This window comes from Nannobrachium achirus (genome assembly GCF_963921795.1).
Source record: "Nannobrachium achirus genome assembly, chromosome: 13".
Taxonomy (NCBI): Eukaryota; Metazoa; Chordata; class Actinopteri; order Myctophiformes; family Myctophidae; genus Nannobrachium; species Nannobrachium achirus.
This window is the reverse complement of record NC_137833.1, coordinates 61,761,084-61,833,172: the sequence shown is the minus strand read 5'-3', so window position 1 is coordinate 61,833,172 and position 72,089 is coordinate 61,761,084. Positions and strand designations below refer to the sequence as shown.

Here is a 72,089-nt window from a genome sequence, read left to right as displayed (position 1 = left end):
TCAAAGAGTTAAGTTAAAGGAACACAAAACGTGACCTAACTCACAGCTGCCATTGGACAGACGGTTACAACTTACAACATACTCTTATCTTTCACAGAACAGACAATTATCATTTATTTTATCTATTTGAGACTATGTAGCTGCTCTAGGGGAAATAGAGCATTAATTTGGGGTGATATATTTATCAGCCTATTCAATTGATAATGACCAATGGGTGGCAGTTTCTAAGTAGTTAACCATATAAACATAACAATAGATATGGCTTAGACATGGATATTGCCCACTCAACTCATATTCTACATAAATGTCCACCACACCACACAGTATAAAACCTAGTAGGCTTAGTGGATTCACCTATGTTAAATCATGTCAAGTATTGTTTAAACACTTTGATGTGTGTGAGTTTATCTGGAGACTTACTCAGTCTGTGACTTACAGAGATCTTGATGGTCTTTGGGTTCCACCTGTTCATCAGAATTGCCGCTGGTGCCGTCTAGAGATTTCATCTTCACTTGAAGTCTGGAGTCCTGAAATTAGGTACAGTGTATTCTGGACAGTTGTGGACACTTTGCAACTAACCTAACCTAACACACTCTATGTGTTAATGTTGATCAATATAATAATATAAAAATACAAAGTTAAGTAGACCTAAGTAAGAAATAGTAAATACATTGTAATAATACATTGAAGGGGAATATTTAGGAAAACAAATGCAACTCAGCATTGAATTTAAGGCAAACATTTTGCTACTCAACCCTTTCCAATTAATATACAATTAAGAAGTGGGATTTTCCACTTAGGAAGAGAAAGAATTGAATGAAATATTTCATTTTTAAAAAGCTAGAAGACTCAGCTTTTATAGTAACCATGTGAATTGTTAATAATGTTATGGGTCAGATGTGTAAAGATCTATCACATTTTCAACACATTTTCTGGTGTTAACATGAAGGCCATAATACAAAAATAACAAAAAAGAAGACTAATCAATAATAGCAATTAAGTAATTAAGTTAGATATCCTTTCTTTCTGGAGAGAAGGACATTGTAAATACAAACCCTTACCCTAATGTTACCGTTTACATTATACAGGTAATTAATGTGTTAGATGAACTAGAGAACTCCGTGGAGCTGCTCAGCATTAGACACTAGAACTGAAAATCATTGGGAGAAACTGAATATAAAACAAATCACATGGACAATTGCTATATGTCCGTAATTTCGCCAGTGTGATTTCACAAGTGTGCCTGATTGATCTAAAGATTGTTCTAAAGATTTTACATGCAAATGCGATTTAAGTGCATAATTATGGAGTTTAATTGTCGTTAACGGTCAGACATTATTATTGTTGGTATTTTAAACACCAGTGCATCCATACTTCTTCATCATTTGATTTACTGGTAGCTATAGACCAATCCTTGACCAATGAGCCATCATCATTACACACTACTGTTCTTTTCAGACTCAACAATAATAATGTCTGACCGTTAACGACAATTAAGCTCCATAATTATGCACTTAAATCGCTAACATTGACATTACTAGCAGTGAAAAGTGAAGGTGATGATGATAGAGCAGAGAGACAGAGGCTGTAGCCAGCACCTCAACTGAACACATGGCTGATGTAGAGGACTGTGAAACATCACAACCAATTAGTGGTGACCAGCTTCTCTCTCCACACTGTTCTCAATCTGACGTCACTGAAGACTGTGATGAGCGGGAGGACACCAGGGAAGGTCAGACAGTTGTAAACACACTGGATTCATGCATGGCACAAATTGTGGAAGAACAAACATTGTCTATAAGCAACAAGCTGTCTCTGGACCTGCCATTGACTAAACAAACTCACTGCACGCAGAGCCACACAGGGAAGAAAGGTTTTAGTTGTAAAGAGTGTGGCAAAATGTTTAAGCACAGGGTAAATCCGAAGAGGCACACAGTTGTTCATACGGGGGAAAAGGTCTTTACTTGTACAGTTTGTGGTAAGGCCTGTAGTCAAAGAGACGAGCTAAAAATACACATGATGACTCATACAGGGGGAAAACCCTTTACTTGTTCAGTTTGTGGTAAAGGCTGTGGTAAAAGTTGTGATTTAAAAGTACACATGAGGACTCATACAGGGGGAAAACCCTTAACTTGTACAGTAGTGGTAAAGGCTTTGGTCAAAGTGATGAGCTAAAAATACCCATGAGGACTCATACAGGGGAAAAACCCTTTACTTGTAAAGTTTGTGGTAAAGGCTGTGGTAAAAGTGGTGATTTAAAAGTACACATGAGGACTCATACAGGGGGAAAACCCTTAACTTGTACAGTTTGTGGTAAAGGCTGTGGTACAACTAGTCATTTGAAATCACACATGAGGACTCATACAGGGGAAACACCCTTTACTTGTACTGTGGTAAAGCCTGTAGCCGTAGTGATCATTTAAAAGTACACACAAGGATTCATACCGGGGAAACACTCTTTACTTGTACAGTTTGTGGTAAAGCCTGTAGTCGTAGTGATCATTTAAAAGTACACATGAGGACTCATACAGGGGACAGACCATTTACTTTTACAGTTTGTGGTAAAGGCTGTACTACCAGTGGAAGTTTAAAAGCACACATGAGAACTCATGCAGGAGAAAAACCCTTTAGTTGTACAGTCTGTGGTCAAGCCTGTAGTCGAAGTGATGAGTTAAAAAGACACACAAGGACTCATACAGGGGAAAACCCTTTACTTGTACAGTTTGTGGTAAAGCCTGTAGTCAAAGTGATACGCTAAAAGCACACATGAGAACTCATACAGAGGAAAGCCTTTTACATGTTATAGTAGCATAGTTTTTGCTAAAGGCTGTAATCAAATGCAAGCTATAAACGTACATATGAGGTCTCATACAGGGGGAGAAAAGCACTCTGCTTGTACAGTTTGTGATAAAGGCTTTGTTTAAAAGGGTAAACTAAAACACAATCTCTCGTGCAGGTGAAAAGCCCTTTGGTTGTACAGTTCACAAATCATAATAAAACGATGAAATCTAATAAACATTTTGAAAGAAAACATAAGAACTCATACAGGCAGACAACCCCTTCAGGTAGAGTTTGTGACAAATGCTTGGTCAAGATACTGAGGATTCATACAGTGCTATTATGGACGTCATATTTAATGCCAGGTCTTGTGGTGTGACCAATGCCATTTTGCTACTCTTTTTGCTGTAATCTGCACATCAAGGTGTGTCACGGTAAAACCTGAATTAGTCATGGGTGTGTTTGGTGTTACTTTAATCAAACCAATCAGTATCTGCTGCCATTCCCTTTAAGATCAGTGTAAGACATGCGTTAAGCGGTGAGACCAAAAGAGTAAGAGACATGCTATTGAAAGGAGAAATGTCTAAGTGCATGCATGGCCATAATCATAAATGATTGCAATCCCAATGCTTGCATTATAAGCTGTAGCCTTTGACTGCATTTGAATGAAACCATATTTGTTTTGAAGTAGGTTATCACCCACATGTTACTGATTCTAGACATTTCCAACACACTCACTCTCTCAATTAATTTGTTTCTCTTGTATATGATTTCTGTCTGTTTTGTACCTTTTCTACCCCCTATTGTTGGTATTTTAAACACCAGTGCATCCATACTTCTTCATCATTTGATTCACTGGTAGCTATAGACCAATCCTTGACCAATGAGCCATCATCATTACACACTACTGTTCTTTTCAGACTCAACAATAATAATGTCTGACCGTTAACGACAATTAAACTCCACAATTATGCACTTAAATCGCATTTGCATGTAAAAGCTTTAGAACAATCAATGACAAAGTTACCCACCAACAATGAATCAGGCACACTTGTGAAATCACACTGGTGAAATTACGGACATAGCAATTGTCCATGTGATTTGTTTTATATTCGGTTTCTCCCAATGATTTTCAGTTCTAGTGTCTAATGCTGATAGCAGCTCTACTGAGTTCTCTAGTTCATCTAACACATTAATTACCTGTATAATGTAAACAGTAACATTAGGGTAAGGGTTTGTATTTACAATGTCCTTCTCCCCAGAAAGAAAGGATATCTAACTTAATTACTTAATTGCTATTATTGATTAGTCTTCTTTTTTGTTATTTTTGTATTATGGCCTTCATGTTAACACCAGAAAATATGTTGAAAATGTGATAGATCTTTACACATCTGACCCATAACAGTATTAGCAATTCACATGGTTACTATAATAGGTGAGTCTTCTAGCTTTTTAAAAATGTAATATTGAATTAAATTCTTTCTCTTCTTAAGTGGAAAATCCCACTTCTTAATTGTATATTATTTGGAAAGGATTGAGTGGCAACATGTTTGCCTTAAATTCAATGCTGAGTTGCATTTGTTTTTCTAAATGTTCCCCTTCAATGTATTATTACAATCTATTTACTATTTCTTACTTAGGTCTACTTAACTTTGTATTTTTACATTATTATATTGATCAACATTAACACATAGAGTGTGTTAGGTTAGGTTAGTTGCAAAGTGTCCACAACTGTCCAGAATACACTGTACATAATTTCAAGACTCCAGACTTCAAGTGAAGATGAAATCTCTAGACGGCACCAGCGGCAATTCTGATGAACAGGTGGAACCCAAAGAACATCAAGATCTCTGTAAGTCACAGACTGAGTAAGTCTCCAGATAAACTCACACACATCAAAGTGTTTAAACATTACTTTTATCATTCATGACGTATTATCATGTTACTGTTACCTACATGCCTTTATATAGGGAGAACCCAGCAACAACTTTGACCCTGTGATGATTTTGCAGTGTCAGTGTTACATGACTTTCTGATCTGTTTGTGTTCATTATAACAGCCACAGGAAAGATACATTGCTTCAGATTTTTCCAGAGTAACCATTTGCAGTGGAATGCACCCATTGCTGTGCAGTGTGGGTGTCTGATTGCATGTGATCAGATAAAGACACAACAGAGGCCTTTTTTGCTCTGTCCTGTTATTTTACTATTTATAATAAACGTCACTAATACAATACAGGAGAAGGCAGATTTCTGTATGTATGTAATGTATTTATTTTTAATTGGACATGATAGAACCAATATATCCAAACTAATCATTGTAGTATTTAGGACCACGATAACAAGGACTAGTCGGGACTATGTTATCATTCTAGCCTAGCTGTGATTGTACATTTGTGCTGTTTACATTTTTGTCTCTTAAATTATTATACTTGAACCTTGAACTAAACTAACCTGACATAATTTAACATAGGTGAATCCACTAAGCCTACTAGGTTTTATACTGTGATGTGGTGGACATTTCTGTAGAATATGAGTTGAGTTGGCAATATCCATGTCTAAGCCACATCTATTGTTATGTTTATATGGTTAACTACTTAGAAACTGCCACCCATTGGTCATTATCAATTGAATAGGCTGATAAATATATCACCCCAAATTAATGCTCTATTTCCCCTAGAGCAGCTTCATAGTCTCAAATAGATAAAATAAATGATAATTGTCTGTTCTGTGAAAGATAAGAGTATGTTGTTAACCGTCTGTCCAATGGCAGCTGTAAGTTAGGTCATGTTTTGTGTTCCTTTAACTTAACTCTTTGAATTAGCTTGGCTCTCTTTTTAACTCGTGAATGCAAAAGCAGTCTTCTAAAGTAACCATAACAATGAATTTACCTTTTAAATAATGTTAAACCACAAAGTAATAAAACACTTAGCTTCAACTCGAAAGAGTAACCTTGACTTAATGTCTAGTGAACAAATGGACTCTTTAGCTACAAGAAAAGGCACACAATAACTCCACACAACTGAGTTTTATAAAGAAATAAATATTTATTGAAAATGTAAACAGCATTTAGGTTCAAAGCCTGGACTGTGAAAATACCCCTCTTCCTTCAGGAATAATATCACAACACTGTAAGTGCAAAATAAAAAATATATAATCTTCCCACAGTTAATATTAAAATAATAAACACCCATTATGTGTCTCCCTTTGAGTCACTTAATGACAATTATAATAATTTGTGGGCCTACACACTCACACACAGTTCCTAAAAGCCAGCAAAATGAACTGCTACCTAAATTAACCTTAACTTGTGTCAGACTTGAATTTAAATGCAAGAGCAGCTTTATATAAATTGTAGTAGTAGTAGTAGTACTAATAGTAGTAGTAGTAGTGTTATGAGAGGGAAGGTGATGTTTGTTCAGACTAGCAGGGATTGGGTGGGACAGTTAATCAAGCATTATCCAGTTTCTGTCTATTGTTGTTCCCTCCCCCCACCACCACTCTGATTGGTCCATCAGACTCATTGTGTGAGTATTTAACATAGCTCTGCTTAGTTCCATGACACAGTCATGACACAGTTCCATATGTGTAAGTTCCTGAGGCTGAACTCTCTTCTGGACTAAAGGTGAAGTATAAATAAATAGATGGATAGATGGATAGATGGATAGCTAGCTAGATAGCTAGATAGATAGATAGATAGATAGATAGATAGATAGAGTCACTTAATGACAATTATAATAATTTGTGGGCCTACACACTCACACACAGACCCTAAAAGCCAGCAAAATGAACTACTACCTAAGTTAACCTTAACTTGTGTCAGACTTGAATTCAAATGTAAGAGCCGCTTTATATAAATGTAGTAGTAGTACTAATAGTAGTAGTAGTCAGTGACGGCTCCAGGGGGGGGGCGAGGGGGGCGCTCTAGCCCCCTCTGGTGGAGGCTTAGCCCCTGCTCAGCCCCCCCTCCCCACAGACCCAATTGTAATGAAAAATATTTACAGAATAAATAAATAAAAGATAATAAATTTGTGAAAGAAAATGGACTTGCTTCTATGTAAAATCATACAATAAAATGTATTTTCTATAAAGATAATTCTTTGCTATGAGTCTGCATGTCACATGATCTTGCGTGCTGCTAGTGCGTAGTCTTGGATTGGTTCCTGAAAATGTAACACTATTTACTTCCTGGTGGCTGTACCTGTTGAAAATGTGATGGGAATTTGGCAACGTGAAGTCAAGTGGGGAAATATCACAGTGTTTGAGCTCTTAAGTGATACGTCAGTCAGTGTGTGATTGTGTGAATCATTTTATGATTAAGTCATGGATCGGTAATCGCGAAAAAACTACCGAGAGTGAACTCAGTGGCCGGCGGCGGCAATGGGGAAACAACAGCGGCGACCGCGGCTGCTGTTCCCCTACAAAGCGTTCAGCGTGTTGTGTTCCCAAACATGGATGAATAGGAGGATAATATGGACACAGACTCGGATGATTATGAAGAAGAGGGTGGCGAGGGGTTAACGTTAGGGACGTCTTCTGCAGAAGAGTCAGAGAGCGAAGAGGAACTACAAGAGCTGAGAGCTGCAGTGAGTACAACACAACAGTCTGTTGATCTGTTGGTGTGTGTGTGTCGTGTGTGTGTCGTGTGTGTGTGTGTGTGTGTGTGTGTGTGTGTGTGTGTGTGTGTGTGTGTGTGTGTGTGTGTGTGTGTGTGTGTGTGTGTGTGTGTGTGTGTGTTTTCAGTGTTTTGAGAGATGTGTCTGCTATCTGATATTATTCTTGCTGGTCTTCCGGGCTGGGTCTGCCTTACATCCCACGTGTCTGCGAGTTGTGTATTCCTGTGTCCATGGCAACATAAGTTGACATAGTAGTATTGGATTCTAGCCTGTGCTGTTTTTGTAAATCCTCGGTTACCTTGTTTACATTGCAGTTTTTTCGTGTGTGTGTTTGGGTGTGTGGGTGGGTGTGTGTCCATTTGCATTCTGCAGATCTACCAACTATTATTAATGTCATCATAACATGACATACGCTTTTGCTCTGATTTCTCTGATTGCTCTGATTGCTCTGATTTCTCTGATTGCTCTGATTTCTCTGATTTCTCTGATTGCTCTGATTTCTCTGATTGCTCTGATTTCTCTGAATTGCTCTGATGATTGCTCTGATTGCTCTGATTATTTGCTCTGATTGCTATGCTTTGATTGCTTTTTGGTGTAATATGTGTTATAGCTTATCTTAGTGCACTATTGCACTATATGCATATTATGTGGACAAATAACAGCAGTCATAAGAAGCATAATGGAAGTGAGCCTATGAGTACTTGATTTTCTGTGGACTTCTTAAAGCAGTGCTGTCTGCTTTTACTACAGAGCCTTATTTACAAAAATGGGACCTTTATCTTTTTTTTAATCTCATGTGTCAATTTACTGCACAGTTGAGCCTTATTATAAGGCAAATTGTTAAAGTCCTAATAAGAGTTTACAACCTTATTTGTGTTTTTTAAGTAGAGCATTTATTTTCTTTACCTTTTAATATATAAGGCCCTATTGCACTATTGTTGTAGGGATATGCACTATGCAGTGAGTGACACTGACCTCCCCTGTTCTGTTCTCAGTGCTGTTCTCAGGTGTTTTGTTTTGTTTCACATCTTTACTAAATTTCCCCCTTGGGATAATAAAGGTATCTATCTATCTTTATGATGACATTAAATAGTTGAATAATGATCAAGTTTAAGCTCATAGTCCTATCATTAATCATTTTGGATTGCTATCTTAACCTGAAGTCTGGGTTAGCATGCCAATCAGTTGGTTTGTTTCATTTAAGATGGCATTATGTCATTAGCCTGGCTTGCCAGCCTCTTTCACACACTTCACCAACAGGGGGTGTAGTTGAGTAGGGCTTGTACCCAGGCTATTATAGTATGTCAACACTGAACCACACATCAATATCATTAGCAGTATTATTGGAAGTAATGTGAATTGCTATATGCTGACATTCATAACATTATTAACACTAAACAATTTGTAACGTGTATTTTCTTTATGTGGCCCATTAAATTAGGATCATTGAATCTCGTTTGTTGTATTAGTGTTATTCATTATTATTTGTTGCCAAAATTCATTCGCCCCTGCTCTAAAAAAGTCGGCTCCCCCATAGCCCCCCCAGTCATAATTTTCTGGAGCCGTCACTGGTAGTAGTAGTGTTATGAGAGGGAAGGTGATGTTTGTTCAGACTAGCAGGGACTTAGGTGGGACAGTTAAAAAAGCATTATCCAGTTTCTGTCTATTGTTGTTCCCTCCCCCCACCACCACCCTGATTGGTCCATCAGACTCATTGTGAGTATTTAACATAGCTCTTTTCAGCTCCATTCCAAGTGTGCAAGTTCCTGAGGCTGAACTCTCTTCTGGACTAAAGGTGAAGTATAGATAGATAGATAGATAGATAGATAGATAGATAGATAGATAGATAGATAGATAGATAGATAGATAGCAGGTTCATGCACCAATTGATGCAGGTTAGAGTTGTCCTATCCCAAAAAGAAGGTCATATTTGAATTCTCCATCGAAAAATACACACAATAGACATCCAATTTGTTTTTTAGATGGATAGGGTACAATTGGCAATTTAAAAATACAAATTGATGCAGGTTAGAGTTGTCCTATCCAAAAAATAATGTCATATTTGAATTCTCCATGATAAAATACATACAATAGACATCCAATTTGTTTTTAGATGGATAGGGTACAATTGGCAATTATAAAATACCAATTGATGCAGGTTAGAGTTGTCCTATCCCAAAAAGAAGGTCATATTTGAATTCTCCTTGAAAAAACACATACAATAGACATCTTAATGTTGTTTGTCTGTCATTGTTTGACTCTGTATAGCAGCGGCCGGCCGAATTTACTAGCGGCCGGCCGTATTTACTAGCGGCCGGCCGTATTTACTAGCGGCTGGCCGTATTTACTAGCGGCCGGCCGAATATACTAGCGGCCGGCCGAATTTACTAGCGGCCGGCCGAATATACTAGCGGCCGGCCGAATTTACTAGCGGCCGGCCGTATTTACTAGCGGCCGGCCGAATATACTAGCGGCCGGCCGAATATACTAGCACATTGGCACTCGCCATTACTGGACTGGGGGACCCCCCACCCTGTCAAACTGCAAATTGTAGAGTTGAGACATTACATTTGGTTTGATTCAGTTCAAGGCGTTGTGAGCTTGTAGATCAGCTATTTACACAATATAAGCTTTATGTTATGGCGGTCTCCAGAAGGGGGTCCCTCTGGGGGTCCCTTTGGGGGTCCCTCTGGGGGTCCAGACCCACAAGTTGAGAACAAACCTTTTCAATCTGAACAGTTTGTTCCAGATTCCCTGGTTTGAAAATAGCAGATCTACAAGCTCACAACGCACCGTGACGCTGTGTTAGCAATGATTACTGTCACAATATAGAGCTATTTAACACTGTTACTGAACAAACACTCTATAGCAATGATTACTGTCACAATATAGAGCTGTTTAACACTGTTACTGAACACTCTATAGCAATGATTACTGTCACAATATAGAGCTGTTTAACACTGTTACTGAACACTATAGCAATGATTACTGTCACAATATAGAGCTGTTTAACACTGTTACTGAACAATGTTTTTACATGTTATAGTAGCATAGTTTTTGCTAAAGGCTGTAATCAAATGCAAGCTATAAACGTACATATGAGGTCTCATACAGGGGGAGAAAAGCACTCTGCTTGTACAGTTTGTGATAAAGGCTTTGTTTAAAAGGGTAAACTAAAACACAATCTCTCGTGCAGGTGAAAAGCCCTTTGGTTGTACAGTTCACAAATCATAATAAAACGATGAAATCTAATAAACATTTTGAAAGAAAACATAAGAACTCATACAGGCAGACAACCCCTTCAGGTAGAGTTTGTGACAAATGCTTGGTCAAGATACTGAGGATTCATACAGTGCTATTATGGACGTCATATTTAATGCCAGGTCTTGTGGTGTGACCAATGCCATTTTGCTACTCTTTTTGCTGTAATCTGCACATCAAGGTGTGTCACGGTAAAACCTGAATTAGTCATGGGTGTGTTTGGTGTTACTTTAATCAAACCAATCAGTATCTGCTGCCATTCCCTTTAAGATCAGTGTAAGACATGCGTTAAGCGGTGAGACCAAAAGAGTAAGAGACATGCTATTGAAAGGAGAAATGTCTAAGTGCATGCATGGCCATAATCATAAATGATTGCAATCCCAATGCTTGCATTATAAGCTGTAGCCTTTGACTGCATTTGAATGAAACCATATTTGTTTTGAAGTAGGTTATCACCCACATGTTACTGATTCTAGACATTTCCAACACACTCACTCTCTCAATTAATTTGTTTCTCTTGTATATGATTTCTGTCTGTTTTGTACCTTTTCTACCCCCTATTGTTGGTATTTTAAACACCAGTGCATCCATACTTCTTCATCATTTGATTCACTGGTAGCTATAGACCAATCCTTGACCAATGAGCCATCATCATTACACACTACTGTTCTTTTCAGACTCAACAATAATAATGTCTGACCGTTAACGACAATTAAACTCCACAATTATGCACTTACATCGCATTTGCATGTAAAAGCTTTAGAACAATCAATGACAAAGTTACCCACCAACAATGAATCAGGCACACTTGTGAAATCACACTGGTGAAATTACGGACATAGCAATTGTCCATGTGATTTGTTTTATATTCGGTTTCTCCCAATGATTTTCAGTTCTAGTGTCTAATGCTGATAGCAGCTCTACTGAGTTCTCTAGTTCATCTAACACATTAATTACCTGTATAATGTAAACAGTAACATTAGGGTAAGGGTTTGTATTTACAATGTCCTTCTCCCCAGAAAGAAAGGATATCTAACTTAATTACTTAATTGCTATTATTGATTCGTCTTCTTTTTTGTTATTTTTGTATTATGGCCTTCATGTTAACACCAGAAAATATGTTGAAAATGTGATAGATCTTTACACATCTGACCCATAACAGTATTAGCAATTCACATGGTTACTATAATAGGTGAGTCTTCTAGCTTTTTAAAAATGTAATATTTAATTAAATTCTTTCTCTTCTTAAGTGGAAAATCCCACTTCTTAATTGTATATTATTTGGAAAGGATTGAGTGGCAACATGTTTGCCTTAAATTCAATGCTGAGTTGCATTTGTTTTTCTAAATGTTCCCCTTCAATGTATTATTACAATCTATTTACTATTTCTTACTTAGGTCTACTTAACTTTGTATTTTTACATTATTATATTGATCAACATTAACACATAGAGTGTGTTAGGTTAGGTTAGTTGCAAAGTGTCCACAACTGTCCAGAATACACTGTACATAATTTCAAGACTCCAGACTTCAAGTGAAGATGAAATCTCTAGACGGCACCAGCGGCAATTCTGATGAACAGGTGGAACCCAAAGAACATCAAGATCTCTGTAAGTCACAGACTGAGTAAGTCTCCAGATAAACTCACACACATCAAAGTGTTTAAACATTACTTTTATCATTCATGACGTATTATCATGTTACTGTTACCTACATGCCTTTATATAGGGAGAACCCAGCAACAACTTTGACCCTGTGATGATTTTGCAGTGTCAGTGTTACATGACTTTCTGATCTGTTTGTGTTCATTATAACAGCCACAGGAAAGATACATTGCTTCAGATTTTTCCAGAGTAACCATTTGCAGTGGAACGCACCCATTGCTGTGCAGTGTGGGTGTCTGATTGCATGTGATCAGATAAATACACAACAGAGGGCTTTTTTGCTCTGTCCTGTTATTTTACTATTTATAATAAACGTCACTAATACAATACAGGAGAAGGCAGATTTCTGTATGTATGTAATGTATTTATTTTTAATTGGACATGATAGAACCAATATATCCAAACTAATCATTGTAGTATTTAGGACCACGATAACAAGGACTAGTCGGGACTATGTTATCATTCTAGCCTAGATGTGATTGTACATTTGTGCTGTTTACATTTGTGTCTCTTAAATTATTATACTTGAACCTTGAACTAAACTAACCTGACATAATTTAACATAGGTGAATCCACTAAGCCTACTAGGTTTTATACTGTGATGTGGTGGACATTTCTGTAGAATATGAGTTGAGTGGGCAATATCCATGTCTAAGCCACATCTATTGTTATGTTTATATGGTTAACTACTTAGAAACTGCCACCCATTGGTCATTATCAATTGAATAGGCTGATAAATATATCACCCCAAATTAATGCTCTATTTCCCCTAGAGCAGCTTCATAGTCTCAAATAGATAAAATAAATGATAATTGTCTGTTCTGTGAAAGATAAGAGTATGTTGTTAACCGTCTGTCCAATGGCAGCTGTAAGTTAGGTCATGTTTTGTGTTCCTTTAACTTAACTCTTTGAATTAGCTTGGCTCTCTTTTTAACTCATGAATGCAAAAGCAGTCTTCTAAAGTAACCATAACAATGAATTTACCTTTTAAATAATGTTAAACCACAAAGTAATAAAACACTTAGCTTCAACTCGAAAGAGTAACCTTGACTTAATGTCTAGTGAACAAATGGACTCTTTAGCTACAAGAAAAGGCACACAATAACTCCACACAACTGAGTTTTATATAGAAATAAATATTTATTGAAAATGTAAACAGCATTTAGGTTCAAAGCCTGGACTGTGAAAATACCCCTCTTCCTTCAGGAATAATATCACAACACTGTAAGTGCAAAATAAAAAATATATAATCTTCCCACAGTTAATATTAAAATAATAAACACCCATTATATGTCTCCCTTTGAGTCACTTAATGACAATTATAATAATTTGTGGGCCTACACACTCACACACAGTTCCTAAAAGCCAGCAAAATGAACTGCTACCTAAATTAACCTTAACTTGTGTCAGACTTGAATTTAAATGCAAGAGCAGCTTTATATAAATTGTAGTAGTAGTAGTAGTACTAATAGTAGTAGTAGTAGTAGCAGGGATTAGGTGGGACAGTTAATCAAGCATTATCCAGTTTCTGTCTATTGTTGTTCCCTCCCCCCACCACCACTCTGATTGGTCCATCAGACTCATTGTGTGAGTATTTAACATAGCTCTGCTTAGTTCCATGACACAGTCATGACACAGTTCCATATGTGTAAGTTCCTGAGGCTGAACTCTCTTCTGGACTAAAGGTGAAGTATAAATAAATAGATGGATAGATGGATAGATGGATAGCTAGCTAGATAGCTAGATAGATAGATAGATAGATAGATAGATAGATAGATAGATAGAGTCACTTAATGACAATTATAATAATTTGTGGGCCTACACACTCACACACAGACCCTAAAAGCCAGCAAAATGAACTACTACCTAAGTTAACCTTAACTTGTGTCAGACTTGAATTCAAATGTAAGAGCCGCTTTATATAAATGTAGTAGTAGTACTAATAGTAGTAGTAGTCAGTGACGGCTCCAGGGGGGGGGCGAGGGGGCGCTCTAGCCCCCTCTGGTGGAGGCTTAGCCCCTGCTCAGCCCCCCCTCCCCACAGACCCAATTGTAATGAAAAATATTTACAGAATAAATAAATAAAAGATAATAAATTTGTGAAAGAAAATGGACTTGCTTCTATGTAAAATCATACAATAAAATGTATTTTCTATAAAGATAATTCTTTGCTATGAGTCTGCATGTCACATGATCTTGCGTGCTGCTAGTGCTTAGTCTTGGATTGGTTCCTGAAAATGTAACACTATTTACTTCCTGGTGGCTGTACCTGTTGAAAATGTGATGGGAATTTGGCAACGTGAAGTCAAGTGGGGAAATATCACAGTGTTTGAGCTCTTAAGTGATACGTCAGTCAGTGTGTGATTGTGTGAATCATTTTATGATTAAGTCATGGATCGGTAATCGCGAAAAAACTACCGAGAGTGAACTCAGTGGCCGGCGGCGGCAATGGGGAAACAACAGCGGCGACAGCGGCTGCTGTTCCCCTACAAAGCGTTCAGCGTGTTGTGTTCCCAAACATGGATGAATAGGAGGATAATATGGACACAGACTCGGATGATTATGAAGAAGAGGGTGGCGAGGGGTTAACGTTAGGGACGTCTTCTGCAGAAGAGTCAGAGAGCGAAGAGGAACTACAAGAGCTGAGAGCTGCAGTGAGTACAACACAACAGTCTGTTGATGTGTGTCGTGTGTCGTGTGTCGTGTGTCGTGTGTGTGTCGTGTGTGTGTGTGTGTGTGTGTGTGTGTGTGTGTGTGTGTGTGTGTGTGTGTGTGTGTGTGTGTGTGTGTGTGTGTGTGTGTGTGTGTGTGTTTTCAGTGTTTTGAGAGATGTGTCTGCTATCTGATATTATTCTTGCTGGGTCTGCCTTACATCCCACGTGTCTGCGAGTTGTGTATTCCTGTGTCCATGGCAACATAAGTTGACATAGTAGTATTGGATTCTAGCCTGTGCTGTTTTTGTAAATCCTCGGTTACCTTGTTTACATTGCAGTTTTTTCGTGTGTGTGTTTGGGTGTGTGGGTGGGTGTGTGTCCATTTGCATTCTGCAGATCTACCAACTATTATTAATGTCATCATAACATGACATACGCTTTTGCTCTGATTTCTCTGATTGCTCTGATTGCTCTGATTTCTCTGATTGCTCTGATTTCTCTAATTTCTCTGATTGCTCTGATTTCTCTGATTGCTCTGATTTCTCTGAATTGCTCTGATGATTGCTCTGATTGCTCTGATTATTTGCTCTGATTGCTATGCTTTGATTGCTTTTTGGTGTAATATGTGTTATAGCTTATCTTAGTGCACTATTGCACTATATGCATATTATGTGGACAAATAACAGCAGTCATAAGAAGCATAATGGAAGTGAGCCTATGAGTACTTGATTTTCTGTGGACTTCTTAAAGCAGTGCTGTCTGCTTTTACTACAGAGCCTTATTTACAAAAATGGGACCTTTATCTTTTTTTTAATCTCATGTGTCAATTTACTGCACAGTTGAGCCTTATTATAAGGCAAATTGTTAAAGTCCTAATAAGAGTTTACAACCTTATTTGTGTTTTTTAAGTAGAGCATTTATTTTCTTTACCTTTTAATATATAAGGCCCTATTGCACTATTGTTGTAGGGATATGCACTATGCAGTGAGTGACACTGACCTCCCCTGTTCTGTTCTCAGTGCTGTTCTCAGGTGTTTTGTTTTGTTTCACATCTTTACTAAATTTCCCCCTTGGGATAATAAAGGTATCTATCTATCTTTATGATGACATTAAATAGTTGAATAATGATCAAGTTTAAGCTCATAGTCCTATCATTAATCATTTTGGATTGCTATCTTAACCTGAAGTCTGGGTTAGCATGCCAATCAGTTGGTTTGTTTCATTTAAGATGGCATTATGTCATTAGCCTGGCTTGCCAGCCTCTTTCACACACTTCACCAACAGGGGGTGTAGTTGAGTAGGGCTTGTACCCAGGCTATTATAGTATGTCAACACTGAACCACACGTCAATATCATTAGCAGTATTATTGGAAGTAATGTGAATTGCTATATGCTGACATTCATAACATTATTAACACTAAACAATTTGTAACGTGTATTTTCTTTATGTGGCCCATTAAATTAGGATCATTGAATCTCGTTTGTTGTATTAGTGTTATTCATTATTATTTGTTGCCAAAATTCATTCGCCCCTGCTCTAAAAAAGTCGGCTCCCCCATAGCCCCCCCAGTCATAATTTTCTGGAGCCGTCACTGGTAGTAGTAGTGTTATGAGAGGGAAGGTGATGTTTGTTCAGACTAGCAGGGACTTAGGTGGGACAGTTAAAAAAGCATTATCCAGTTTCTGTCTATTGTTGTTCCCTCCCCCCACCACCACCCTGATTGGTCCATCAGACTCATTGTGAGTATTTAACATAGCTCTTTTCAGCTCCATTCCAAGTGTGCAAGTTCCTGAGGCTGAACTCTCTTCTGGACTAAAGGTGAAGTATAGATAGATAGATAGATAGATAGATAGATAGATAGATAGATAGATAGATAGATAGATAGCAGGTTCATGCACCAATTGATGCAGGTTAGAGTTGTCCTATCCCAAAAAGAAGGTCATATTTGAATTCTCCATCGAAAAATACACACAATAGACATCCAATTTGTTTTTTAGATGGATAGGGTACAATTGGCAATTTAAAAATACAAATTGATGCAGGTTAGAGTTGTCCTATCCAAAAAATAATGTCATATTTGAATTCTCCATGATAAAATACATACAATAGACATCCAATTTGTTTTTAGATGGATAGGGTACAATTGGCAATTATAAAATACCAATTGATGCAGGTTAGAGTTGTCCTATCCCAAAAAGAAGGTCATATTTGAATTCTCCTTGAAAAAACACATACAATAGACATCTTAATGTTGTTTGTCTGTCATTGTTTGACTCTGTATAGCAGCGGCCGGCCGAATTTACTAGCGGCCGGCCGTATTTACTAGCGGCCGGCCGTATTTACTAGCGGCTGGCCGTATTTACTAGCGGCCGGCCGAATATACTAGCGGCCGGCCGAATTTACTAGCGGCCGGCCGAATATACTAGCGGCCGGCCGAATTTACTAGCGGCCGGCCGAATTTACTAGCGGCCGGCCGTATTTACTAGCGGCCGGCCGAATATACTAGCGGCCGGCCGAATATACTAGCGGCCGGCCGGCCGCCGCGGCCGAGGGCCGGCCGCACATTGGCACTCGCCATTACTGGACTGGGGGACCCCCCACCCTGTCAAACTGCAAATTGTAGAGTTGAGACATTACATTTGGTTTGACTCAGTTCAAGGCGTTGTGAGCTTGTAGATCAGCTATTTACACAATATAAGCTTTATGTTATGGCGGTCTCCAGAAGGGGGTCCCTCTGGGGGTCCCTTTGGGGGTCCCTCTGGGGGTCCAGACCCACAAGTTGAGAACAAACCTTTTCAATCTGAACAGTTTGTTCCAGATTCCCTGGTTTGAAAATAGCAGATCTACAAGCTCACAACGCACCGTGACGCTGTGTTAGCAATGATTACTGTCACAATATAGAGCTATTTAACACTGTTACTGAACAAACACTCTATAGCAATGATTACTGTCACAATATAGAGCTGTTTAACACTGTTACTGAACACTCTATAGCAATGATTACTGTCACAATATAGAGCTGTTTAACACTGTTACTGAACACTCTATAGCAATGATTACTGTCACAATATAGAGCTGTTTAACACTGTTACTGAACAAACACTCTATAGCAATGATTACTGTCACAATATAGAGCTATTTAACACTGTTACTGAACAAACACTCTATAGCAATGATTACTGTCACAATATAGAGCTATTTAACACTGTTACTGAACACTCTATAGCAATGATTAATTACTGTCACAATATAGAGCTGTTTAACACTGTTACTGAACACTCTATAGCAATGATTACTGTCACAATATAGAGCTGTTTAACACTGTTACTGAACAAACACTCTATAGCAATGATTACTGTCACAATATAGAGCTGTTTAACACTGTTACTGAACAAACACACTATAGCAATGATTACTGTCACAATATAGAGCTGTTTAACACTGTTACTGAACAAACACTCTATAGCAATGATTACTGTCACAATATAGAGCTATTTAACACTGTTACTGAACACTCTATAGCAATGATTACTGTCACAATATAGAGCTATTTAACACTGTTCCTGAACACTCTATAGCAATGATTACTGTCACAATATAGAGCTATTTAACACTGTTACTGAACACTCTATAGCAATGATTACTGTCACAATATAGAGCTGTTTAACACTGTTACTGAACAAACACTCTATAGCAATGATTACTGTCACAATATAGAGCTGTTTAACACTGTTACTGAACAAACACTCTATAGCAATGATTACTGTCACAATATAGAGCTATTTAACACTGTTACTGAACAAACACTCTATAGCAATGATTACTGTCACAATATAGAGCTGTTTAACACTGTTACTGAACAAACACTCTATAGCAATGATTACTGTCACAATATAGAGCTGTTTAACACTGTTACTGAACAAACACTCTATAGCAATGATTACTGTCACAATATAGAGCTATTTAACACTGTTACTGAACAAACACTCTATAGCAATGATTACTGTCACAATATAGAGCTGTTTAACACTGTTACTGAACAAACACTCTATAGCAATGATTACTGTCACAATATAGAGCAATTTAACACTGTTACTGAACACTCTATAGCAATGATTACTGTCACAATATAGAGCTATTTAACACTGTTCCTGAACACTCTATAGCAATGATTACTGTCACAATATAGAGCTATTTAACACTGTTACTGAACACTCTATAGCAATGATTACTGTCACAATATAGAGCTGTTTAACACTGTTACTGAACAAACACTCTATAGCAATGATTACTGTCACAATATAGAGCTATTTAACACTGTTACTGAACACTCTATAGCAATGATTACTGTCACAATATAGAGCTGTTTAACACTGTTACTGAACAAACACTCTATAGCAATGATTACTGTCACAATATAGAGCTATTTAACACTGTTACTGAACACTCTATAGCAATGATTACTGTCACAATATAGAGCTATTTAACACTGTTACTGAACAAACACTCTATAGCTATGATTACTGTCACAATATAGAGCTATTTAACACTGTTACTGAACACTCTATAGCAATGATTACTGTCACAATATAGAGCTGTTTAACACTGTTACTGAACAAACACTCTATAACAATGATTACTGTCACAATATATAGCTATTTAACACTGTTACTGAACAAACACTCTATAGCAATGATTACTGTCACAATATAGAGCTATTTAACACTGTTACTGAACACTCTATAGCAATGATTACTGTCACAATATAGAGCTATTTAACACTGTTCCTGAACACTCTATAGCAATGATTACTGTCACAATATAGAGCTATTTAACACTGTTACTGAACACTCTATAGCAATGATTACTGTCACAATATAGAGCTGTTTAACACTGTTACTGAACAAACACTCTATAGCAATGATTACTGTCACAATATAGAGCTATTTAACACTGTTACTGAACACTCTATAGCAATGATTACTGTCACAATATAGAGCTGTTTAACACTGTTACTGAACAAACACTCTATAGCAATGATTACTGTCACAATATAGAGCTATTTAACACTGTTACTGAACACTCTATAGCAATGATTACTGTCACAATATAGAGCTATTTAACACTGTTACTGAACAAACACTCTATAGCTATGATTACTGTCACAATATAGAGCTATTTAACACTGTTACTGAACACTCTATAGCAATGATTACTGTCACAATATAGAGCTGTTTAACACTGTTACTGAACAAACACTCTATAACAATGATTACTGTCACAATATATAGCTATTTAACACTGTTACTGAACAAACACTCTATAGCAATGATTACTGTCACAATATAGAGCTGTTTAACACTGTTACTGAACAAACACTCTATAGCAATGATTACTGTCACAATATATAGCTATTTAACACTGTTACTGAACAAACACTCTATAGCAATGATTACTGTCACAATATAGAGCTATTTAACACTGTTACTGAACACTCTATAGCAATGATTACTGTCACAATATATAGCTATTTAACACTGTTACTGAACACTCTATAGCAATGATTACTGTCACAATATAGAGCTATTTAACACTGTTCCTGAACACTCTATAGCAATGATTACTGTCACAATATAGAGCTATTTAACACTGTTACTGAACACTCTATAGCAATGATTACTGTCACAATATAGAGCTATTTAACACTGTTCCTGAACACTCTATAGCAATGATTACTGTCACAATATAGAGCTATTTAACACTGTTACTGAACACTCTATAGCAATGATTACTGTCACAATATAGAGCTGTTTAACACTGTTACTGAACAAACACTCTATAGCAATGATTACTGTCACAATATAGAGCTATTTAACACTGTTACTGAACACTCTATAGCAATGATTACTGTCACAATATAGAGCTGTTTAACACTGTTACTGAACAAACACTCTATAGCAATGATTACTGTCACAATATATAGCTATTTAACACTGTTACTGAACACTCTATAGCAATGATTACTGTCACAATATAGAGCTATTTAACACTGTTACTGAACAAACACTCTATAGCTATGATTACTGTCACAATATAGAGCTATTTAACACTGTTACTGAACACTCTATAGCAATGATTACTGTCACAACATAGAGCTGTTTAACACTGTTACTGAACAAACACTCTATAACAATGATTACTGTCACAATATATAGCTATTTAACACTGTTACTGAACAAACACTCTATAGCAATGATTACTGTCACAATATAGAGCTATTTAACACTGTTACTGAACACTCTATAGCAATGATTACTGTCACAATATATAGCTGTTTAACACTGTTACTGAACAAACACTCTATAGCAATGATTACTGTCACAATATATAGCTATTTAACACTGTTACTGAACAAACACTCTATAGCAATGATTACTGTCACAATATAGAGCTATTTAACACTGTTACTGAACACTCTATAGCAATGATTACTGTCACAATATATAGCTATTTAACACTGTTACTGAACAAACACTCTATAGCAATGATTACTGTCACAATATAGAGCTATTTAACACTGTTACTGAACACTCTATAGCAATGATTACTGTCACAATATATAGCTATTTAACACTGTTACTGAACAAACACTCTATAGCAATGATTACTGTCACAATATAGAGCTATTTAACACTGTTACTGAACAAACACTCTATAGCAATGATTACTGTCACAATATATAGCTATTTAACACTGTTACTGAACACTCTATAGCAATGATTACTGTCACAATATAGAGCTGTTTAACACTGTTACTGAACACTCTATAGCAATGATTACTGTCACAATATAGAGCTGTTTAACACTGTTACTGAATACTCTATAGCAATGATTACTGTCACAATATAGAGCTGTTTAACACTGTTACTGAACACTCTATAGCAATGATTACTGTCACAATATATAGCTGTTTAACACTGTTACTGAACACTCTATAGCAATGATTACTGTCACAATATAGAGCTATTTAACACTGTTACTGAACAAACACTCTATAGCAATGATTACTGTCACAATATAGAGCTGTTTAACACTGTTACTGAACACTCTATAGCAATGATTACTGTCACAATATAGAGCTATTTAACACTGTTACTGAACACTCTATAGCAATGATTACTGTCACAATATAGAGCTATTTAACACTGTTACTGAACACCCTATAGCTATGATTACTGTCACAATATAGAGCTATTTAACACTGTTACTGAACACTCTATAGCAATGATTACTGTCACAATATAGAGCTATTTAACACTGTTACTGAACACTCTATAGCAATGATTACTGTCACAATATAGAGCTATTTAACACTGTTACTGAACAAACACTCTATAGCAATGATTGTGTGTGTGTGTGTGTGTGCGTGCGCGTGTGTGCGTTGTGAATTGTGCGTACAGAATAACCCTCACTTCAAAAAGTTACATCCAAAATGTTTATCTATTTTAGTTTTAATTAACACAATTGTATCAGGGTTTAATGTAACTTTGGTACAATTTATTTACAACAGCATTGGTTTAATTTTCTTGAAGACATGAGTACATTATACTGTCAATGTTTTACATCTGATATCAGGGGTCTTCAACATTTTCAGCCCAAGGACCCCTTAGTTGAGAGAGAGATGAAGCAGGGACCCATTAGTTGAGAGAGAGAGAGAGAGAGAGAGATGAAGCAGGGACCCCTTAGTTGAGAGAGGGATGAAGCAGGGACCCCTTAGTTGAGAGAGAGATGAAGCAGGGACCCCTTAGTTGAGAGAGAGATTAAGCAGGGACCCCTTAGTTGAGAGAGGGATGAAGCAGGGACCCCTTAGTTGAGAGAGAGATGAAGCAGGGGCCCCTTAGTTGAGAGAGAGATGAAGCAGGGACCCTTAGTTGAGAGAGAGATGAAGCAGGGACCCCTTAGTTGAGAGAGAGATGAAGCAGGGACCCCCACAACCTGTTCATAGATTCCATATAGTTTCATTGTTTGACAGCACAATCATCAGTGTATTTTGGATTCATGTCAATTTGTGTTTTCAGATATTTAACCACTTGAACCGTCAATACTTAATAAACTTGACCTTTCACTCTGTACTTAGTCTGCTCTTTTTCCCCTCAACACCAAACCTCTTTGCCAAAAATAGCCGATCTACAAGCTCACAACGCCTCACAGTGCGAGGCGCTGTGAGCTTGTAGATCGGCTATGTTTGTCTACAGTTCTCAGAATATGGACTCTAGGTTCAAGTTGTTAATATAAAAAGGATTGGAAGATTTGGAGGACCCCCTGTAGTAACTCTGAGGACCCCCTGTTGAAGACCCTTGCTTCAGTATCTTTTACTGAACATTTCCTGCAAATGCATTTTTTCCACAGGTTTCTTTTCTGTTTTACCTTTTTAAATGTTATGAAGAATGGAGTGTATTTTAGCAGAAACTCACAATGTCCAGAAACCATCCATTTCCATTGAAAAGCACAATCCACGTTCACAGGTAGATTTAAACCAGAGTCAGAGAAGGTCATAACAATAGCAAAACTATCTGATCTACAAGCTCAGTGTTCTGCACATCCCCTGTAAATCTACTGAAGCTTTGAAATGAAACATCTGTAGGTAAAAAAAGAAAAGAAAAACATGATTTTCAAAACCCTTCATTGGAGTAAAAGTATGTTATATTTTTATTATCAATAAAACTTTATAATATTCATGTTTAAATGTTCTTACTTTATAATCATGTTTGAACTGGGGACCCCCAAAATAATCATGTTTGAACTGGGGGACCCCCCACCCTGTCAAACTGCAAATTGTAGAGTTGAGACATTACATTTGGTTTGACTCAGTTCAAGGCGTTGTGAGCTTGTAGATCAGCTATTTACACAATATAAGCTTTATGTTATGGCGGTCTCCAGAAGGGGGTCCCTCTGGGGGTCCCTCTGGGGGTCCAGACCCACAAGTTGAGAACAAACCTTTTCAATCTGAACAGTTTGTTCCAGATTCCCTGGTTTGAAAATAGCAGATCTACAAGCTCACAACGCACCGTGACGCTGTGCGTTGTGAGCTTGTAGATCGTCTATCAGGGCTGGATCTAGCCTTTAGCACTCGGTGGGGCAGGAAGAAATTATAGGGGGGGTCTCTCTAACAAACCCCCTAAAACACCCCAAATGCATAGAAAACTAAGCATTTTGGCACACTTATACACACAATACAGTTTGTATTATACAAACAACAGGTCTTACACCTCTCTCTCTCTCTCTCTCTCTCTCTCTCTCTCTCTCTCTCTCTCTCTCTCTCTCTCTCTCTCTAATATCTTATCAGTTTATCTATCCATCTACCTAGTTGTAGCTTAACATTTCAAATAGTTTAATATTTTTGACATTTTAGATTTTTGCATGCCATCATGTTTGGTGGGGCAAACATGCCTATGCCCTGTCGTCTATTCAAACAGTCCATTTATACAGTAAATGGTTAAAGTGGTTACACTGATTTTGATGCTATGTACATGAATGTTGCTGGGGACCCCCTGGAACCCCTCAAGGACCCCTGGGTGTCCCCGGACCCCCCCTCAAGGACCCCTGGGGGTCCCCAGACCCCACTCTGAGAAACACTGTATTCATGATCTATAATTCTGTACAATATTCATGTTTAAATGTGTTAGACTCATCGCTATGGAAACCAAACCATATTGATTCTATAACCCCCCCCCCCTTAACACTGTTACTGAACACTCTATAGCAATGATTACTGTCACAATATAGAGCTGTTTAACACTGTTACTGAACAAACACTCTATAGCAATGATTACTGTCACAATATAGAGCTATTTAACACCGTTACGAACACTCTATAGCAATGATTACTGTCACAATATAGAGCTGTTTAACACTGTTACTGAACAAACACTCTATAGCAATGATTACTGTCACAATATAGAGCTATTTAACACTGTTACTGAACACTCTATAGCAATGATTACTGTCACAATATAGAGCTATTTAACACTGTTACTGAACAAACACTCTATAGCTATGATTACTGTCACAATATAGAGCTATTTAACACTGTTACTGAACACTCTATAGCAACGATTACTGTCACAATATAGAGCTGTTTAACACTGTTACTGAACAAACACTCTATAGCAATGATTACTGTCACAATATATAGCTATTTAACACTGTTACTGAACAAACACTCTATAGCAATGATTACTGTCACAATATAGAGCTATTTAACACTGTTACTGAACACTCTATAGCAATGATTACTGTCACAATATATAGCTGTTTAACACTGTTACTGAACAAACACTCTATAGCAATGATTACTGTCACAATATATAGCTATTTAACACTGTTACTGAACAAACACTCTATAGCAATGATTACTGTCACAATATAGAGCTATTTAACACTGTTACTGAACACTCTATAGCAATGATTACTGTCACAATATAGAGCTATTTAACACTATTACTGAACAAACACTCTATAGCAATGATTACTGTCACAATATAGAGCTATTTAACACTGTTACTGAACACTCTATAGCAATGATTACTGTCACAATATAGAGCTGTTTAACACTGTTACTGAACAAACACTCTATAGCAATGATTACTGTCACAATATAGAGCTATTTAACACTGTTACTGAACACTCTATAGCAATGATTACTGTCACAATATAGAGCTATTTAACACTGTTACTGAACAAACACTCTATAGCAATATTACTGTCACAATATAGAGCTATTTAACACTGTTACTGAACAAACACTCTATAGCAATGATTACTGTCACAATATAGAGCTATTTAACACTGTTACTGAACACTCTATAGCAATGATTACTGTCACAATATAGAGCTGTTTAACACTGTTACTGAACACTCTATAGCAATGATTACTGTCACAATATAGAGCTGTTTAACACTGTTACTGAATACTCTATAGCAATGATTACTGTCACAATATAGAGCTGTGTAACACTGTTACTGAACACTCTATAGCAATGATTACTGTCACAATATAGAGCTATTTAACACCGTTACTGAACACTCTATAGCAATGATTACTGTCACAATATAGAGCTATTTAACACTGTTACTGAACACTCTATAGCAATGATTACTGTCACAAGATAGAGCTGTTTAACACTGTTACTGAACACCCTATAGCAATGATTACTGTCACAATATAGAGCTATTTAACACTGTTACTGAAGACTCTATAGCAATGATTACTGTCACAATATAGAGCTATTTAACACTGTTACTGAACACTCTATAGCAATGATTACTGTCACAATATAGAGCTATTTAACACTGTTACTGAACAAACACTCTATAGCAATGATTGTGTGTGTGTGTGCGTGCGCGTGTGTGCGTTGTGAATTGTGCGTACAGAATAACCCTCACTTCAAAAAGTTACATCCAAAATGTTTATCTATTTTAGTTTTAATTAACACAATTGTATCAGGGTTTAATGTAACTTTGGTACAATTTATTTACAACAGCATTGGTTTAATTTTCTTGAAGACATGAGTACATATACTGTCAATGTTTTACATCTGATATCAGGGGTCTTCAACATTTTCAGCCCAAGGACCCCTTAGTTGAGAGAGAGATGAAGCAGGGACCCATTAGTTGAGAGAGAGAGAGAGAGAGAGAGAGAGAGAGAGAGAGATGAAGCAGGGACCCCTTAGTTGAGAGAGGGATGAAGCAGGGACCCCTTAGTTGAGAGAGAGATGAAGCAGGGACCCCTTAGTTGAGAGAGAGATTAAGCAGGGACCCCTTAGTTGAGAGAGGGATGAAGCAGGGACCCCTTAGTTGAGAGAGAGATGAAGCAGGGGCCCCTTAGTTGAGAGAGAGATGAAGCAGGGACCCCTTAGTTGAGAGAGAGATGAAGCAGGGACCCCTTAGTTGAGAGAGAGATGAAGCAGGGACCCCCACAACCTGTTCATAGATTCCATATAGTTTCATTGTTTGACAGCACAATCATCAGTGTATTTTGGATTCATGTCAATTTGTGTTTTCAGATATTTAACCACTTGAACCGTCAATACTTAATAAACTTGACCTTTCACTCTGTACTTAGTCTGCTCTTTTTCCCCTCAACACCAAACCTCTTTGCCAAAAATAGCCGATCTACAAGCTCACAACGCCTCACAGTGCGAGGCGTTGTGAGCTTGTAGATCGGCTATGTTTGTCTACAGTTCTCAGAATATGGACTCTAGGTTCAAGTTGTTAATATAAAAAGGATTGGAAGATTTGGAGGACCCCCTGTAGTAACTCTGAGGACCCCCTAGGGGTCCCGGACCCCCTGTTGAAGACCCTTGCTTCAGTATCTTTTACTGAACATTTCCTGCAAATGCATTTTTTCCACAGGTTTCTTTTCTGTTTTGCCTTTTTAAATGTTATGAAGAATGGAGTGTATTTTAGCAGAAACTCACAAATGTCCAGAAACCATCCATTTCCATTGAAAAGCACAATCCACGTTCACAGGTAGATTTAAACCAGAGTCAGAGAAGGTCATAACAATAGCAAAACTATCTGATCTACAAGCTCAGTGTTCTGCACATCCCCTGTAAATCTACTGAAGCTTTGAAATGAAACATCTGTAGGTAAAAAAAGAAAAGAAAAACATGATTTTCAAAACCCTTCATTGGAGTAAAAGTATTTTATATTTTTATTATCAATAAAACTTTATAATATTCATGTTTAAATGTTCTTACTTTATAATCATGTTTGAACTGGGGACCCCCAAAATAATCATGTTTGAACTGGGGGACCCCCCACCCTGTCAAACTGCAAATTGTAGAGTTGAGACATTACATTTGGTTTGACTCAGTTCAAGGCGTTGTGAGCTTGTAGATCAGCAATTTACACAATATAAGCTTTATGTTATGGCGGTCTCCAGAAGGGGGTCCCTCTGGGGGTCCCTCTGGGGGTCCAGACCCACAAGTTGAGAACAAACCTTTTCAATCTGAACAGTTTGTTCCAGATTCCCTGGTTTGAAAATAGCAGATCTACAAGCTCACAACGCACCGTGACGCTGTGCGTTGTGAGCTTGTAGATCGTCTATCAGGGCTGGATCTAGCCTTTAGCACTCGGTGGGGCAGGAAGAAATTATAGGGGGGGTCTCTCTAACAAACCCCCTAAAACACCCCAAATGCATAGAAAACTAAGCATTTTGGCACACACAATACAGTTTGTATTATACAAACAACAGGTCTTACACCTCTCTCTCTCTCTCTCTCTCTCTCTCTCTCTCTCTCTCTCTCTCTCTCTCTCTCTCTAATATCGTATCAGTTTATCTATCCATCTACCTAGTTGTAGCATAACATTTCAAATAGTTTAATATTTTTGACATTTTAGATTTTTGCCTATGCCCTGTCGTCTATTCAAACAGTCCATGCCCTGTCGTCTATTCAAACAGTCCATTTATACAGTAAATGGTTAAAGTGGTTACACTGATTTTGATGCTATGTACATGAATGTTGCTGGGGACCCCCTGGAACCCCTCAAGGACCCCTGGGTGTCCCCGGACCCCCCCCCCTCAAGGACCCCTGGGGGTCCCCAGACCCCACTCTGAGAAACACTGTATTCATGATCTATAATTCTGTACAATATTCATGTTTAAATGTGTTAGACTCATCGCTATGGAAACCAAACCATATTGATTCTATAACCCCCCCCCCCCCGTTCTTGATTATTACTTTATGATACAACACCCTGTCTGTCTGTCTGTCTGTCTGTCTGTCTGTCTGTCTGTCTGTCTGTCTGTCTGTCTGTCTGTCTGTCTGTCTGTCTGTCCGTCTGTCCGTCTGTCCTCACACCCTGTCCTCACACAGACACACAGAGGAGTCAGGCCACAACGCAAACCCGGCATAGAGAGGTTCAGTGAATGTGTCCTGGACGGTGTACAGGTGTGTCAGAGTGTCTGAGGACACTGTGTAGAAGGACAGAGTCCCAGCAGGACAGTCCACATACACTGCTGCTCTGTTGACCTCCTGACCCCTCTGACCCCCTGCTGCTCTGTTGGAGTCAGAGGGACGGAGAGGAAGGACAGTCTCCCTACTATTGTGTCCGACACTGTAAGCGTCTCCATGGTGAACATCACTACAGAACAGACACCAGGACTGCTCATTCCATCCAAGCTCACAGTCCTCACCCTCTCCTTTCCTGTTGATTCCTCTATAGGTCAGTGCTATCTGAACCTGTCCACTCCACTCTACCTCCCAGTAAGAGCGTCCAGTCAGACCCTCTGTACACAGAACCTGAGGCCATGGTCCATCAAACCTGTCGTGATGATCAGGATATGATTGATCCTGTTCCACCCGCGTCGCCTTCCTGTTGTTGTCAGACAGAGAGAGGTTTCTGTGTGCTGTGTTTGTGTCCAGAGTGAGACGATGGGAATCTGATGAGAAAACAACACAGTAAACATTAAACACATCACACACGCGCACACGCACGCACACGCACACACTCACACACACACACACACACACACACACACACACACACACACACACACACACACACACACACACACACACGCAGTGGAGAGGAGAGGAGAGGAGAGGAGAGGAGAGGAGAGGAGAGGAGAGGAGTGAGCACTGTGAGCTTGTAGATCTACTATCTTTAAATGGAAAACAGTAAAATATGGATAAACAGTTAAAAGTGAGTTTTGCTGTGTTATCACATTTTGATGGGGACCCCCTGGAACCCCCCAAGGACCCCTGGAACCCCCCAAGGACCCCCTGGAACCCGCCAAGGACCCCTGGGGGTCCCTGGACCACCAGTTGTAACCACATTAACCCTTCATAGACAGGTCTCCCAGGGCTCTATACTTAGTCTATACAGTTTTTCCCTCCACACTCCAAGTCTCCGATCTACAAGCTCTTGTGTTGTGAGCTTGTAGATCTGCTATTATCGATGTCCAACAGGGATGCAGGGTTAAAATGGTTCAAATCAGGCTCTTTGAGGAACCATCTGTGGTTGAGAGCTTGTAGATCTGATATCAGGAACATGTTTGTTGTAGAGGGAAACATGGTTTAAGTGTTTAACATACACATTAAAATAATTAAATGTATGTTTTATTAATTAAAAAGCTTTAATTAAGTGTGCCTGCCATGCAATGCAATGGCAAAACACTTATTGTAATCCGCCATACTTAAGTCAGTCAGTAAGTAATGTTCTTGCAAATTTCGGCACGTAATAACTGCCGCACGATTTACGCCACCGCCGCAATGTATACATCAAAACGTGCGGCTCGGCCGGGAATGGTGTGCTATTACTTCTTTCCGATCCGCGTTACGATTGCGACGTAATTCGCAAAAAACGACGCCCAAAAACCCCATTGACTTAGAATGGGGGAAATTTCGGCACGTAATAACTGACGCACGATTTACGCCACCCCCGCAATATATACATCAAAATGTGCGGCTCGGCCGGGAATGGTGTGCTATTACTTTTCTTTCTGATCCGCGTTACCATGGCAACGTAATTCGTAACTAGAAAAGAAAATTTCTAAGAAATTTTAAGTGTGCCTGCAGCTCGCTAAGTGTGTGCAACCTTGTATAGCAGTTGGTGTTAGCATTAGCATTTTGCATTGACATTAACATCATTATAAGAATTTTTTTACATCAGCATTTTTTTCATTAGCTTTAGCATTTGCATGTGTTAGCATTAGCATTTGTTAGCATTATCATTTGTTAGCATTAGCATTAGCATTTTTAGCATTAGCATTTGTTAGCATTAGCATGTGTTATCATTAGCATTTGTTAGCATTAGCATTTGTTAGCATTAACATTAGCGATTAGCCGTTGGGACTGTGGGACCACCCACCGAGTTTGAGACCAGTAACGTTTTGGGAAGTGGAGACATGGCTGTTTAAAGCCCAGCCAATGGGAATGCAGAGGGGGCGGGGCTTAAGCAATTACAGATAATTCCTATTTGCCATGTAAGTACACACAGCGAGTTTCGAGACGGTACCATGCTGCAAACTGGAGATATAGCTGTTTAAAGCTAAACCAATAGGAAGATAGGGGTGGGGCTTAAGAGGGGGCAGGGCTTAAGTAATAAGTCCCTATTGGCCGTTTAAGTCCAGACACCAAGTTTCAAGACGGTACCATGCTGTGAACTGGAGTAGTGGCTGTTTAAAACCCAGCCAATAGGAATACAGAGGGGGCGGGGCTTAATCAATTACAGCTCATCCCTATTGGCCGGAAAAAGACCAAAGTTGTGTGTGCATTATAAAGTTTAAGTGACGTTGCTAGGCAAAAGTATGGCAGAGTTATGTGGTGCCAAGGTTTCTGGGGTTTTTTCCGAGTCCCCCATTCAAAGTCAATGGGGGTTTTTGCACGTAGTTTTTTACGAATTACGTTGCCATGGTAACGCGGATCGGAAAGAAAATTAATAGCACACCATTCCCGGCCGAGCCGCACATTTTGATGTATATATTGTGGGGGTGGCGTAAATCGTGCGGCAGTTATTACGCGCCGAAATTTCCCCCATTCTAAGTCAATGGGGTTTTTTGGCGTTGTTTTTTGCGAATTACGTCGCAATGGTAACGCGGATCGGAAAGAAAAGTAATAGCACCCCATTCCCGGCCGAGCCGCACGTTTTGATGTATATATTCCGGCGGTGGCGTAAATCGTGCGGCAGTTATTACGTGCCGAAATTTGCAAGAACATTAATGACTTAAGTATGGCGGATTACAATAAGTGTTTTGCCATTGCATTGCATGGCAGGCACACTTAATTAAGTATGGCGGATTACAATAAGTGTTTTGCCATTGCATTGCATGGCAGGCACACTTAAAAAATTATGCGCAAAAACCCCCATTGACTTTGAATGGGGGACTCCGAAAAAAAACCAGAAACTTTGGCGCCACATAACTCTGCCATACTTTTGCCTAGCAACGTGATTTAAACTTTAAAATGCACACACAACTTTGGTCTTTTTCAAGCCAATAGGGATGAGCTGTAATTAATTAAGCCCCGCCCCCCTCTGTATTCCTATTGGCTGGGCTTTAAACAGCCACTACTCCAGTTCACAGCATGGTACCGTCTTGAAACTTGGTGTCTGGATTAAAACGGCCAATAGGGACTTATTACTTAAGCCCCGCCCCCTCTTAAGCCCCGCCCCTATCTTCCTATTGGCTTAGCTTTAAACAGCTTTATCTCCAGTTTGCTGCATGGTACCGTCTCGAAACTCGCTGTGTGTACTTACATGGCCAATAGGAACTATCTGTAAATGCTTAAGCCCCGCCCCCTCTGCCTTCCTATTGGCTGGGCTTTAAACAGCCATGACTCCACTTCCCAACATGCTACTGGTCACAAACTCGGTGGGTGGTCCCACAGTCCCAACGGCTAACCGCTAATGCTAATGCTAATCCTAATGCTAACAAATGCTAATGCTAACAAATGCTAATGCTAATGCTAACACATGCTAATGCTAACACATGCTAATGCTAACAAATGCTAATGCTAACAAATGTTAATGCTATGCTAACACATGCAAATGCTAACACATGCTAATGCTAAAAATGCTAATGCTAATGCTAACAAATGCTAATGTTAACAAATGCTAATGCTAACAAATGCCTAATGTTTAAAGGAAAAAAAATCAATCATTATTATTATTTTTTTAGCATTAGCATTATCGCTAATGCTAAAAAAAATAATGTTAAAGCTAATGATAAAAATGCTGATGTAAAAGATTCTAATAATGATTTTAATGTTAATACAAAATGCTAATGCTAACACCAACTGCTATACAAGGTTGCACACACTTAGCGAGCTGCAGGCACACTTAAAATTTCTTAGAAATTTTCTTTTCTAGTTTATTGTGGGCTCGCCTGTAAGGCGAGCATAATATTGTCATTATTTATTAGTGTGGTTGCCCAATAGGGCAACACACTATAGTTCTAGGGAAACTTTATTATTCTTTCTAGAGTAACCAAAAGTTTGTCCGCCTACTCCTCCCACAGTTTTTGCGCCACACACTCGTGCCATATGTCAAATCGTCCGGCTTCATCGGGAATCGTGTGCTATTATTTTGCTAAGAGAAAGGTTCTATAGTTTAATTGATATTAATTTATTAGTGAATTAATTTCCCCATTGACTTATAATGGGAGCCGAGTTCAAGTATTTTTCTCTCAAAGGTCTTAAGGGCTACAGTTTCACAATTTAGAGAGGAGATTCATAGTGCTTCTAAGGATTAATTGAAAAATAATTACATCGATCGGCCAGATGGTGGCGCTATAACAGCCCACTTTACGTTTCGGCCTATAACTCTCTAACCGTAGGTCGGAAAATTAAAATTCCTTTTTCCCTGGATTCCTTGGGTCATGACGCATCTCCCCATATAGGCCGCGCCCATTTGCGTCAGGATAGATTTTCCGCCATTTAGAATTTTCTTCAAAACACACTTTTTGCTCCTTTTCCTACATATTTTCTCCAAATGTAAAAAAAAATCAGTGCACATGATCTCTGGACCCATGCGATAAACATATTCAAGCGATATTTCGATAGTCAATACCGTTCGTCCGTAACAGGCTTCCAAAGTTAGCGGGAGGGGCTCGTTTCGCAAAAAATAGCCATAAATCACGAACGAAACATCCAGTCAACACCACATTTTAACCACTAGTCGGGGGTGGTATACTCAACAAATCCCCAAAAGCATTTCCATTTCGACCCATAGGGGGCGCCACAAACGCGCAAAACATAACCATTCCGTGCCAAAACGCGTTTTTCGGGGGGAACGACCCTCTCAAAACGAAACACAAACGATATCGGGAGCAACGTAACAACGCAATCGCCTGGCGAAACTCGTGGGAGGAGCCTATTTCTTAAAAACAAGAAACCATATCTTTTCGAATCGCACGTCGCACGGCCCCGACGGTATCCGTCCAGAAGTCCTCTACCTCGGGCCCCGGGGTTTTCCCCGGGGTCCCGGAGGCGCATCCCCGCCAATCGCGCCGGGGCGGGTCGGGCAACCACACTTGCAATTTCACAAATTGCAAATTTTCTAGTTCCTATACTATATCAAGTTCTCCTCAAAACTTCGGTTCCTTTCTACTCCTACATACTTAGTGAGAAAATGAAAATAAAAACATCAATGTGTTCAGTTTACAGTGGCGAAGTGTGCTATTATTTTTTACAGCAATCGGCCAAATGGTGGCGCTGTAGGAAGCCTTCGAAAGTGTGAACTTTGAACAGGTATAGCTCATGCTGTGTTTTAGGTACAGCCATGAAACCTGTATACACGTATGCGTCTCCTCATGCCGAACAACCTTTACGCTCTGACTTTTGACCTCTGAACTTTAGGTCTCCCACAATTTGGAATTATATGAAAAACAGTAAAAATCTATCTCCTCCTGGGATTTTTGCTTTACGCGCACAAAACTTTTTTCACATGAAATTTGAACCTATATCTACACAGGCTATGTGGTGAGAAGTTTGTACGTTAAATAATGTTTTTTTAATAATTCAATCAATATTGCGGTTTTATGCAAATTATTCTTCTGCCTCTAAATCATACATGCAAAGTTACACGTTCATGGCATTTGGCAAAGATGTAGAGGGTTAGTCAAAGTATCACTGAAACCAATTTTATTCCAATCGGCCAAAGGGGGGCGCTATACGAAGCGTTTGAAAATTCAAACGGGCATAAGTCATGACTCGTTTTGTTTTAAGACATGCCACTTGCTTACACGCGTGCTTTGACTCAAGCGGAAGACATCTGTGTCTTTGTTAAGTAAGCTCCGCCCTTAGATTTTCCGCCATTTTGAGCAGTTCGTAAAATGCTTAAACCCGCTTTTATTCTGGAATTTTCGCGTCACGTCCACAAAACTTTTTTTACATGAACTTTGGACCAATATATAAAGATCTGTCAGATCGGATTTTTTTTTTAAATTGAAACATGCTTTTTTAATAATTCAATGAATATTGCAGTTTTATGCAAATTATTCTTCTGCCTCTAAATCATACATGCAAAGTAACATGTTCATGGCATTTAGCAAAGATGTAGAGTGTTAGTCCAAATATCACTAAAACCAATTTTACTCCAATTGGCCAAAGGGGGGAGCTATATCATTTTGAGCAGTTTGTGAAACGCTTAAACCCGTTAGGATTTTTTAAGCAATTTGCATGAAACATTCTACACACTATCTAAGGACCTTTATCTAATATGCCTATGAAGTAGCCTAGTTCCAGACCCTGAATCGCAAGCCACACCCCTTTAATTTTTTTGTTTCGGCGATTCAGGTCTAGAATCGCTCTCAATGAGGAGGCCCGCCTCGGTTGAAAATCCAAACGGGCGAATCAGCGTCGTGAATCAGCGTCTTGTGATCAGCGTGGGTGGGGGTTTCCCAGAACTCATGTGTGTTTCCAAGTACACCAGCGCCGCCGCCGTACCGTACCGCACATCGTGTCGCGGTAAAATGCGGTAAATTGCGGTAAAATGCGATCGTATCGATCTCGCTATGAAACACCAGTAGCAGGCATGTTATGTTGTGTTTGATTACTAGTTCGTAGTGCTCCTATTCTGACTGTTTCTTTGGTTAGCAAGTAGCACTAGCAAGCAACAGGTTAGCCACTAGCCAGCCAGGCACACATAACAACACTATGTCATGTGTTGGTCGGTGAACCAATCGCTGAACAGTGCCTCATTTTGGCAACGCCCATCCCTGCAAAGGCTGTGGGCGGAACTGACTTCAGACTGAATAATGAAGTGAAACGAAATGTCAATTCAGGCTGAGTGTCAGGCTACCTATGAAGTGCACACACACAAAATAATAATAATAATAATAAATATAGCTGCAAGCAGCGATAAAGTGGCCAAAGCCAAAAACACCTCAAATCATGAACACAGCCTGCAATGTGCGTGAAATCTTGCAAGCACATTCCCAATAGGTCAAGGAACAGATACCACCCTGTAGCAACTCATAATGTAATAACGGCTCATAATGTAATAAGGGCTCACAATGTAATAAGAAAAATGTAATAAAAACTCATAATGTAATAATCAGCTCATAATGTAATAAAAAAACGAGCGCATAACGTAATAATGGATTGATCAATAATGTAATAATGTAATAATGTGTTACATTAAGAACCTCCACATAGGAGGCTCATAATGTAATAAACCTTCATAATGTAATAATGTATTTTTTATTACATTATGAGCTGATTATTACATTATGAGCTTTTATTACATTTTAATTATTACATTATTCGCTTGTTTTTTATTACATTATGAGCTGATTATTACATTATGAGTTTTTATTACATGTTGTTATTACATTATGAGCCCTTATTACATTATGAGTTGTTACACACCCTGCCAACTTTGTTGATGAAGAATGGAGCAACTATCTGTTAAACATGCAGCAAATGAATACATATGGGGATCATTTAGCTGTACAAAGAGCATCCACAGTGTTCAACATACAGTTCGTGATTGTATCGACACTGGGTGTTGATGCAACATTGATAATATCCCCATGTGGTCAGTATGACGACAGTCTGCCATTGCTAGTTCTGGGCCACTTTGCCGAAGGTCATGGGGACCATTATGTAAGCCTTGATGGACCAGTCACACACTTGATTCAAAGAGCGCACCACTTCGATCTGTCCAGACTTAGGGCCAGAGTGAGGTACCGGGTCAGGGCCAGAGTGAGGGCCTTACAGCGAGAGTGAGGGCCAGATTTAGGGCAAGACTTAGGGCAGGATCTACCCTTCATGGTGCCCTGTGCTTGGACCTACAGGTCACCACCCCACGCTGGTGACCTGTGGTAGCCGCTGGCGCACAAACACACACAGCCACTTAGACATAGATAGGAACGGATAATGTCATTATGAGGACGCACACACGCACCACCTCTCACTTCAAACTTGGTTTGATTTTTTTCCCCTTCTCCACCAGCATACAGTATAAGGTAGCTACAATTTCGACAGTCCAGTAACTACAAGAACTGGCTTCTCTATCCCACAAAAACATCAATGAAACAGGTAGCCACATGTATCACAGTCAAGCTCAAATTATAAATAACAATAGTGTAGAATATGCCCAAAGATGGTGTATGAAACAACAGAGACGTCCATACATTAGCATAATGACTTGAAAGTAGGGTGACCATATTCTCAGCCGCTCAAACCGGGACGCGAACCACTGTTGCCTAAAACGTTCATGCAAGCGCACATACACCGCAGAGTTGCAAACAGGCAGTGAGTGATTGACAAACAGCCTCAGCGTTGAATTCAGACGCACAATGAATTTGTACATGTTTTCTGATTGGTTAGGTGAGCATGTTTTCGTGAAAAGAACATGATAAATGTCTATGCAACCACTGAACACAGATACTGTTATTGGCATAATTCTGTAGTGAATGTTTAAAAACGGGACATATTAGAATTTTAGAGATATTTGTCGGGACACCGGGACACGCAGCTTGAAAACGAACAGTCCCGGCCAAACCAGGACATCTGGTCACCCTACTTAATAGTGTGGTCTCAGTTATATGAGATACATGAAGGTTTCCTGTGCAAATAAGCCGAACAGCTTACTAGGATCTCCCTTTAGTTGACTTTGTACCAGTGAACTGTACTGTCATGAACCTTTTCCTATGCAAACTTCTAATCAATCAATCAATCAATCAATCAATCAAGGATAGATAGCACCTTAACTCTGCAGCCGCACTGAGGCGTTCCAACACAATAGTGCACCAGTTCTTTTAGAGTTGTGCATATTAGTATCCACCTAACGTTTCTTCAAAACCCTTAAGTGTAACCAGTCATTACAGACAGCAACGTTAGCTTAGCTTAGCTTAGCTCAAGTGAATATCTTTTGTTTACAGTTGATCCTCTGGTGCCCCCCTGTGGTTGTTGATGCCCTGTGCTTCAGCACGTCAAGCCCTATTATAAAACCGGCCCTGGGCCAGAGTGAGGGACAGAGTCAGGGCCAGAGTGAGGTACCGAGTCAGGGCCAGAGTGAGGGCTAGACTTAGAGCCAGAATGAGGGACAGATCGAAGTGATGCGCTCTCCTCTGCTTCCTGGACTCTTGAATCAAGTGTGTGACTGGTCCACCAAGGCTTACATAATGGTCCCCATGACCTTCGGCAAAGTGGCCCAGAACTAGCAATGGCAGACTGTCATCATACTGACCACATGGGGATATTATCAATGTTGCATCAACACCCACTGTCGATACAATCACGAACTGTATGTTGAACATTGTGGATGCTCTTTGTACAGCTAAATGATCCCCATATGTATTCATTTGCTGCATGTTTAGCAGATAGTTGCTCCATTCTTCATCAACAAAGTTGGCAGGGTGTGTAGCAACTCATAATGTAATAAGGGCTCATGATGTAATAAAAACATGTAATAAAAACTCATAATGTAATAATCATCTCATAATGTAATAAAAAACAAGCGCATAATGTAATAATTAAAATGTAATAAAAGCTCATAATGTAATAATCAGCTCATAATGTAATAAAAAATACATTATTACATTATGAAGGTTTATTACATTATGAGAAAAAAAAATTCAAAAAATGTTTTTGACCCCCAAAAATGGAGTAGGCATGATAGCAATCGCGAAATTGCATGTTTAACCCCCATAGCAACCCCATCTTTCAAGCATGGCAGCCATTTTGGCAGCCATCTTTGTTAAACATAGTGGCTGTTATCTCATGAATGCCTGAACGGATTTCCATTCGGATTTTTTTGTTTGAAAGCTGTGAGCAATGTGGACACACGTGGTGCATTATCTAGGCATGGGTGTGCATGATCCGTGCACACCCAATTACATGGAAGTCTATGGAGACGAATGGCAGGTGGGAGTACGGAGGTATGTTAAAATGGCGGTCAATGTGTTAATGTAACACATTATTACATTATTACATTATTGAAAAATCCATTATTACGTTATGCGCTCGTTTTTTTATTACATTATGAGTTGATTATTACATTATGAGTTTTTATTACATTTTTCTTATTACATTATGAGCCCTTATTACATTATGAGCCGTTATTACATTATGAGTTGCTACACACCCTTCTCACATTGGCCTGTTATAGCGCCACCAGCGGGTTAAGTTTTGCACAACACATTTTTGGAACAAAATGGACCAATCTTTGACGTCAGTAACGTCAAAGAGAGCACTGCCTGCGATCTTGACATTTTGTACTTTTTAAGTGTGCCTGCCATGCAATGCAATGGCAAAACACTTATTGTAATCCGCCATACTTAAGTAAGTCAGTAAGTCAGTAATGTTCTTGCAAATTTCGGCATGTAATAACTGCCGCACAATTTACGCCACCGCCGCAATATATACATCAAAACGTGCGGCTCGGCCGGGAATGGTGTGCTAATACTTTTCTTTCCGATCCGCATTACCATGGCAACGTAATTCGTAGAAAAATAAGCTCAAAAACCCCCATTGACTTTGAATGGGGGACTCTGAAAAAAAACCAGAAACTTTGGCCCCACATTACTCTGACATACTTTTGCCTAGCAACGTCACTTAAACTTTAAAATGCACACACAACGTTGGTCTTTTTCCGGCCAATAGGGATGAGCTGTAATTGATTAAGCCCTGCCCCCTCTGTAACAGGAAGTGCCCTTCGCCAAACAGGAAGTGACTCTACATCTCATGAACCGTTTGTCGTACAGACTCGTGGGTGGCGTCATATGACTTGATTAAGAGTCCTTAAGCTTAATTGGTGCTTCCTTCGCCAAACAGGAAGTGCCCTTTGCCAAACAGGAAGTGCATCTTTATCTCATGAACCGTTTGTCGTACAGACGCGTGGTTGGTGTCATATGACTTGATTAAGAGTCCTTAACCTTAATTGGGGCCTATTTTGCCAAACAGGAAGTGCCCCTCACCAAACAGGAAGTGACCCTTTATCTCATGAACCCTTTGTCGTACAGACTTGTGGGTGGCGTCAAATGACTTGATTAAGAGTCATTAACCCTAATTGGGGCCTATTTCGCCAAACAGGAAGTGCCCCTCACCAAACAGGAAGTGACCCTTTATCTCATGAACCGTTTGTCGTACAGACTTGTGGGTGGCATCACATGACTTGATTAAGAGTCCTTAACCTTAATTGGGGCCTATTTGGCCAAACAGGAAGTGCCCCTCGCCAAACAGGAAGTGACCCTATATCTCATCAACCATTTGTCGTACAGACGCGTGGGTGGTGTCATATGACTTGATTAAGAGTCCTTAACATTAATTGGTGCTTCCTTCACCAAACAGGAAGTGCCCTTCGCCAAACAGGAAGTGCCTCTTTATCTCATGAATCGTTTGTCGTACAGTCGATAATGTTATAGCTAATGCAAAAAATGCTAATGTTAAAAAATCTAACGCTAATGCTAACACCAAAAAAAATCTAACGCTAATGCTAACACCAACCACTACACAAGGTTGCACACGCTTAACGAGCTGCAGGCACACTTAAAAATTCTTAGAAATTTTCTTTTCTAGTTAACCACTTGAACCCTAGTGACCCTCTTCTGTAATAATGATTCTAAAATAGCAGATCTTCAAGCTCACAACATGTTGCAATGGAACACGTTGTGAGATTGTAGATCGTCTATTTTCTGCTAACAGACGTGGTGTTGAGGGAAAAGGAGGGGGCCGAGGATAGAGCCCTGAGGAACCTGGTGAGACAGAAAGACTCCCTAAAACACCCTGGACGACGCTCCACGTCCTAAAACACCCTGGACGACGCTCCACGCGTCCTAAAACACCCTGGATGACGCTCCGCGCGTCCTAAAACACCCTGGACGACGCTCCACGCGTCCCAGACTCTTCTCCCTTCCATAAAACACTCTGTCACAGGTTCCTCTTGGGGAGATTAACTTACTACACCTTTACAAACACATTGTTTCTTTCTTTTATTAAGTGTGCCTGCCATGCAATGCAATGGCAAAACACTTATTGTAATCCGTCATACTTAAGTCAGTCAGTAAGTCAGTCATGTTCTTGCAAATTTCTGCTCGTAATAACTGCCGCACAATTAACGCCACCCACGCAATATATACATCAAAACGTGCGGCTCGGCCGGGAATAGGTTGCTATTACTTTTCTTTCCGATCCGCGTTACCATGGCGACGTAATTCACAAAAAACGACGCCCAAAAACCCCATTGACTTAGAATGGGGGAAATTTCGGCACGTAATAACTGCCGCAAGATTTACGCCACCCCCGCAATATATACATCAAAATGGTGAATGGGAATGGTGTGCTATTACTTTTCTTTCCAATCCGCGTTACCATGGCAACGTAATTCGTAAAAAACTACGCTCAAAAACCCCCATTGACTTTGAATGGGGGACTCCGAAAAAAAAACAGAAACTTTGGCGCCACATAACTCTGCCATACTTTTGCCTAGCAACGTCACTTAAACTTTAAAATGCACACACAACTTTGGTCTTTTTCCAGCCAATAGGGATGAGCTGTAATTGATTAAGCCCCGCCACCTCTGTAACAGGAAGTGCCTTTCGCCAAACAGGAAGTGCCTCTACATCTCATGAACCGTTTGTCGTACAGATGCGTGGATGGTTTCATATGACTTGATTAAGAGTCCTTGACTTTAATTGGGGCCTATTTCGCCAAACAGGAAGTGCCCCTCACCAAACAGGAAGTGACCCTTTACCTCGTGAACCGTTTGTCGTACAGACGCGTGGATGGCATCAAATGACAAGATTAAGAGTCCTTAACCTTAATTGGGGCCTATTTCGCCAAACAGGAAGTGCCCCTCACCAAACAGGAAGTGACCCTTGATCTCGTGAACCGTTTGTCGTACAGACGCGCGGGTTGCGTAAAATGACAAGATTAAGAGTCCTTAACCTTAATTGGGGCCTATTTCGCCAAACAGGAAGTGCCCCTCACCAAACAGGAAGCGACCCTTGATCTCGTGAACCGTTTGTCGTACAGACGCGCGGGTTGCGTCAAATGACAAGATTAAGAGTCCTTAACCTTAATTGGGGCCTATTTCGCCAAACAGGAAGTGCCCCTCACCAAACAGGAAGTGACCCTTGATCTCGTGAACCGTTTGTCGTACAGACGCGCGGGTTGCGTCAAATGACAAGATTAAGAGTCCTTAACCTTAATTGGGGCCTATTTCGCCAAACAGGAAGTGCCCGTGACCAAACAGGAAGTGACCCTATATCTCGTGAATTGTTTGTCGTACAGACGCGTGGGTGGCATCAAATGACTTGATTAACTCATTCGTAGTTTACGGCCGTAAAGCCCGTAGATTTCTCTATGTCTTTCACTGCCGGTTTCTCCTACCTGTTAACGTGGGCGCTCATCCAGTTCCCATCGTACGTGATCGGACACTGCTATGCATCGTGTGTTCGCGTATTCCATCAGCTTCTCAAATCCGTTGAAATTTTTTCAATTGATCAATCCATTCTCCATCTGTAAGCCGCGGAGTTTAGACAGAAAGCTAACGGGCCAAAATAGACGACGGACCATCGGCTTCCCGTTCACGGGATCAATGCTAAGTGGTCCGCTCAATAATGTGTCCGTGTAGAAACCGATCACGGAGCATTAGTTCCGGCCTATTTTAGTTCCGCTTCGATAAAAAAATAATAATAATAATAATTTGTATTACATTTACGGGTTCTACGGGCATGGCAGAGAAGGGGTACAAAGGGGTATTTTGAGGGCAGAGTTTGAGTTAAGAGTCCTTAACCTTAATTGGGGCCTATTTCGCCAAACAGGAAGTGCCTCTCACCAAACAGGAAGTGACCCTTTATCTCCTGAACCGTTTGTCGTACAGACATGTGGGTGGTGTCATATGAAGAACCATAATGTTAAAGCTTATGCAAAAAATTGCTAATGTTAAAAAATGTAACGCTAATGCTAACACCAACCGCTACACAAGGTTGCACAGACTTAGCGAGCTGCAGGCACACTTAAAATTTCTTAGAAATTTTCTTTTCTAGTTTTATTATAACATCTCCTGACTACAAGGAGGGAGGGGCCAACAGAGTCTAAAACAGAGTATATAATGTTAATGTGAGAAATTAACACAGACAGACAGACAGGCAGGCAGGCAGGCAGGCAGGCAGGCAGGCAGACAGACAGACAGACAGACAGACAGACAGACAGACAGACAGACAGACACTCACATCTTGTAAGGAGTTGAGGTTTAATCCAGTGTTCTCCTCCATGATTCACACTGTAAGAAAAAGAACAACAATTAATCAATGTCTGAATCATTCAATCAATGAATCATTCTGTTCCTTTTGCTATCACACACACACACACACACACACACAAACACAAACACAAACACACACACACACACACACACACACACACACGCTGTTATAATTTATATTTTCTGGGTGAAAGAAAATACCATGATCTGCCACAACCGGGAGCCAGAGCCCTGCAACGGGTGGGGTACCCGACGGGTACCCGTGTTTGACGGGCGGGTACGGGCGGAATATATTCAACTATAAATTTGCGGGTACGGGTACGGGCGGTGCGCGACTAAACACGGGCGGGTGACGGGCGGATGACATTTTACTGTGAAAATCAGACAACTGTTTCTGCCTAAAACAACGTCACAAGAGCGCACACTGTGAGCAGCAGGACGACAGAACCATGGCATGCATACAGCACTGTTTCCACCTAAACATCAAGTCACACACATGGAGCGGCGGCAGCCGGCTGGAGCGCACACACTCACAGTGAGGAGGACACCGACACGACACACAACTGAATAAAGTGGCCGCGAGTGATCTGCTTGCCTAGCGCGATGTAGTTGAAAGGTGCATGATTGTATAATATCCACGTGATTCCACGACTATTAGGAGTTCCGACTTCCGATCCCTTTTTTATTATCGTCACATCATGGGTCCGGTTTGGTTTAGATTACCTCGGGCTGTTTATCATGAGAGAACCAAGACAGCCAGACAGCGAGTGGCGTTCCCTTCAGCTGTGAAAAGCTGGATATGTGCTTCGCCGTATGACGGTGCGTGTCGAGCATAGCAGACATGCAAGCTCACAAAGCTGCAAGTTCCGACATGTTGTGAGCTTGTAGCTCTGATATTTTCAATGCGCGACACCGTCGTATGACAAATACAACTGCACACAGCAGCGGAGGCAGAAAGCAGCAGCAGCAACAAGCTGTCGCGACAGTGTCAGATCATGATACAATTTTAAATAAGTATGATTGGTTTTAAAGGTTGTTCTACTTTATCCAAATAATAATAGACCTATTAATAATAGGCTTAATAAGAGCATTTTCCGACGGCGTGCAGGGGGATCAACTATGGAGTCAAAATAGAGTGCGATGCCATTGAAAGAAGGCACGCACGGCTGTAGGCTATTTACTTTAATGCATGTAATCACAGGTAACGGGGCGCGCGACAGGTCCTTTTTTTGACGGGCGGGGCGGGTCTGGTTTTGATTTTTTTATAATGATGGGTAGCGGGCGGTCCACGGATCTGATTAATGACGGACCGGGCGGGCGCGGGTTGTCAAAATTGGACCTTCCAATTTGGACCTACATCTGGTCACATGGTGCGTTCATGGAGTTAATGTTTACATCTGGTCACATGGTGCGTTCATCTGGTCACATGGTGCGTTCAAGGAGCCTGGAGAATAAGGTAAAAACCCTCTCAGAGGAATAAAACTAGTAAGACGCCTCAGGGCGACAAGTGGCCCTAAAGGGCGAGGTCGAGCCATGTCTTGGCCGTCTGGCCAGTGGTGTATATTGGACCAGTTCCCCATATATGGATATGAAGTCCTGTTGGATGGCTTAAAAATATTGATGACATCAGGGATCACCATATATGGGCATAGAGTGGTTCCCATGACATCACAACTTACAATCCCTTTTATGCCCAATTGCCCATACATGGAGATCCCTGTCTGAACCATCCCACACCACTGTGATGTCACCTGTTTATGCCCATATATGGAGATCTCTGCTCTGAGTATCTGACATCACTGTGATGTCACCTGTGATGTCACAGTGATAAATGTATAAATACGGTCAAGCTGTGCCGGTTCTGACAGTCAAATGCGATCGCAATAATTCAACTAGAAAAGAAAATTTTGAAGAAATTTTAAGTGTGCCTGCAGCTCGCTAAGTCTGTGCAACCTTGTGTAGTGGTTGGTGTTAGCATTAGCGTTACATTTTTTAACATTAGCATTTTTTGCATAAGCTTTAACATTATGGTTCTTCATATGACACCACCCACATGTACGACAAACGGTTCACGAGATAAACGGTCACTTCCTGTTTGGAGAGGGGCAGTTCCTGTTCGGCGAAATAGGCCACAATTAAGGTTAAGGACTCTTAATCAAGTCATATAGCTCCACCCACGCGTCTGTACGACAAACGGTTCACGAGATAAAGGGTCACTTCCTGTTTGGTGAGGGACACTTCCTGTTTGGCGAAATAGGCCCCAATTAAGGTTAAGGACTCTTAATCAAGTCATTTGATGCCACCCACGCGTCTGAACGACTGTGATGTCACCTGTTTATGCCCATATATGGAGATCCCTGCTCTGAGTATCTGACATCACTGTGATGTCACCTGTGATGTCACAGTGATAAATGTATAAATACGGTCAAGCTGTGCCGGTTCTGACAGTCAAATGCAATCGCAATAATTCAACTAGAAAAGAAAATTTCGAAGAAATTTTAAGTGTGCCTGCAGCTCGCTAAGTCTGTGCAACCTTGTGTAGTGGTTGGTGTTAGCATTAGCGTTACATTTTTTAACATTAGCATTTTTTGCATAAGCTTTAACATTATGGTTCTTCATATGACACCACCCACATGTACGACAAACGGTTCACGAGATAAACGGTCACTTCCTGTTTGGAGAGGGGCAGTTCCTGTTCGGCGAAATAGGCCACAATTAAGGTTAAGGACTCTTAATAAAGTCATATGGCTCCACCCACGCGTCTGTACTACAAACGGTTCACGAGATAAAGGGTCACTTCCTGTTTGGTGAGGGACACTTCCTGTTTGGCGAAATAGGCCCCAATTAAGGTTAAGGACTCTTAATCAAGTCATTTGATGCCACCCACACGTCTGAACGACAAAAAATTCACGAGATTTAGGTTCACTTCCTGTTTGGTGAGGGGCACTTCCTGTTTGGCAAAATAGGCCCCAATTAAGGTTAAGGACTCTTAATCAAGTCATTTGACGCCACCCACGCGTATGTACGACAAACGGTTCACGAGAAAAAGGGTCACTTCCTGTTTGGTGAGGGGCACTTCCTGTTTGGCGAAATAGGCCCCAATTAAGGTTAAGGACTCTTAATCAAGTCATTTCACACCACCCACGCGTCTGCACGACAAACGGTTCACGAGATAAAGGGTCACTTCCTGTTTGGTGAGGGGCACTTCCTGTTTGGCGAAATAGGCCCCAATTAAGGTTAAGGACTCTTAATCTTGTCATTTGGCGCAACCCGTGCGTCTGCACGACAAACGGTTCACGAGATCAAGGGTCACTTCCTGTTTGGTGAGGGGCACTTCCTGTTTGGCGAAATAGGCCCCAATAGGTTAAGGACTCTTAATCTTGTCATTTGACGCAACCCGCGCGTCTGTACGACAAACGGTTCACGAGATCAAGGGTCACTTCCTGTTTGGTGAGGGGCACTTCCTGTTTGGCGAAATAGGCCCCAATTAAGGTTAAGGACTCTTAATCAAGTAATTTGACGCAACCCGTGCGTCTGTACGACAAATGGTTCACGAGATCAAGGGTCACTTCCTGTTTGGTGGGGGCACTTCCTGTTTGGCGAAATCGGCCCCAATTAAGGTTAAGGACTCTTAATCAAGTCATTTGATGCCATCTACGCGTCTGTACGACAAACGGTTCACGAGGTAAAGGGTCACTTCCTGTTTGGTGAGGGGCACTTCCTGTTTGGCGAAATAGGCCCCAATTAAGGTCAAGGACTCTTAATCAAGTCATATGAAACCATCCACGCATCTGTACGATAAACGGTTCATGAGATGTAGAGGCACTTCCTGTTTGGCGAAGGGCACTTCCTGTTACAGAGGGGGCGGGGCTTAAACAATTACAGCTCATCCCTATTGGCCGGAAAAACGAAATCACGTTGCTAGGCAAAAGTATGGCAGTTATGCAGCGCCAAAGTGTCTGGGGTTTTTTCGGAGTCCCCCATTCAAAGTCAATGGGGGTTTTTGAGCGTAGTTTTTTACGAATTACGTTGCCATGGTAACGCGGATCGGAACGAAAAGTAATAGCACACCATTCCCGGCCGAGCCGCACATTTTGATGTATATATTGCGGGGGTGGCGTAAATCGTGCGGCAGTTATTCCGTGCCGAAATTTTCCCCATTCTAAGTGAATGGGGTTTTTGGGCGTCGTTTTTTGCTAATTACGTCGCAATGGTAACGCGGATCGGAAAGAAAAGTAATAGCAACCTATTCCCGGCCGAGCCGCACGTTTTGATGTATATATTGCGTGGGTGGTGTAAATTGTGCGGCAGTTATTACGTGCAGAAATTTGTGGCGAAATAATTACTTACTTACTTAATTAACTAGAAAAGAAAATTTCTAAGACATTTTAAGTGTGCCTGCAGCTCGCTAAGTCTGTGCAACCTTGTGTAGCGGTTGGTGTTAGCATTAGCGTTACATTTTTTAACATTAGCATTTTTTGCATAAGCTTTAACATTATGGTTCTTCATATGACACCACCCACATGTCTGTACGACAAACAGATCACGAGATAAAGGGTCACTTCCTGTTTGGTAAGGGGCACTTCCTGTTTGGCGAAATAGGCCCTAATTAAGATTAAGGACTCTTATTCTTGTCATTTGACGCAACCCGCGCATCTGTATGACAAATGGTTCACGAGATCAAGGGTCACTTCCTGTTTGGTGAGGGGCACTTCCTGTTTGGCGAAATAGGCCCCAATTAAGGTTAAGGACTCTTAATCAAGTCATTTGATGCCATCTACGCGTCTGTACGACAAACGGTTCACGAGGTAAAGGGTCACTTCCTGTTTGGTGAGGGGCACTTCCTGTTTGGCGAAATAGGCCCCAATTAACACCTTCTAAGCCAAGGGGAGCCCCTTAATGTTAAAACCGTACTATATCGCACATCCCCCCAGGGACTCTCAGCCACGTCGTACATTCCCGGACTTTGTCTTTAAAACCGGAATAAAAGCTTTTGATCCGAAAATCGGCGATCGTCTAACCTTCCCTAGTCACCACTCGTGCACTGATAGCTCATGCAGACCGTGCATGAAGCAGAGGTGACGTCAGCGCCTCTCCTTCTCCAAGGCACCTTCCACCCATCCGTTTACTGTCTACACACTCGAGCTCCTCCTGCAGCCATGCTTGGGGCTATGCTAGCAAAACTTTTCAGTTCTGTTCTTCAGTCACACATGGACTATTTGCGGGGACATTTACGTGAAAGGATCGCGCACGCGAAACGCACGGGGACATCGACGATCGGCCAAAACCCCCATTCTATCCCAACGGAAATCGAGAAAATCATGGTGAGTTACTGGCCTGGGGGGAAAAAAAAAGAAAAAACAGCGGCGCTGTTCAAGATGGAGGGGCTGCGGGGTCATGTTTATAAACATAATATTATGTCTCAGATCACAATACAATAATAGAAATGTCACGGCTAATCTACCAACCACCATTCTATTTCGGACGTCAAGGTGTTAAGGTCATGGACGATTAATGAATTAAAGCTGCAAGCAGCGATGACCGGGCCCTCGCAGCTCTACCCACGTCACAAGGCCAGCAGCCAATCAGAAACCAAACAGGAAGTCAGCCATTTCGACTAATTAGTGGCGTTTTGGCACATTTTTGGCCGTTATCACGGGTCGCACTTTAACGACAGTTTTTTGAGAAAAAATTGTTTTGTGAGAAAAAAAAATTTTTGGAGAAAAAAAAAATTTTTTTGAGAAAAAAAAAATGTATGACACCAGCCGCGAGTCTGTACGACAAACGGTTCATGAGTTATAGAGGCACTTCCTGTTTGGTGAAGGGCACTTCCTGTTTGGCGAAGGAAGCGTCAATTAAGGTTAAGGACTCTTAATCAAGTCATATGATACCAGCCACAACTCTGTACGATAAACGGTTCATGAGATGTAGAGGCACTTCCTGTTTGGCAAAGGGCACTTCCTGTTATAGAGGGGGCGGGGCTTAATCAATTACAGCTCATCCCTATTGGCTGGAAAAAGACCAAAGTTGTGTGTGCATTTTAAAGTTTAAATCACGTTGCTAGGCAAAAGTATGGCAGAGTTATGTGGCGCCAAAGTTTCTAGTTTTTTTTTCGGAGTCCCCCATTCAAAGTCAATGGGGGTTTTTGAGCGTAGTTTTTTGCGAATTACGTTGCCATGGTAACGCGGATCGGAAAGAAAAGTAATAGCACACCATTCCCGGCCGAGCCGCACATTTTGATGTATATATTGCGGGGGTGGCGTAAATCGTGCGGCAGTTATTACATGCCGAAATTTTCCCCATTCTAAGTGAATGGGGTTTTTGGGCGTCGTTTTTTGCGAATTACGTCGCCATGGTAACGCGGATCGGAAAGAAAAGTAATAGCAACCTATTCCCGGCCGAGCCGCACGTTTTGATGTATATATTGCGTGGGTGCCGTAAATTGTGCGGCAGTTATTACGTGCAGAAATTTGCAAGAACATTACCGACCGACTTAAGTATGGCGGATTACAATAAGTGTTTTGCCATTGCATTGCATGGCAGGCACACTTAATTAAGTATGGCGGATTACAATAAGTGTTTTGCCATTGCGTTGCATGGCAGGCACACTTAATTAATACCTGGCAGTGAATGGGTTAAGATGAGATGTTTTTATTAACCCTATTTAAGTTTACTTTTATTATTATCCAAAGTGAGCCTGCAACTGTTTCTATTCTGTTAAATGTAGGCTGGAGAAGAGCCTGTTGCAGTTAACCTGATAAGGATAAGCTTTTTATTTGATTTGAAGTGATTTCATAGATTTCAGTGTTTATACGCTGAATGAAGAGCCTCTACTGTAGCAACGATCATTAAGTGTGCCTGCCATGCAACGCGATGGCAAAACACTTATTGTAATCCGCCATACTTAAGTACGTAATTAAGTGTGCCTGCCATGCAATGCAATGGAAAAACACTTATTGTAATCCGCCATACTTAATAAAAATAATAATGATCCCACAAATTTCGGCACGTAATAACTGCCGCACGATTTACGCCACCGCAGCAATATATACATCAAAACGTGCGGCTCGGCCGGGAATGGGGTGCTATTACTTTTCTTTCCGATCCGCGTTACCATTGCGATATAATTCGCAAAAAACAACGCCAAAAAACCCCATTGACTAAGAATGGGGAAAATTTTGGCACGTAATAACTGCCGCACGATTTACGCCACCCCCGCAATATATACATCAAAATGTGCGGCTAGGCCGGGAATGGTGTGCTATTACTTTCCTTCCCGATCCGCGTTACCATGGCAACGTAATTCGTAAAAAACTATGCGCAAAAACCCCCATTGACTTTGAATGGGGGACTCGAAAAAAAAAAACAGAAACTTTGGTGCCACATAACTCTGCCATCCTTTTGCCTAGCAACGTGATTTAAACTTTAAAATGCACACACAACTTTGGTCTTTTTCCGGCCAATAGGGATGAGCTGTAATTGATTAAGCCCCGCCCCCTCTGTATTCCTATTGGCTGGGTTTTAAACAGCCACTACTCCAGTTCACAGCATGGTACCGTCTTGAAACTTGGTGTCTGGACTTAAACGGCCAATAGGGACTTATTACTTAAGCCCCGCCCCCTCTTAAGCCCCGCCCCTATCTTCCTATTGGTTTAGCTTTAAACAGCTATATCTCCAGTTTGCAGCATGGTACCGTCTCGAAACTCGCTGTGTGTACTTACATGGCAAATAGGAACTATCTGTAATTGCTTAAGCCCCACCCCCTCTGCATTCCTATTGGCTGGGCTTTAAACAGCCATGTCTCCACTTCCCAAAACGTTACTGGTCTCAAACTCGGTGGGTGGTCCCACAGTCCCAACAGCTAACCGCTAATTCTAATGCTAACAAATGCTAATGCTAACAAATGCTAATACTAACACATGCTAATGCTAATGCTAACAAATGCTAATGCTAATGCTAACACATGCTAATGCTAACAAAAATGCTAATGCTAACAAATGCTAATGCTAACACACGCCAATGATAACATATGCTAATGCTAACAAAAATGTTAATGCTAACACATGCTAATGCTAACACATGCTACTGCTAACAAATGCTAATGCTAACATATGCTAATGCTAACAAAAATGCTAATGCTAACAAATGCTAATGCCAACACATGCTAATGCTAACAAATGCTAATGGTAACAAATGCTAATGCTAACACATGCTAATGTTAATGCTAACATATGCTAGAGCTAACACAAATGCTAATGCTAACACATGCTAATGCTAACAAATGCTAATGCTTACACATGCTAATGCTAAAAAATGTTAATGCTAACATATGCTAATGCTAACAAAAATGCTAATGCTAACAAATGCTAATGCTAACACATGCTAATGCTAACACATGCTAATGCTAACAAATGCTAATGCTAACAAATGCTAATGCTAATGCTAATAAAAATGTTAATTTTAAGGGTAATGATAAAAATGCAGATGTAAAAAATTTGAATAATGATGTTAATGTTAATGCAAAATGCTAATGCTAACACCAACTGCTATACAAGGATGCTAATGCTAACACCAACTGCTATACAAGGTTGCACACACTTAGCGAGCTGCAGGCACACTTAAAATTTCTTAGAAATTTATTTTCTAGTTAAGTAAGTGTTTCGCCACAAATTTCCGCGCGTAATAACTGCCGCACGATTTACGCCACCGCCGCAATATATACATCAAAATGTGCGGCTCGGCCGGGAATGGGGTGCTATTACTTTTCTTTCCGATCCGTGTTACCATTGCGACGTAATTCGCAAAAAACGACGCCAAAAAACCCCATTGACTTAGAATGGGGGAAATTTCTGCACGTAATAACTGCCGCACGATTTACGCCACCCCAGCAATATATACATCAAAATGTGCGGCTCGGCCGGGAATGGTGTGCTATTACTTTTCTTCCCGATCCGCGTTACCATGGCAATGTAATTCGTAAAAAACTATGCGCTAAAACCCCCATTGACTTTGAATGGGGGACTCGGGGAAAAAAAAACAGAAACTTTGACGCCACATAACTCTGCCATACTTTTGCCTAGCAACGTCATTTAAACTTTTAAATGCACACACAACTTTGGTCTTTTTCCAGCCAATAGGGATGGGCTGTAATTGATTAAGCCCCGCCCCCTCTGTATTCCTATTGGCTGGGTTTTAAACAGCCACTACTCCAGTTCACAGCATGGTACTGTCTTGAAACTTGGTGTCTGGACTTAAACGGCCAATAGGGACTTATTACTTAAGCCCCGCCCCCTCTAAAGCCCCGCCCCTATCTTCCTATTGGCTTAGCTTTAAACAGCTATTTCTCCAGTTTGCAGCATGGTACCGTCTCGAAACTCGCTGTGTGTACTTACATGGCAAATAGGAATTATCTGTAATTGCTTAAGCCCCGCCCCCTCTGCATTCCTATTGGCTGGGCTTTAAACAGCCATGTCTCCACTTCCCAAAACGTTACTGGTCTCAAACTCGGTGGGTGGTCCCACAGTCTAAACAGCCATGTCTCCACTTCCCAAAACGTTACTGGTCTCAAACTCGGTGGGTGGTCCCACAGTCCCAACGGCTAACCGCTAATGCTAATGCTAACAAATGCTAATGCTAACAAATGCTAATGCTAACACATGCTAATGCTAATGCTAACACATGCTAATGTGAACACATGCTAATGCTAACAAATGCTAATGCTAACAAATGCTATTGCTAACACAGGCTAATGCTAACAAAAATGCTAATGCTAACAAATGCTAATGCTAACACATGCTAATGCTAACATATGCTAATGCTAACAAAAATGCTAATGCTAACAAATGCTAATGTTAACACATGCTAATGATAACATATGCTAATGCTAACACAAATGCTAATGCTAACACATGCTAATGCTAACACATGCTAATGCTAATATATGCTAATGCTAACAAAAATGCTAATGCTAACAAATGCTAATGCTAACACATGCTAATGCTAACAAATGCTAATGGTAACAAATGCTAATGCTAACACATGCTAATGCTAACACATGCTAATGCTAACAAAAATGTTAATGTTAAAGCAAATGATAAAAATGCTGATGTAAAAAATTTGAATAATGATGTTAATGTTAATGCAAAATGCTAATGCTAACACCAACTGCCATACAAGGATGCTAATGCTAACACCAATTGCTATACAAGGTTGCACACACTTGAGGCACGCTTAAAATTTCTTAGAAATTTTCTTTTCTAGTTTGTATTTGTATTTCACTGATAACTGTGTATTTTGGAAGGTTTTATTTCTTATTTTGCTAAACTTAGGAAACAAAGCTCAGAGACGGGTTAGTTGCAGGGATCACCTGGGATGAAACTGATCCTATTATTTATATTTTTACTCTGCTAGAAAATCACAAGATGAACGAGGACTACTCTAGTTCAACATCCTGTTGGCTCACATATAAAGAAAGGATTGTTGTGGTGGTCTTGTACATCTAAAGAAAGGATGGATGGTCTTGTAGATTGGACGTTAAGGGTGAAGCCCCCTCCCACCTGGCCAGCCAGTTCAACATTGTAAGGAAACACTGCACTAACCAACATGGACACAGTCCAAGTCTACTCACTTCAGAGTCTCCAGTTCAACATTGTAAGGAAACACTGCACTAACCAACATGGACACAGTCCAAGTCTACTCACTTCAGAGTCTCCAGTGCAGCAGAGAGCTTCTTCAGACCAGAGCCTCCTAAGTGGCTGAAGTTCAAGTCCAGCTGTTTCAGATGGGAGGGGTTGAAGGTCAGAGCTGAAGCCAGAGAAGAACAGCCTTCCTCTGTGAGCCCACAGCCTGACAACCTGCAGAGAAATCCATATTTAACAAAGTGCTGTTGATGTTCAAGTAGAGATCCACACAGAGAGAAAACACACTATTTATTTACCTCAGGATCTGCAGTCTACACTCTTCCCTCTTCAGTAGAGCAGAGAGTTGCTCCACTTGTGATTCCTGCAGGCAGTTGAAACTGATGTCCAATTCTCTCAAATGGGAAAGATTAGATCTGAGAGCTGAGACCAGGATGTTGAATCCTGTCTGTGTGATGTTACAGCCAGCAAGTCTGAAATGACAGATTATAGATCTGGATGAGTTTTGGAGTAGAGACCAAAGAGATGGAAAGAGAAGGCTGGCAGGAATAAAGTGAAAGTACATCATCTTAATGGTAAACTTCCAACAGGCAGCTAACTGACAGGAAACAGGCAGAAGAAAGTTGACAACAGATGATCTAACAGGCAGACCTGGTAAAGTGTATCACAAGTATTAACGATTTACATCTCAGCATGGCTCTAGTCTACATACCGAAATATGTATTTATAGTCAGTGTGGGTTAGGGTGATACAATCTTATTGACAAAGTTAAACATAGAGAAGAATGATTAAAATGACTCTGACTGCTGGTGGGCTGGGGAACCAGCAAACCTTCCAGACTGAGTTTACACCAGTTTGACAGTCAGTGATTGTTTAAGTGGATGTGATAATTAATATGATGATTAATGATTAATATGATTAATGATAATTCTCTAGCAGCCATGATGGATCACATGTTGTAGTTACTGTACATCACTGTGATGTGATTCTAGTCAGTGTGGGAGAGCATCATGTCAGCTTTATTCACACTACTCTAATTATAATCAAACAATAAATAATAAAACAGAACTAATCAAAAGAATGCTGGTTAATTAATCTGACCTCAGTATCTCCAGTTCACAATGTGGACTCTTTAATCCAGCAGAGATGATCTCCATGATGGAATCCTCCACGTTGTTATAACTGATGTCCAATTCTCTCAGATGTGAAGGATTAGAGCTGAGAGCTGAAGACACAATTTCAAAGTCTGGCTCGAAGAGTTGAACACCAACAAGTCTGTAAATGTAGATTATGTAAAATCAGAGATTGTCACAACATATTAGATCAAGTTCATTAAGGAGATTAACTATGGGAAAGTAGATCTAGTAGGCCAGATATTAATCATTATAAATCATTATTAATCATTACCGTATATGTGACTAGGTCTGGTACTTTGTTCCTTATGTCTGCATTGGTAATTTTTCTTTTTTGAAAATTGGATTTGTTGAAATTGGAGCATATTTGAAGAAGTTATGGACATTTTAAACTTGTTGCACCATAAAACCCAAAGTGCTTAAAAAGCCATTTGAATGCAAGGAACATTTTGACACCTCTAGGTAGCCAGAAGTGGGTGTGACAATGGGAGGGACAATAGGTACTTACCTACACCCCTAAATCACTCCCCCAAGTCAAACCACACCCACAGTGGTATAGCTGTCAACTTCAAATGTACTTTTATTCCACTACAATTATTTAAAACTACTATTTAGTAGTAGACCTGTGGTAATATATTGTGCTATAGTGCTTGCAGCCATGTCAGAAATAGTGGCCAGTGGTCTTTTCTACCTCCTCCCCTCCTTATATGCTCATCCTGTCATTTTCTCCTTTTTGTAGTTTTTATTTTTCACTAAAATAGTGTATTACAAAAGAAAAAGTTTTTACAGTGTAAAAAAAAGTCTATTACAAAAGAAAGTGTTTACAGTGTACTCTTTAACGTCGGCTACGAAGCTTGTGGAGCATCTGCTGTACACAGCAAATAGTCCAGTCATTATATGAAACAACCTAAAACAAATTGCAATAGTACTTACTATACACTACACTGTAGTGTATAGTAAGTGAAGGTAGGTAGGTCGTTTTCAAAACTTTCCCCTGATGGGATTCCTTGGGACTTTTTTTCTCTCACTAAGGACATATTGAGGATACAAAATCAGTTGAGTTTGCTACTATTGCAATTTGTTTTAGATTTAGCCTAATTTTGGCCTAAAATTACTGGACTATAAAGCAGACAGCTAAAGCAGAAGCAGTGAAGCACGGTCTTCTACAGTTTGGATCAATGGATTTACACATTTTCTTTCTTGGGAGCATTAGCAACACAGAGCACTTTTGCAGCACGTTTTGTAGTAAGAACGTGGGAAGCGGCGGGCGGGCTTGCAAAACACACTTTTTAGGGCACTCTAGCTCGGACACAGAACGGAGAAACGTGTCCGTTCATGGGCTGCAGCTTCTCATAATAAACAGCCAGCGCTAGCGCGAAGCTAACGCTATAGCGTATCTCGCAACTTAGCCACTCGTCTGTAGTAAAACATAAAGCCCCGCCGTTCTCGAACGCTTCTTGCCTTTTGTGAACATTATATCCAAAAAGTAAAGGTCCTATGCCGGTCTCTCATCTGTTTACTTCATAAGCGTGGAAGAAAATCGAAGCAGCTTGTTGAAATAAAGTTTATATCGCTCATTTTGTCAGCCGGTCCTTTGTTTTTACAGACGCTACCTCCCCTGGTCACGTGGTATAGACACAACGAATAATAGTGGGGAAAATAATGCACCGGCTGACAAAATGAGCGATATAAACTCTTTATTTCAACACGCTGATTGGATTTTCTTCCACGCTTGAAAGGTAAACAGTTGAGAGAAGTGTATAGGACCTTTACTTTTTGGACAGAATGTTCACAAAAGGTAAGAAGCGTTCGTGAGCGGCGGGGTTTTATTTTTTTACCACAGACGAGAGGCTGAGATGTGAGATACGCTGTCCATTACGAGAAGATCTGTGGTTTTTCCCCGCAGGACAGAGAATGCAGCTTTTCTTTTCTTTTTTCCCCTCCCTTCTTCTTGGTCGTAGGCTACTGTGTTAAGCAGAAGCCTACTATGATTTGTAATGTAAACGCTGAGTAAGTGAGTTCAGAGTCTCTCAGCAGTTTAATGCTAAAAGCCAGTGAAACAATTAATAAACATCGACCGATTCAAGCGGTGTGTGTGCGTGAGGAGGAGGAGGAGACGCTTGACGCTATGTTACCAATGAGCCCTTACGAGGCAGGAACGGCTGCACACCCTCTCGTCTGCATGTAATAAACATAAAATACGGTTCGTTACTCAACAAAACAAAGACGGCGTAAGGGTGATGGATAGGGTTGCCAACTCCGAGAGTTTCAAATACGGGACACCTCATTATATTTCTGAGGAAAGGTGCGGCGGCAAAGCCGCCGCCGAAAAATCGGATATTTTCGGTTATAAAGTTGGCTAAAACGGGCATTTTCCTATATTAAATCATATTTTTCCTTTCACAATATCATTTCGGGTGTCTTTGGGCCATGTCCTATTACCTTAAAATCATGTAGTGTATTTTTTATTTTATTTTTTATTCCAAAACAGGTCTACCTGGTTCTCATGTGCCCACTCTTTGGTTACCCAACAATAGTTTAATCATATTGGCATACAGTAATAACCATTAGGTTTTAAAAACAAAATCAACGCATGCTTATGTTATTTCACATACCAGCCAGTCTGGGGTCGCTTTAGTAGTTGGCAGACAAGAAATACTGTAGTGCTCCCAGGAATACCAATATATCCATGGCTTATTTTCTGCTTGCTTTTTCACTTTGTTGTTTAGGCTATCACCTATCATGGATTCATGTCTAATCTGTTTGTACACAATCTTCTGTCACGCGTTTTCTTTTTTAAAGACATTCAACTCGGTATCGCTCGCACTTTCGCGCAGGCAACTGTGGATTGTACCTACAGCCCATGGGAACGGATTGTGTAGGCGGCGGAGCGGCGGAGCCTGTGTCTTAGCAACACTGTGTTAATAAGCCAATGGGCTGCTTACAAACAGCGCAGCGCCTCACTCAGCAATGGGATGCAGCACTTGAATCAGAGGAGAGCAGAGTGGAAGCTCTCTGACAGGCAGAATCGCTGTCATTTCTCAATTAAATCATCCCGTCATTCATATTTATCCCCCAACCTTCAAATACGGGACAAAGAGCGTCCCGTTTCAGTTCAATACGGGACACGTCTTTTAGTTTCCAAAAAAGGGACGATCCCGTATTTTACGGGACGGTTGGTAACCCTAGTGATGGAAGCCTACTTTACTTAGTGGGAACACTCAGAAACCCCCACCTCACGTCTAAAATACACTTTAATACACTTTTTTTTACCAGAGAATAAACCTTTTCACCAGAGGTTTTAGTTACTCCACACCGCCCTCTACAGATCTTGTCAATAGAAATGTCCATTGACCACATTTTGCCTTCCGGTGAAATATTCTGTTATCTGGATAAAAAAGTGTATTTTAGACGCGATGTTGGGAACTCTGAGTGTTCCCACTAAGTAAAGTAGGCTTTCAACTCCCCAAATCCGTCTTTGTTTTGGTGAGTAGCGAAACTGTATCTTTTATTTTCACTACAGACGAGTGAGCGTGTCGCCTGTAATGCCAGCACAAGGACTCATGATGACATAGCGTTTTCAACATGCTGCTTCGATTTTCCACGTTTTCTTTGTGTGTCCGAGAGCGACTGAGATCACGATGTATACATAAAAAAATACATCCTTCCAGAATACTGTCTTCAGCAAACCGTTAACATTAGCGAGATGAAGTTAGTTACTGTGTAGACTGTTTACAAGCAGATAGCACGCTGTATGGGCGTGCTGAAATACGAGACAATGCATTCCTTAAACCAATCGTGCTCCCGTGAAATCGCTATGCAAATCTAAAGAGCTCCATTCTCTGCCTCCTAAAACAGCAGTAAAACTCTCCCAAAGAAGGCAACTTTGCTACACTAATGTTGCCATATACCGACCTTAACAAAGATATCTTATGGAATGAAAACCCTCTTCTATATTCAAACTGTTCATTATATACAAAAACGAAAAACAAAGAAAATTTTAAATCAATCTTATTTTCGCATTTTCTGACTTGTAAAATTGCCGACATTTGGCCGTTTCCACCAGCCTCAGTCACATATATCAGAATAAGAATAGGGAACCAGCAAACAGTATAGTGAAAGACAGATAATCTGTAAACTACCGTTTTTAACCTGCTATGAACTTGTTCTATGAACAATTCTTTTTGTAATTCCTCATAAAAATCAGTTAATCTAACACTGCTTGGTAATGACCAAGCAGTAAAGGACAACTTTGTTTTTTAACAACAAGGGTTCATATTTTAGATTGTAATTAGAGAAAAGAAAAAGTGAGTGTTAAAATGTTTTCATTTGCTTCATTCTATTGTTTTATCACGTTTACCGTGCTAAAATGTGGGTCATGCGTACGCATGGAGGCATGCATACAAGTGGCTAAATATGTATTTTTAGACACAATAAGCCAGCAGTTTCTTTACTGCGATTTACAGTAACACTTCTAGCCCCCATAAGTCACATCTAACCATGAAAGGTTAGGTGTTGTATCTTGGGAATGGGCTTATTCTGTGTAAAATGACATATTTAGCCACTTGTACGCATGCCCCCAACCACTGAAATAAGAACACTCATCTTTTATATTATTTAATTACAATCTAAAATATGAACCCTTGTTGTAAAAAAAACTAAAGTTGTCCTTTAATGTTGTGATGTAGTTTTCATCAGTCTTTTTGTAAATGACTAAGAGTGTCTGCTAAATACCTAAATTGTAATGTAATTTACAAATGTCTAAGTCATATCTAGTCATCTAAATGTTTTAGTTTTTTACAGTTACAGTACAGTTGATCTATTTGAAAATAATGTATTTTGACGGGCCGTGGTGGCATCGTAATGCCTGATTTGCTCTCTCCTCAGCTGCCAAAACCTGCTCATTTACAAACTCAGCTCACATTTTGTATAGTTTTGCTGTTGGCCTTCGTTTGCTTTTTTTATTTGTTATTCTTCATTCACCATAAAGAAATGTTATACAAACTAAATATAATTATCATTATTAAACACAGGTGGTTGAGTAAACGGCAGAAACAAAGTATTTATGTATTTTTACTCTGGCCATAGCTTTTATACTTGAGTGAGTTATTAATGTGTGCCTCTTCTGATTTATTATTATTTTACGTACATGGGAGCAACCCTACAGTATAATTCAGGAAATATGTATTTATTATTATAAATCCTGGAGTGTATTGTGTCTCCTCCTCAGATGGTTATAACTGTACTGGTATTGCTTTTCAAATAAACTAGACTAAATTAATCTCATTGTTTATAAGACCATCCTCTGTACACCCCTCCACTAATAGGATGGTCCATTTCTCAACTGGTCTGTTGTCATTGTGAATAGTACAGATAGTCAAGTAATAATATTTCTTAACCTCCCACTAATTGCAACAAAAACAAACTCAACTGATTTTTTTGTCCTAATTATGTCTTGAATGAGGGAAAAAGCCACAAGGAATAATGCTAAAAATGCTAATGCTAACACCAACCACTACACAAGGCTGCACACACTAACATATCGTAGAAATGTTCTTTTCTAGTTTATACTCTGTTTTACCTGGCTTTGATAGGACTAGCCTTTATTTACACATTAACACTATACCACCTGCCACTATTTGAGACCTGGTTAGTATTGGATATTTTACGTTAAGTATCACTCTCTTATCAATCTAGTTTTTGATGTGATGGTAGATTGAATCTCTTCTAATACGTTTTCTATTCTCATGACTACTAACCGAGCCTTTCTGATGTTCCTCACAGCTGGGACCAGGTTGAGTTTCCCCCCAGCTGTTGCTGTGTTGTATTTGCCCAGGTCCAACTCTTCCAGAACCTTGTCTGACGTCAGCAGCATGTGGGCCAGAGCTGAACACTGGCTCTCAGACAGTTCTGTCTTTGATCTGTCCCCTGACTCCAGGTACTGTTGGATCTCCTGATGCAGTGAGTGGTCGTTCATCTCCATCAAACAGTGGAAGATGTTGATATATCTGTCAGGAGAGATATCTGCATCATCACGTTTCATCTCCTTCAGGTTGTTGATGGCTTTCTGGATTTCATCCGGACTGTGTTCTGTCTGAGCCAAAAGGCATCCTAACAGACTCTGGTTGGACTGCAGTGAGAGGCCATGGAGGAAGCGCACAAAGAGGTCCAGGTGACCATTTTTACTCTTCAGGGATTCTTCAAAGGCTCTCTTCAGGAAGTCAGACAAGGAACTGACATCATCTCCCAGGAATGTCTTCAGTACCTCTGTGTTCTTCTGTGTGTAACAGTGGAACAGGTAGACTGCAGCCAGAAACTCCTGGATGCTCAGATGAACAAAGCAGTAGACAGTTTGGAGGAAGAACACGTCATCTTCCTTGAAGAACTTTGTGCAAAAACCTGAGTTCTGCAAGTCCTTGTCCACATCAAGACCACACGCTTCCAGGTCTTTCTGGTAGAAAATGATGTTGCCTTTGTCCAGTTGGTCAAACGCCAGTCTGCCCAGCTTCAGAAGAACTTCTCCTGCATCCTTTATGATCTTCTCTTTGTCTGCCTCGTCTAATGCAGGATTCTTCATCTTCTCCCGCATGATCTCACCCATCAGGAAGCGGCAGTACAGCTCAACCAGGGTTTTGGGCAGCTTGACTGTCGGCCCCATGTTCTGCACAACGGTAGAAAGGATCCAACAAAAGACTGGGATTTGACACATGGAGTGGATGAGCTTTGACTCCTTGATGTCGGAGTAGATTGAGCTGGCTTGCTTCTCATCACTGATGTTCTTCATGAAGAACTCCTTCTTCTGTTCATCTCTGATGAACCCAAGTACTTCTGTCATCCTGTTAACATAATTCTTGGGGATCAGATTGGCTGCTACAGGCCGTGAGGTTATCCAGACGTGAGCAGAGGGGAGCAGCTCCCCCTTGATGAGGTTTGCTAGTAAAACTTCCACTGGGTGCGAGTCTGTGACCTTCATGAGGCCGAAATCTGTAGTGAAATCGAGCGAAAATTTCAATTCATCGTATCCATCCAGAGTAAACATGACTTTGAAGGGGCTCTTGTTGTAGTCTCCTGACTTCTGCAATTTGTTGAAGATGTCATTAAGAACATCTTCCTCAATGAATCTGGTTTCCTTGATGCATTTGTGAATCAGCTGTGCCAAACTAAAGTTTTGTCCTTTGAGCAGATTTAACTGGCGGAACTTGAGCGGGAAAATGAGGTGTGGATCTTGGGGAAAACCTTTCTTGGCCCAGACAAACAAGAATTTGTGAAGGAGGAAAGACTTGCCAATTCCTGCACAGCCAACGGTCAGCACGGTTCTTTTGTTTCTTCCAGAAGGATCTTTGAAGATTTCACTGAGTCCAATTTCTTTTCCCTCTCCTGCCTTCTTCCTCTCCATCTGTCTGACCTCATGATGTTTGTGGATGTCTGTGAAACTGATGCCTAAATTGTAGAGCACGGTGTAGATGTTTTCAAACATGACCTCAGACTTTGTGCCCAACTTTACATCTAGACATGTGTTGTACATGCTCTCTTGAAGCTTCTCTTCATAGTCAGTAATGAGACACCCTGATGTTTTCACCAACGGACCTGTAGTGAACAAATCAATTCCAAGTTTAACAGACAGAACACTTTTCTTCTGCTTACCTGAAGAATCTTGTTATACATGGCACATAATGTAGCCATGAAAGAGTCTTGCTGTCTATGCGGTGTGTGTCTAGGTGTGTGTGTGTGTGTGTGTGTGTGCGTGCGTGCGTGCGTGCGTGCGTGCGTGCGTGCGTGCGTGCGTGCGTGCGTGCGCGCGCGCATATTTGTGTGTGCAATCAACTTTAAACAGCACTCACCTGACAAAGATGCAGCTTCTGCATCGGGTGGCCTAGCGCTCCTGTTGTGAAACAGAAAGAATAACATGATAGTGAATGAATGCTTCATGGCCTGAAAAGGTACATTGTCTTAATACAATGTTTGACCCACAGATGAATGTAAATGAGTATTACTTACAGCTCATCAAGAAGACACTTCTCATTTGTTTCAAGACCTTTGTAGAAAACGTCTCTGGCTTTTCTGGTGTTCAGGAATTTGTAGAGTTCCCTAATCTGATCCTGAGGAGTGAGCTTGGTCATCACATTAACGTAGCCCTCGTTGATGATAACACGCTCCTGAAGGAGAAGATCTAGGATTGGTTCGACCATGGTCACTCGCTGGATCAGCTCAAGCCGCCGTTCATCCACAAAGTGTTTATCTGAAGATAAGTGGAATGAAAATGTCCAAGGTGATACTCTGTGCCAAACTCATTTAAACACGCTGTAAGAAATCAAGTGGTTAATCAGTTCATTGAAGACATCTATTCATAGTCAGCTCACCTTTAGAGACGTCTCTACTTGTTGAAGTTGAAGCTGCCATTGGTGGATCAGCGTCTGTGTCTTCATGCTCGTCTGACGTTTCAACTATTGTGTCAGAAAATACTTATAAGAAACCTACTATTACCTGGCAGTAATTATCCTGATATTAATTATAATTATTATATTGCATTGATTATGTTGGTGTTTTAGTAATTTTATTAACCCTCTTTGGGTAATTTTGATACGTTTTTCAATTTCCAAATTCAAGGAAAAGTAAAAAAAAAAAAAAAAATGTTTTTCTCAATGAAACTTCTTCTGCTTGGCTTATTTACTGTACTAAACATGTCATGTGAAAATGGTACATTTCAAGCATTTGAACCAACCAAAACTCATGCCAGTTGGTACACATGATCTCTATAGTCATTTTATCAATGTCATTTTGACCTGTGTGTCACACTTTTCCTGTTCGGATTGGCTACGATTGGCATACACATTTTGCAGGAGTGGCCCGTTTTGCACAAATTGCTACAAATAATGAACACAGCGTCCGATTGCTGTGAAACTTTGCATGTACATCTCGCCTATGCCAAGGAAAGAATGCACTCATGAACCATTGTGTGCTGGGAATCATCCCTATGCCACTTCTACAATCTACAATCTAGAGTACAGGCTCAAAGTTCAACTTAGTCGTTATTTGCCAATATATTCCTCCCCTTTATCCTACTCCTCCCGCCCAATCATCACCCTTCCCCTGAATACGGGCCAATTGTGTTCGCATAGACGCCCGACAAAGCCGGATTCGATTCCACAACCTCTGTGGGGACTTTACCACTGCTCCACCTAGTGGTGGTGGACAGTACTTTATCACTGCTCCACCTAGTGGTGGTGGACAGTACTTTATCACTGCTCCACCTAGTGGTGGTGGACAGTACTTTATCACTGCTCCACCTAGTGGTGGTGGACAGTACTTTATCACTGCTCCACCTAGTGGCGGTGGACAGTACTTTATCACTGCTCCGCCCCGAGCACCTGTAGCATTTTGTGCAAAACGGGTCACTCCCACTAGATTTGGAATCCGTCCATAGCCAATCAGAATGGAACATGAAAATTGAAAATGTGACATTTCCTGGTCTTTATCAAATGACTAAAGAGATCAATTGGCATGAGGATTGGACAAAATAATACCAAATAATACCAAAAAACATTCATATTCATAGTCAGCTCACCTTTAGAGAGGTCTCTACTTGTTGAAGTTGAAGTTGGCATCGGTGGGTCAGCGTCTGTATCTGTTTAGGTACCGTTGGAACAATGGGACGTCAGAACAATGCTACGCACCCCTTCTGGTCTCCAACTACAATATAGTGTGAATGTGTTTCAATCTATTGTTAACTTGTCTCCTCCTACCTTGGTTGTCCAGTAGATCATTCCTGTGGATGTTGTTCAGAATGATCGCTATGATCTTCTGAGCTTCATCACTGGAGTAGCTCCGCACCATCAGACAAGCGATGGTCCTCCTGTTCTCCCTCCTCAGGGGTCTCTTTGGGATTGGAGCGAGGCATTCAAGGACCTCGGGGCGTCGCAAGTGAACCTTGAACCCGTCAAACTCAAAGTCTTTAAGCTTATCGAGAGTTTTCAAGATGCGTTCCTCAAGTGGCCCCAAGGTTGAGGCCTGGTACAAACAGAGGATGATAACATCTCAGCTTCATTCTCTTAATGTTTTGATTTTATTTGTAAATTCTATATTTTTATATTTAGTTTTTTATAAATCATGTTCCATCAGTATTTTTATCTTGTAACATAAAGGCCTCAAATACAAATCCCATTGGGCTTCTTGCCTCCTCCTGGCACTTTCATTTTTATATTGTGTTACTGTTTTATGTATTGTTTTTACACTGTGTTGAATAAAATAAAATAAAATACAGTAAACTCTGGTCTTCAGTTAGGTTGTTCTTACAGTGAATGTCTAGCATGTATTTAAACTGGTATTCAGTTAGTGTGGTGTGTAAATAAACATACTTTGCGTGATGAACTGTTCCCCATCTTTATGTCTTCCTTGCTGCTTCTTCTAATGGTTCTGGTGAAAGATGACAACAACATTGATATTTAAAAATCCATTTACGGCAGTTCGAGGGAGGCTACTACATGCTGCTCTCTGCTTTCAGCTCCTGCCACCGGCTAGCCCTCCTTGCGGGGGGTGAACAGAGGAGCCGAGTGTGTAAGCCTCCTCCTGCCGGTACACAGCCTCTCCACCGCCAAGACTCCTGACACCGAGTGCCGAGACAAGGGGAGTGGAGATCCTGGGAATCCAGGAACACAGAAGAGTGCACACTGATGACCGGATCTTGTACCTCAGAGTGGAGAGATGCACGTTAATCACTGCATCTGTGTGGCGAAACGAGGCCCAGGCTGCAACAGGGGGTGTAGGGCTAATGCTGGGTTCTCTGGTGTGTAAGGCTCTCCGTCGGGTTTACCATCACACCGATAGGATCCTCATCGCAGAGTTCTCAAGCAACCCAGTAACAACAGTCATGGTTGTGTACTCGCCCACCAACGTGGCACCATCTGAGGAGGTGGAGAAGTTCTATGAGGACCTCTCAACAGCGGTCCGGGATGTCCCAGTGCACAACTTCCTGGCAATCCTGGGTGAATTCAATGCACGGATTGGACCAGAAGATGCTCCCTTCCCTTACCACGACTCTACCAACCGCAACGGCACATACCTCACTGCCCTTCTCACGGAACACCAGCTCCTGGCAGCGAACACCATGTTCAGGAAAAGAACAGGCAAGAGACCTTCCAGGACCGAGCCTCAATATGTGACTGGACTGCATCCTAGTGAGGTGAAAAGTGGAGGAACTCAGTCGTGAACGCTGAGCCATACAGCACCTTCAGCTCTGTGGTTTCCATGAGGGTGCGACTGAGCCTCAGGGTCCCCAAGCCAAGCCCCAGGATCCGGTATGACTGGAAGGCACTCTCGACCGACCCTGGCCTGCAAGCCAGGTATACGGAGGAGGTGATGAGTCGCTTTCAGCTGCTGGACGAAGGAGTGGAGCCTAGCAGCGAATACAGGCGATTCGTCGTTGCCAACGAAGAGGCAACCAGGCTGTGTGTGCCCATGCTGGACAAAACCAGAAGCTCCCTACGGTCCAAACACCTGGAGGTTGTAGCGGCACGGGGCAGGGTGGAGGAAGCACGGCTTGGCTTTGCATGTGAGCCTACTGTGGAGAGACGTGGGATACTGAACGAGGCCAAACAGCTTCTCTTCAGTACCTATGATAAGATCAAGGAGGAGGAACTGATGGAGAGGGTGCAGAGAGTCCAGGCAGCGCATGGTGAGAGGCAGTACGGAGAAGCCTGGAAGGTCATCAGGTTGAGTTTTGATTGATTGATTGATTATTTTATTAGACAAAAATGGAGAACGGTACAAGTATAGTCAATACAATATAAATGTAGTTCAGTACAAGTACAGTTAAACACCCTGCCTAAAAGGAGCATCTCAAAAAAGACTTTTACTGTCTTTTATATGTTGGAAGCCCTCTGTATTTAATTCATGGACATAATAAATAGCAAACAAAGAAAACATTCAATAATATTGCAGTTATAAACACACTATGAGGGACGCACCCCTGAGGAAAGGGTGGCCACATGGTTCAACCACTTCCGAGAGCTGCTGGGCACAACATCAGATGGAGAAGATTCCTCCAGGACCTCAACATCAATGACGTTCATTGAGTTTGCCAGGGTGAAAACCATGCTGAGAGAGGGTAAGAGTGCTGGGCCGGACGGCATACCCCCAGAGGTCATAAAGAACTGCAGTCTCGACAACATCATCCTACAGTCTTGTAAGGTTGTAACCTTGCCCTGCTAGGCAACAAGCTGCCTGACATGTGTTCTCTCTCCAACATCATCCCGGTGCCTAAAGCTGGAGACCTCTCGTCTCCATAATGATACATGGAGACGACTGGATCATCACCTAGTACTGTATAGTCTCGCGAGGCCTCCGCTATTTGGGCAAATGCTCCCGGCATACAGTCTGACAAACGGAAATAGAAACGATGAGTGCGAGATAAAGCGGATGTGACGCAACCGCTCCCTTGGTGTAGTAGCAATAACAAGTCCTACTGGAAGCGTTATGTCTCCTTTCAATATTTCTGGGGGCGTTATTTCGTCTTTCTCTGGTGTTATTGGTGTAACCTCCATGATGTTTTCAAACGTTTTCTTAAACTATACAACAATAACAATAATAGGCTGCTCGGATGACTTTGTCTGAGCTATTGTGTTTCTGTTATGTTTCCAATAGGACCACAGTTCAGTGCAGCAGTGGCTACTTCCGATACTCGCCGTTCGGGAGCTGCCGTTCCAGACTCTATATAGCATTCGGAGATTGTGGAATAGTTGTCTGGCTACGCGAGACTGAGTACTGTATGGAGCTGGTCAGTACCTCTGAACGATACATGGATATAGCTGACCTGTTCTGACAACACTGCGATGACTCGACCAGCTCAGCAGAACCACGTGACCATGTGCACACACCCATGTGCACGCAGTCATGTTTGCGACCTTCTTGCCCTTATGGCGTCTTACTAGTGTTAGGTCTGTGTCTGTTCTGTCTTTTTGACAAAGACAACATTTAGACCAGTCAGTTTGTCTTTGCAAACATACAACATGAATCTGCCTTTTAGGGTTTTGATTAAGGCTGAATGGCTATACTTTTACCACAACAATAACACACATTCCTGTATGGATTACAAGTTATTATCAGTAAACCTACACCTAGCCCGATCATTCATCCAGTCCTGTGTGATCTGTACACCATCCGGGTAGTCTGGTAGGATTCACCTTGAAACATGGGCTGCATATTGTTGTAGTGTTTTTGGTTGGTTTCTGTTCTGGATGTTTTGAAGGTTTGCACAGGGCTCTACTTCCTGTATTGTCCCAGCTCAGATTCTGAGCCTGGGACAACTTCCTGCCCAGGAATATCATAGTTTTGGCCCAGAGGTTCTTCTCGCCCCCCTAGTGGCGAGAAAAAGAACCTCCGGGAACTCAGATTGCCATCCGGGTAACTGAAGCCCCGTTGCCCTTGGCTCGGCTCTCCAGTGCTGGCACACCCTGTCAATTCAGGTGCTGCCATCTACCTATATCTACTAACTACCACCCAACCAACCATAGTTTACGAGTAAATTAATATGGGGCTGTAAGACAGCATAAGGGACACTAAACTAACTAGATACTAGCCTACAACTACAAGGCTAATGAAGCAATACTATATCTAGATCAGCTGACACTGAACCCCATGCTGAGTTACACAGCAGTGGTGTCACCAGAGTGCCCTGGTTGTGTGCTGAGATTCACTCTATTGCATGTGTAATCTTTTATCCTCTAAATTCTGTACTGCAATTGGATGCATAGACCAAATGTGCACGCCCCAAAAAAATACATGTTTCCTAGTTGCTAAGATATGATTAATTCAAGTTAATGGCAGCCATCTTGGATGCCATATTGGAGTTAGAATGTTATGTTGTAACCGTACTGAAAATAACAGGTTATGAAAATAACATTCACATTACCATTGTTACGAAACCAAAGGGTTTTAAGGTTGTAACATACCGTAAGTTAAAACACAGGGAAACTGAGCATTGGATGAGCAAATAAAGGAGTCAACACAGATTAAGAGTACAACTCGTCCGAGACAGTTTGCCCTCCTGGCCCCCAAACTGTGGAATAAACTCCCTGTCGCACTTAGAACATGGACTCACTCGCTAGCTTTCGCCGTGGACTGAAGACTCACCTTTTCAGACTCCACCTAAACCCATAGCACTACTGAAACACTCAATGACCATACATGAAGCTAGACTAGATTGATGTTCATATGCATTTGTTATATTGCTGTTGATGTTCTGACATATTATCTTGTTTATTATAGTAATGTATTATCTGCTTATTGTAAGTCGCTTTGGATTAAAAGCGTCTGCTAAATGCCTAAACTGTAAACTGTCAGAGTAAGAAAAGGTGCAAGTGCTTTTTACTCTTCTTTTTCAAGTTAAAGAGGTGGTGCCATAGTTTTGTACTTTTTCTGTTTTTCATGTGTCTAAGAGGTTGAAAGTACTTCATTAGACCCCCTTATGTGTTTTTTTTTTAAAATGATGTATTCTCTTAGTATTTGTTTGTTTTCTCTTGGAGGCTGCCACCTTGTGGCCAAAAGTGTCAGTTAAAAAACACAGATAAAATGACATCATATAATCATCCCCTCCCCTTTTACCATTCACCCAACACTGTGGGGTGTGGCTATATCAGCTGGGTTACCACCCACCATGCCATCCATGCATACTTAATGAACTGGGGGTGTGGCCACATAAAAACCCAATTTTAACTCTTTCTGTATACTTTTTTGGAATAAATCTTCCTCCTAGTATAATCATAATACCTGATAATCATGTTTTAGAGGAGGGGAAATCATGGCACCACCTCTTTAAGTATTTACAAATATCAACAAATTCAAAATGTACGTGTAGACATAACCTACAATAAAGAAAATACACTACCTAGGGACACAGGTGTTGCCAAAATAACAAACGAAGCAGTTAAAAGTGAAACAAAGACAAGCTAACTAACTAACTAACTAACAACTAGATTAGTAAAACAAAAACCTGCCTACCTAACTACTCTAACAGAAAACAGGTTAAAAGAAATACACAAGTGGCAACAACCCCTTACCTAGTGTGTTTAACAATGTGGTGCCTGTGTAAAGAGGCATCTGTCTTTCCCTGTCCCAAGGCAGCGGCATATGCCACAGAATCTACATCGAAAGGTGAAAATACAAAAGTTTGCTCTGGGGAAAGTAACCACAAAAAGACAAGATTACAGACAGGACTACAAAACATGGGAACTGGCTGAGAGAGGAGTTGAACTGAGGTGAGGCCCCGCCTTTTATAGGCAGCAGGTGGTGGTGATTGGATGGGGGTGGAGCCAGGTAATGGATGATGGACAGCTGATTAGATGAGACCTGTAGAGAATGACAGAGGGAAGGAAGACACAAAACCCAGACAAACCTACGTGGAACGTAACAACCATATTCACTTAACAATCAATGTTACAAATGTCTAAATGTACCTATATGCTGTATCTCAAGAACTGTAATAGATACATACATGTACTTGGTACCAACATATCCACAATACCCAACTTTATATTCAACGAAAATACATTTATAGGTCTTAAAATCCATGCACTTCGAGTTATAGAAGAAAAAAACATATTTTTGGACGGACATCTTGGATTTAACACATGGAATAAGCAAAGGTTATTTTCAGCCATATATAATAGCCTACCAACTTGTGTCATGTTATGAGCTAAATCTTTACAGCTTGTTACAGGCTGGTGAGAAGAATGCTGTTGAAACTAGAGTTGCAATACCAACCATTGATAACCTGACTCAGCCAGATGGTTCCCTGCTTACTCGATGTAAGGGGCGGGCCATTTTTTCAAGTTCTTTAGCAGGTGATTGGATGGGGCCGTCTGTCTATCACAGGCACATGCCTGTCTATCACATGCATGACGTATAATAGTGCAGCGGTTAATAGGAGCAATTGTTCACTTGGTGATACAAGCCTGAAAATTGGTACACATCATCTTTGGAAGCCACTCTTCGATTTAAGAAACCGGGCCACTTGAAAATCAAAGATGGCGGCCCCCGAAATCCAAGATGTCTGTCCGAAAACATGTATTTTCCTTCATAACTCTAAATGCATTGATTTTAAGACCCATAAACCTATCAAAGTTGACTATAAAGTTGGTCATTGTTGATATGTTGGTACCAAGTATGTGTCTGTATCTATTACAGTTCTTGAGATACAGCATATAGGTACTTTAACAGACTCCGGTGTACCTATATGCTGTATCTCAAGAACTGTAATAGATACAGACAAGACATGTACTTGGTACCAAACTATCCGCAATGCCCAACTTTATATTCAACTTGATAAACAATGCATTTGGAGTTATAAAGGAAAAACCACGTTTTCGGACGGACATGGATTGGATTTCGGAGGCCGCCATCTTTGATTTTCAAGTGGCTCTGTTTCTTAAATCGAAGAGTGGCCTCCAAAGATGATGTGTACCAATTTTCACGCTTGTATCACCAAGTGAATGATTCTACCAAAATACTGCTGTTAGCCGCTGTACTATAATAGCTGCGCCAGCAGTAAAGACAACAACACTGTTAGCTGTTTTTAAAAACATATTTTCTCACTATAGCGTGTAGTACAACGGAGTATGAAATAAGCATAACGTTTGTAACATTGTTTTTTGTAGTGCCCGTATGTCCCCGTCTGAACTAAACCACATTTCAGATCGTATATTTCTTAGAAATAAACGTATTTAAGCTATCGCCAGTGTGATGCCTATATCCAGTCATTTGGGGGAACACAAACAAGATGAGAAGGATCAAACAAACTTTGATAATGCACTGTGCATGTTCACATCATGTAGGCTATAGGCCTACTTTGCATTACGATAGAATACTTAAGACCAGAAATGCAAATATTACATCGAGGTGCCCAGATGTCCTTATGTCCTGTAGTCCACTACCTCTCCTGTATGTGAACCGTTGGCATAGCAACCTGTAGTCCACTGCCTGTCCTGTATGTGAACTGTTGGCATAGCAACCTGTAGTCCACTGCCTGTCCTGTATGTGAACTGTTGGCATAGCAACCTGTAGTCCACTGCCTGTCCTGTATGTGAACCGTTGGCATAGCAACCTGTAGTCCACTGTCCTGTATGTGAACCGTTGGCA

The 72,089-nt window shown here is 40.7% G+C and overlaps 1 long non-coding RNA gene across 1 annotated transcript; it reads right to left on the bottom strand.

Moving 5' to 3' along the window:
* Positions 1-29,289: 29,289 nt before the first annotated feature.
* On the bottom strand, positions 29,290-53,969 carry LOC308296449. The gene is made up of 3 exons (XR_013962621.1): positions 53,890-53,969; positions 43,158-43,207; positions 29,290-29,417 (listed from the first exon to the last, which is right to left on the bottom strand). It is a non-coding gene; the product is annotated as an uncharacterized lncRNA (long non-coding RNA).
* Positions 53,970-72,089: the final 18,120 nt, after the last annotated feature.